General features: G+C 35.0%; 7 protein-coding genes and 1 pseudogene across 11 annotated transcripts; 6 read left to right on the forward strand and 2 right to left on the reverse strand.

The window, feature by feature from the left end:
• The first annotated feature begins 9,012 nt into the window (after positions 1–9,012).
• Positions 9,013–10,464, forward strand: LOC115967011. Its single transcript, XM_031086125.1, has 2 exons — positions 9,013–9,663; positions 9,823–10,464. Exons 1-2 carry the CDS (start codon positions 9,013–9,015, stop codon positions 10,462–10,464), a joined length of 1,293 nt encoding a protein of 430 aa, XP_030941985.1.
• A 4,305-nt stretch (positions 10,465–14,769) lies between these two features.
• Positions 14,770–18,152, forward strand: LOC115967012 (annotated as a pseudogene).
• A 788-nt stretch (positions 18,153–18,940) lies between these two features.
• On the forward strand, positions 18,941–23,027 carry LOC115969462 (probable amidase At4g34880). Its single transcript, XM_031089121.1, has 6 exons — positions 18,941–19,025; positions 20,142–20,734; positions 21,362–21,573; positions 21,824–22,063; positions 22,146–22,344; positions 22,437–23,027. Exons 2-6 carry the CDS (start codon positions 20,192–20,194, stop codon positions 22,791–22,793), a joined length of 1,551 nt encoding a protein of 516 aa, XP_030944981.1. The 5' UTR covers positions 18,941–19,025; positions 20,142–20,191; the 3' UTR covers positions 22,794–23,027.
• A 1,482-nt stretch (positions 23,028–24,509) lies between these two features.
• LOC115969461 (inorganic phosphate transporter 1-1-like) lies at positions 24,510–26,257 on the reverse strand. Its single transcript, XM_031089119.1, has one exon. The coding sequence runs from the start codon at positions 26,187–26,189 to the stop codon at positions 24,549–24,551; it is 1,641 nt and encodes a 546-aa protein (XP_030944979.1). The 5' UTR covers positions 26,190–26,257; the 3' UTR covers positions 24,510–24,548.
• A 1,303-nt stretch (positions 26,258–27,560) lies between these two features.
• Positions 27,561–31,019, forward strand: LOC115969463 (probable amidase At4g34880). Its single transcript, XM_031089122.1, has 5 exons — positions 27,561–28,128; positions 29,512–29,726; positions 29,907–30,149; positions 30,253–30,451; positions 30,594–31,019. Exons 1-5 carry the CDS (start codon positions 27,565–27,567, stop codon positions 30,984–30,986), a joined length of 1,614 nt encoding a protein of 537 aa, XP_030944982.1. The 5' UTR covers positions 27,561–27,564; the 3' UTR covers positions 30,987–31,019.
• Positions 31,020–31,765: 746 nt separating this feature from the next.
• Positions 31,766–34,462, forward strand: LOC115969464 (probable amidase At4g34880). The gene is made up of 5 exons (XM_031089123.1): positions 31,766–32,308; positions 32,937–33,148; positions 33,406–33,645; positions 33,728–33,926; positions 34,019–34,462. Exons 1-5 carry the CDS (start codon positions 31,766–31,768, stop codon positions 34,373–34,375), a joined length of 1,551 nt encoding a protein of 516 aa, XP_030944983.1. The 3' UTR covers positions 34,376–34,462.
• Positions 34,463–35,017: 555 nt separating this feature from the next.
• On the forward strand, positions 35,018–39,378 carry LOC115969465. 4 transcript variants are annotated; one of them, XM_031089124.1, is made up of 8 exons: positions 35,018–35,297; positions 35,922–36,278; positions 36,446–36,508; positions 36,896–37,033; positions 37,167–37,238; positions 37,668–37,757; positions 38,444–38,613; positions 38,957–39,378. In XM_031089124.1, exons 2-8 carry the CDS (start codon positions 36,255–36,257, stop codon positions 39,093–39,095), a joined length of 696 nt encoding a protein of 231 aa, XP_030944984.1. In that variant the 5' UTR covers positions 35,018–35,297; positions 35,922–36,254; the 3' UTR covers positions 39,096–39,378. The 4 variants fall into 4 exon arrangements, with proteins under 4 accessions (XP_030944984.1, XP_030944985.1, XP_030944986.1 ...); XM_031089125.1 differs by having other exon boundaries at positions 36,126–36,278; XM_031089126.1 differs by having other exon boundaries at positions 36,140–36,278.
• A 2,568-nt stretch (positions 39,379–41,946) lies between these two features.
• Positions 41,947–44,869, reverse strand: LOC115967732 (inorganic phosphate transporter 1-1-like). Of its 2 annotated transcripts, none has more exons than XM_031086860.1 (2): positions 44,833–44,869; positions 41,947–43,900 (listed from the first exon to the last, which is right to left on the reverse strand). In XM_031086860.1, the coding sequence occupies exon 2, from the start codon at positions 43,842–43,844 to the stop codon at positions 42,204–42,206; it is 1,641 nt and encodes a 546-aa protein (XP_030942720.1). In that variant the 5' UTR covers positions 43,845–43,900; positions 44,833–44,869; the 3' UTR covers positions 41,947–42,203. The 2 variants fall into 2 exon arrangements, with proteins under 2 accessions (XP_030942720.1, XP_030942721.1); XM_031086861.1 differs by lacking the exon at positions 44,833–44,869 and adding an exon at positions 44,096–44,172.
• Positions 44,870–70,962: the final 26,093 nt, after the last annotated feature.

The raw sequence follows: 70,962 nt of genomic DNA on the forward strand, positions 1-70,962 counted from the left end.
TTGGAACTCACTCCCCCTCCCTATTTTGATTTTACTTTAAGTTAAATTGTATATTTATTCTCAAGATTTGACTTTTGTTTCAAAATTATCTTCTTTCTTTTTTTTTTTCTTTTTTTTTTTTTTATAACTTTTGATTCTAATATTTATATTTTCAAAATTGTTTGAAAAGACTTTATCGTCCTCTCATAATTGAAAAATATTGATATTGCAAAACAAATTCAGGTCGAATTACTGGATTCTAGTTAGCTTAATTAGTAAAGTCTATTGTCGTCAAATAAAATATCCGGGGTTCTATTCATGCCTATACCAAAAACCAATTGGTGTTTTGGTCTGATAATAAATGACAATCATCAATGTTACCTAAATTTCGTAACTTTCATTTGTCACATAAGTATTTTCCTTTATTAGATGATGGAAATAATATTTTTTGAAACATTTCAAAACATTGAAAATAAAAATAGAAATTCAATTTAAACCTAATTTCATTAAAAATGTTAAGAGTTGTGACAAAAGTTATGTAAATTTATATGGTCCTAACATTTTTCATAATTGCATCACCCCAAGTATTGCGTGTGGGAATGCATATTTCTTTTGTTCCTGATTATCCTCTCCATGGAATCACAAAACTGGTGAGCACCTGCACTAAATCACATCCATGACCCAAGCATAGAGTAATGCTAACGAAATAATTATTTTTATAATTGTTGACATGACTTGTTAAATTCGGTTGACAGTAACTAATTTTTTAAGTTAAATTTTTGTGTTGATCCATTCTATAACAAGTTCTTATAATCAAATTTAAATATGCTGATATATTTTTTTGATGTAAAAAGGGCGCCAATTTCTATATTTATGGTTGCTCAAAGAAAGTCTGAAGACAATAAATAAAGGGTCACTCAATCAAGATGACCAAAGGTAAGCTATGGCTAAGCTGTTCATTAAATCCCTTCAAGAGAGAAACTTGCTAAAGTGGATTCAAGCCTCGCTCGAGCAAGGTTGCAAGAAACATAATGCCTACTCTATTTCGAACTCTATTTTCAGTCCTTTTTAACTCTAGTTTAAATTCCTATTTAAACCAACTTAAGCATGATTTTCCAGAGAGATTAGAGATCGAGACAGAAACTTCATGCTTTATCTCAATGTGCTTTCATGAGAAAATCCTTCTAATTTGTTATCCATATATATGTGTGAGGTTTGAAACCACAGAGTTCTTCATCCAATGAGTTCATTGTAGATTAATTCTTTAAGGAGATGCCTTAGAGTGGGTCATATAACCTCTTTAGACCCAAATTAAATTAAAGTCATTAGACCATGGGCCTCTTTCTTTATTTTATATCTTTATTTATCATTATTATTATTTTGGGTACAAGTAAACAGTGGTGACTTCAGAAATTTTTCTCAGGGTGTCTCTAAATTTTTTTTTTTTTTAGTTGAAAGATCCAAAGCCATCATCAAGGAGATGCAGATGAATCTTGCATAGGAGATGAATCTTGGGTACGTCGTTTTTTTTATCAAATATTTGTCCATAATTCTAGCAAAAGAATATAAACTATAAGTTCATTTGAAATATTAATAAAATTTTTAATTATCATTGTTTAGTTGTTTCATTAATTTGTTTGTCTTTTATAAACTATAATTTGTTATATTGTTGTTTCATTAATTAGAAAATTATTAATTATTATTTAGCCTAACATAATTTAATTTGTTTATCTTTTATAATATATTGGTTAATTAAATTATTAATTATTTTTTATTAGTTGCTTCCCTTAATTAATTATTGATTAATTAAATTAATGTTTATTAGTTGCACCATGTGCCTTTACTTCCCTCAATTCAAATTCCTCACCCGGCCCCTTGTGCCCATCCACCTCCCACTCCACTCAACAGACAATGAGACAAACCCCCCATCACAAGAGCTAGCTGTCAATCAGAAAATTTCACAATCACAAATCATAATAAAACAATTAATTGTATATCACCAAGTCTCACCAACACCAACACCAACACAAACCAACACCAACGGATAAAGCCAAAAAGAAAAATTCAAGAACAAGGCCAAAACATTAATAAAGTTAAAGCTCAGCTGAGCCAATCACAGTTGTTCAAAAGAATCAAATAAATTATTAAAGTTAAATTGTTAAAGTCTTAAAAGAATAAAGAGAGAGAGAGAGAGAGAGAGAGACTCATTCTGTCATTCATTTCATTTCAAATTTCACTTTCATTTTCATTTTTCAAATAAAGAGAGAGCGACTGAGAGAGTCAAAGAGAAAAAAAGAGAAAAGTTATGAAATACCTTGAGGTTGAGGTTGAGGGAGCACCGAAGCAAGTAGAACGACGAGTGACGAGCGACAGAGCAAGCGACGTGACCGAGTTAAGCGACGAGCAACGGAGCGAGTGATGTGACCGATCGACGATCTCCGATCCAATCCAGTGAGTGATCTCCAATGCCCGAATCCTGATGCAATGTGCTCTGGACTGGAGCTCGAGTTGTGTTCGCTGACCGATCTCCAATGCAGCGATGTCCGATCTGTCTGTTGGCTTGGGTTGCAATGTTGGCTACGTTGCTTTGTTGACGTTTTTTTCTTTAGGTTTGCTTTAGTGATATCTGATTTAGTGATTTAAGGTTTCCGATTTAGTGATTTGCAGTGTATATTGGGTTTGGTTTTTTATTTTATTTTATTTTATTTTTTTTATCTGAGAGTGTTTCTCATTTTGCTTGAGGGTGTTCCTCATATTTTTTTTTTAAAAGGTAAACAAATAAAAAAAATTTAATTATTATATATAATTTTTTTTTTCAAGTCAGGGTGTTCCCAGGAACACCCTAACTCCAACGTGGTGTCGCCACTGCAAGTAAATATGAAATAAATTAAAGATAAAATTATGGTGTGTTACAAATTTTATCACAGCCTAAGGTATGAGGATCTTTGTAATCATCTAATCTAAACTAGGTATCATTATAAGCAGAGAATGTGCCCGTTTGTTTCCACATTTTGAGCCCAAACAAGGCTTTTTGAAAAAAGCCAAGCCTAAAATTGCGTTTGGTTAAGCTCAAAACGCAACTTTTTGATAAAAGTTGCGTTTTGGGCATAGGCCAAAAACGCGGAGATTTTATGGACCTTTGAGGGTCCATAAATGAAAATGCGCATTGCGCATTTTGATGGGTTACCGTTGCTAAAGATAAAATTACAGAAATACGCATGAATTTATTCAGTTCTCTCAACGCCTAACCTCACGCTCCTCATCTCATCTCTCTGCTACAGAACAAACACTACAAACACAACAATCTTTCTCTCAAACATCTCTAAACTCAAGCATAATTAGATTACCAGAATACAAACTCAAAAACACAGTTTTAAAATTAATCAAATCATAACAATAAAAGCAAAAAAAAAAAAAAAAAAAAAAAAGACAAAGGACAGAAGCCAGCTGACCCATCTGGACTGGGTTGGGGACAAAGATGAGCAACAGCACGAAGATGAGAGCTCCCTAGAATGTTCTTGAATGAGGGAGAAAAAGAAAATTTTCTTATCACAAAGAGAGTTTTGGAATCAAGTTAAAAAAAGAAAAAAAAGAAAAAAAAAAAAAGAAAGAAAGAGAGGGAGCTGGAGAAAGAAAGAGCTCTTGGAACGTTCTGATGAATGAGGGAGAATGAGGGAGAAAAGGAGAGTAAAAGAGGGGTAGAGATAGTGGAAAGTGTGTGGAGGAGAAAAAAAAGAAATAAAATGTATGGTTGAAAGTGAAATGAAAAAAGGGAAAATAATATAAAAAATAAAAAATCCTAATTGAGAAATGCTATTGTAATATTTTCACAATAAATTTTAAGTAAGAGATTATTATTAGTTAATATTGGTTAGTAAAAAAATAATTTCCATTGTGGGTTCAAATTAGAATTAGTAACAACTTTTCACATAAATTTTGTTGTGAAAATATTGCGAAAAATGTTATAAACGTAACACTTCTCATAATAAATTTTACATAGTAATTTGTTATTGGCTCTCATTTTTTTTTTTTTTTTGAGACCTACTAATGACATTATTATTTTTCTTATCTACCATTAACAACTTGTCATATAGACTTTTTTGTGAAATTTTTGTAAAAATGTTGTGTCCATAACTTGCATTAAGAGAGATAATTAAAACAAAAAATTCACTTTTATATATATATATATATATATCTGTTTCTTTTTGGTAATTTATAACTTAAATCTCCACTTTTATAAGTGCTAGCCAAATGCTCAGCTTTTTCAAAAAACACTTTTTAACAGTTTTTACCAAACACTCAGCTTTTTAAAAATGCACTTTTTTATTATGTACTTTTTGAAAACTCCACTTTTTCATTATGCACTTTTACAGAAAGCTGAACCAAATTCACCCAATAATGTTTTAGAAATCTCACAAAATGCACCAGACATATGTATATATGTCGGTACCTCGTCTTAACTGTCCCTTTCAAATTTTTCCAAGTGATAAATATAGTTGAAATATTGGTTTTGGCTTTGTCTGGTTGATCTTATTCTTATGTCCAAGTTATCATGCACTCGTTTAAATAAAGTGATGCAAACAAAGTGACAATGATGGTTTTGTTGCAAGGTGAATTGTAAGAGAATAGGAAATGTGTATATATATATATATATATATATATATGATATTTTTAAAAATCATATCATATCATATAATATACTATTTAATAAAAGTTAGGCTTATAAGCCTTGGTTGCAGGATTATATACATTATAACTGACAGGAATGACGATTCTACTTCCCACTGACGAAGATAACATCAGTGACGAAGGTATCATCCATGACGAGGTCATCAAAAATAACGAAGAAAGCCATCATCACTGACGAAGGCAGGGGGTCATTCAATGCAGTCAATCAATGACCTGAGCAGTTACTAAATCGACCAAGCAGACCGTTAGGAGCCTCTTAAAAGTCTCATTACTGGACCAGGGGCGTTACTTCAGAGAGCATTAACAGCCCCAACGGCTAGCCCCAAAGGCCTCAGGTATAAAACTTTCATACAACCAACAAAAGAAGAGATATGCAAAAATACTCTGGAATTACATTTGACATCTTTACTATATTTGATTATTATCCTAACTTTGGCATCGGAGACTTTGTGGCAGGCACCACACCGATGGCCCTCATCGAGCAAACCTTCACATTCTATAGGGGATTCCATCTGCTCACTCTTACTGACGGATTTGTGTTCCATCAGTTTGGCGCCGTCTGTGGGAAACGAGTTTTCAGATTCACATTCGAAAACGTAGCTTCCATCAATTCTCCATATCTAGATGGAATCCAACCCAGATTCAGCAACCTTGACCCAGCAAGTTCAAGCCCTTGCAGCCACCATTGAGGAACTCACCAGACAGAACCAGGAAATTAAGCTGCGGCTCCAGCAGGTTCAACAAGCTCAACAGGAAGAAAACCGGTCCAAGGGTAACACGGAGGGAGAGGGGGATAGCCAGCAGAGGGAAACCCCCCGGAGACCAACTACTCCGGACGAACAGAACTCAGATCTTCTTCGGGAAATGAGGAAAGAGATGGACGAACTAAGGAGCGCTATCAAAGAAAAGACAGACCGGAGTGTAGACAAAATGATAAGGGCTACAGATTCACCCTTCACTGCAGCAGTACTTGATTGCCCCGTGCCGTCAAAGTTTCGCCTGCCTCAATTAGAGCCATTCGACGGACTCAAGGACCCTCAGGATCATCTTAATACCTTTAAGACGACTCTGGGTCTCCAGCAGCCACCTGACGAGATATTGTGTCGTTCCTTCCCTACGATACTCAAAGGAGCTGCAAGAGAGTGGTTTACTAAGTTGCCAAACTCGTCCATAGACAACTTCGATCAGCTGAGTAGTGCTTTCTTGCGCCACTTCATAGGGGGACAACGCCCAAGGAAACCAGTAGATTACTTACTCACCATAAGACAGGGAGAGAAGGAGACTCTGAGGTCATATGTCAAGCGATTCACCCGAGAAACTCTGGAAGTGGACGAAGCTGATGACAAGGTGCAGCTGACGACCTTCAAAGCAGGGTTGAGATCCAGAGACCTTGTGGCCTCTCTTGCAAAAAACCCCCCGAAGACAATGGCTGAGATGCTCCTGAAGGCACAAAAGTACATGAAAGCGGAAGATGCTCTAGCTGCCATAAAAGATACTGAGAGACTAGGGGACAAGTCCAAAGGAGAAGACGACCGTAGAGGAAAAAAGAGAGACAGACCAGAACGTCGGAACAACGACGGGAATAGAAGGAGAGACGACAAAAATCCTCGTCAGGTAAAATTTACTTTGGTTATGCCTGTTGACAAGATTTTCACGCAGATCAAGGACGAGCATTATCTCAAATGGCCCAGGCCATTACACTCGTCCCCCAACGTACGTGACAAGAACAAATATTGCCGGTTCCATAGAGACCACGGCCACAACACAGAAGATTGCAGAGACCTGAAGGAACAAATAGAGGAATTAATACGGAAAGGAAAGTTACAGAAATATGTAAAGAAAGGAGAATATAGCAAGTTCAGAGACGACAACAGGACCCAACATGAATCCTTTACTCGGGATGACGACCATCCGTCCCAGCCTCCACGCAAAGTGATCGGGGAGATAAACACGATCGCGGGAGGACCATCCTCAGGAGGATCATTTAGATCACTCAAAAAAGCATGCCACAGACAGGTGAACAACGTCCACACCATGCCTCCGTCCAAGCACCGACGAACATACCAAGACATGTCCTTTAATGAAGGAGATGCCAGGGGAGTAAAGCAGCCTCACAACGATCCCCTGGTCATAGTGCTGAATATAGAAGGGTTCAATACCAGAAGGATCCTTATTGATAACGGGAGCTCAGCGGATATCATCTACCTCCCAGCCTTCCAGCCGTTGAGATTAGATCCAAAAAGGCTCCGCCCTTTTGACTCTCCGCTCGTCAGCTTCAGTGGAGACAGGGTCTACCCCAGGGGAATAGTGACTCTGACGGTGACGGCAGGGACCTACCCATTGCAGTTGACCAAACAAGTAGACTTCCTGGTGGTAGATTGCCCCTCGTCCTACAATGTCATCATTGGGAGGCCCACCTTAAACAAGTGGAAGGCGGCGACGTCAATCTACTGTTTGAAGGTGAAATTCCCAACAGACAGCGGCGTGGGTGAAGTGAAGGGCGACCAAGTCCTGGCAAGAGAATGCTATCAAGCCGTACTGGCAAAAAAGGAGAACCACACGTGGACGATTGAAGAAAAAGAGGAGGACGGGATGGAGACCCTGGAAGCAGTAGAATTGGTAGAAGGAAATGCAGACAAGACGACCAGGATAGGGACGACGCTAAGCCTCGAGATGAGAACGAGACTCATAAAATTCCTTAAGGGGAATCTAGATGTCTTTGCATGGAGTCACGAGGACATGCCAGGCATATCTCCAGAAGTCATCCAGCATAGGCTGAATGTGGACCCCAGCAGGAAGCCCGTTCAGCAACGACGAAGAACCTTCGCTCCAGAACGAGATCAGGCAATAGCAGAGGAAGTAACCAAACTCTTGACGGCTGGATTCATCCGGGAAGTATATTATCCAGAATGGCTCGCCAACGTCGTCCTGGTAAAGAAACCAAACGGAAAGTGGAGAATGTGTGTAGACTTCACCGACCTAAACAAAGCATGCCCAAAGGACAGCTTCCCTCTACCAAGGATAGACCAGCTCGTGGACTCCACCGCCGGACACAAGCTACTGACGTTCATGGACGCCTTCTCAGGGTACAACCAGATAAAGATGGCTGAAGAAGACCAGGAGAAGACTGCCTTCATCACAAGCCAAGGACTCTACTGTTACAAGGTGATGCCTTTTGGGTTGAAAAATGCTGGAGCTACGTACCAAAGATTGGTAAACAAAATGTTCAGCCAACAGATTGGCAGGAATATGGAAGTATACGTGGACGATATGCTCGTCAAGAGCAAGGAGGAGCTCGCTCACCTGGACGACCTGGATGAGACTTTTGCAACCCTGAGAAAACACCAGATGAAGTTGAATCCAAGCAAATGTGTTTTTGGGGTAGCCTCGGGAAAGTTCTTAGGATTCATGGTGTCCCAGAGAGGAATAGAAGCAAATCCAGAGAAAGTACGAGCTATCATCGACATGGCTTCACCCAAGACCGTCAAGGATGTACAAAAACTTACAGGAAGGATAGCAGCCCTGAATAGGTTCGTCTCTAGGGCCACGGAAAAATGCCTGCCCTTCTTCAAAACCCTTAAGCAGGCTTTTGCTTGGACCGACGAATGCGAAGCAGCGTTCCAAGAGCTGAAGCAATACCTGAGCAGTCCACCTCTCCTGAGCCCGTCCAAAGGAGGGGAGAACTTATACTTATACCTAGCAGTGTCAGCCTCAGCAGTAAGCGCAGCCTTAATTAGAGAAGAAGGCAAGAAGCAACTCCCGGTGTACTACGTCAGCCAAGCCTTTCAAGGAGCTGAGTTCAGGTACCCAAGGATCGAAAAGATTGTGTTTGCACTTATAGTAGCCTCGTGCAAGCTCAGGCCGTATTTCCAGTCAAATCCTATCCTTGTGATGACGGATCAACCAATTAAGAAATCAATGAACAAACCAGAAGCAGCAGGGAGAATGGTCCAATGGGCAATCGAACTCAGCCAATTTGACATCGAGTACCATCCAAGAGCAGCTATCAAGGCACAAGCTCTGGCTGACTTCATCGCTGAATTCACTCTGCCAGACGAAGATGGAATTACAAACGAAGTTGATAAATGGACAATACAGACAGATGGTTCGTTAGCCCAAAAGAGGGGGGGAGTAGGGGTCGTCATAACCACCCCCGACGGAGAAGTGATGAAATATGGGGTTCAACTGAAGTTCCCAGCCACCAATAACGAAGCCGAGTATGAAGGAATATTGACAGACTTGAGGCTTGGGAAAGCTCTTGGGGCCAAAAACTTGCTGATCTAGAGTGATTCAAAGCTGATAATCGGACAGATCAGTGGAGAATACGAGGCAAAGGAAGAAAGGATGCAGAAATACCTTAAACTGACAAGGCAACTAACTCAAGAGTTCGACACAGTGGAGTTCGTCCAGATACCAAGAAGCCAGAATGTTGGGGCCGACGAAGTATCAAAACTAGCGTCGTCAGAAGAAGGAAAGACGAGCACAGACATGACAATAGAGATCCAGAAACACCCGAGTATTGAAGAGGTGGCGGTGTTCTCCATCCAAAGCACAGACACCTGGATGACGCCCATAATATCCTTCCTCCAGGATGGGCACCTACCTCAGAATGCTGACGAAGCCAGAAAGGTGAAGAAGAGAGCAGCCAGGTTTACGATCCTGAATGACGTCTTGTACAAGAGAGGCTTCTCTATGCCTTATCTAAAGTGCGTCGACGAGGACGAGGCCAAATACATCCTGGAAGAAGTACATGGAGGAATCTGTGGCGACCATGCCGACTCCAGATCCCTAGTCAACAAGGTGATAAGAGCGGGGTATTTTTGGCCAACCATGCAGGGGGATGCTGCTGATATCGTCAGAAGGTGCGACAGATGCCAGCGGTACGGGAATGTGCAGCGGCTTCCAGCGGAGAAAATGACGACCATAACCTCCCCATGGCCGTTCGCACAATGGGGAATCGATATCGTCGATCCTCTGCCCCAAGGTAAAGGTCAGGTAAAATTCCTTCTAGTTGCTATTGACTATTTCACAAAATGGGTTGAAGCAGAGGCCCTAGCAACCATCACTGAGGCTCGGATCCGGAGCTTCGTGTGGAAAAACATAATCTGTAGGTTCGGGATTCCCTTGACGATCATATCTGATAATGGGAGGCAGTTCGACAGCCAAGGCTTCAGAGACTTCTGCTCGGACCTCGGGATCAAGAATCAGTTCTCATCCCCGGGACATCCTCAGGCAAACGGACAGACGGAAGTAACGAACAGGACGCTGCTCAAGATAATCAAAACCAAGCTGGACGAAGCAAAAGGTGCCTGGCCAGAAGAACTACCTAGTGTCTTGTGGGCATACAGGACTACAGCCAGAACCCCAACAGGAGAGACACCCTTCAGGCTTACCTATGGCACAGAGGCAGTAATCCCAGTAGAAGTTGGAGTAACAAGCATCAGACGAGGAACTTTCAGAGATGGACTCAATGACGAGGGACTGCGGTTCAACCTGGATTGCCTGGATGAAGTAAGAGACAATGCGTCCGGTAGAATGACAAAGTATAAAAAAAAGATGGCCGAGTACTACAACAAGAGGGTCAAACTCAGGCGTCTGGACATAGGGGACCTCGTCCTTCGCAAAGTCACTATAGCGACTAAAGACCCTACTCAAGGGAAGTTGGGCCCTACATGGGAAGGGCCTTATCGCGTCATCCACTACTCTAGACAAGAAAGCTACCACCTGGAAACTATGGACGGACAAAAGCTCCCTCGTCCTTGGAACATTGAGCATTTAAAGAAATACCATGAGTAAATGTAATACACGAATGCATTCGTTATTGAAGTTAATAAAAGTATTATTCTTCTGATGTTTTTGCGCAGGTAGCACTGGTCGACCATGAGGCCTATAAATCACTAAGTAACAAGATTCCGCCTTGACGCATGTAAGTTACTGACGACCATCGTAGTATGGTTAAAAGACTAAGTAACAAGATTCCGCCTTGACGGATGTAAGTTAATGACGACCATCGTAATAAGGTTAAAAGACTAAGTAACAAGATTCCTCCTTGACGGATGTAAGTTACTGACGACCATCGTAGTATGGTTAAAAGACTAAGTAATAAGATTCCGCCTTGACGGATGTAAGTTAATGACGACCATCGTAGTATGGTTAAAAGACTAAGTAACAAGATTCCGCCTTGACGGATGTAAGTTACTGACGACCATAATAGGATGGTTAAAAGACTAAGTAACAAGATTCCGCCTTGACGGATGTAAGTTACTGACGACCATCATAGGATGGCTAAAAGACTAAGTAACAAGAGTCCGCCTGGACGGACCTAAGTCGCCAGACAGCACCCCCTTAAAGTCACAAGTGGCAGGGGTCAGTTGACGGAGAAAAGAGTGCAATACATCAAATCAAAACAGGATGCAACAAAGTACAAAATTGTAGACGGATGTAAATCAGCCAAAGCATCTAGAAGAAAAGTAAGTAAGCTTCATTCCAGCCCATAACCACTGGGCCACTATCATTGTTTTCAAAATAAAATTAACTGTTTTGAAATTAGATTTACAAAAAGAAAAGGCCCAAAACAAGACGGGCACCCACCATAAGACAAAAAATAAAACAAAAAATTTCTAAGTATCCAAATCAGGCATCGGCTGTGCCTTCACTGGCCGGTACGTCAGCAACAGGTTCAGGCGCGTCATCACCAGGGGCAGAAGATGAAGCCGCCTCATCCAAAGCCATTTCCTTTTCAACTTCTTCCAAGTCCAGACTCTCCAGGTTGACTCCAGAAGGATGCTTGATCATATACCTCTGAAGAAGCTCGAAACCGTTGAAATACCAACTGAAGAGCACAGTATTGTACTCGTCAGTGGTCTGGAAAGCCTCCACTGACCGAGCAGCGATGGTCACGAGTTTCTCCTTGGCTGCAAGAAGTTGCTCGTCCTTCTCGTGAGTCAACCCGCGCTCAACTCTAAGGTCGTCCTCCAGCACTTTGACCTTCTCCTTCAAAGTCGTTGCCTCGTCCATGGAGGTGATCAGGTTCGTCCTCAGGTCAGAGTTCTCCTTCTCCAAGGCCTCCATCCGGGTTGTCAGAGACACCACCTTGGCCCCTTGAGTGAGGTATTCAGTGGAAATATGGAGGCTCTCTCCCAACACCTGGAGGAAATTATGAAGTCGTCAGTAAAAAAAAAAAAAGGGTGATGAAATAAAGAAGGAAGAACTCCATACTTGGACGAGTTTGTGGACATGACGAGAAGCCACATCGTTTAGGGACAGGTCAGAAAGAGCCTTCAAGTCCGTTGGAGTGACGACCTCATGAGCCCTTTCTACGGCCAACGTCTCGTCATCCCAAATGGTGGACGAACGAGTATCAGTCTTCTCCTTCCCTTTGCCAACCACACGCGGCCTTTTGGAGCCGGGAGTAGGAATCTCCTCTATCGAGATGGTCGGGGAGGCAGTCCTCGTCGTTTCGGAAGGTACAGAAGGGACGATAATAAGGGGCATGGAAGCAGGACCTTTCCCGGTAACTCGCACTGCCTTCTTCCCCAGATTGGACAATGGTTCGTCCTTCTTTGATCTCATCTTCGCATACATGTCCTTGTTGAATTTTGTCGTTATCTCTGCAAGAAGAAAATGCCAGTCAAAAACTGCTTAAGTGTACATAAGAAGAATCAAACATTGATGAAGTCAAAACTTACTCTTTTTGCCTTCAATGCCGAGCTGACGAAGAACGAAAGGAGAAGGGTCAGGACCGAGATTGTAAAATGCAAGAGACCGGGGGTCAACCAGCTCGTCCCAGCTTTCAATCGTCTCAGCGTACCCGATCGCAGTCTCTATGCGTTTCTTGTATCGGCTCTTCAGTCCAGGCCGTCTCTTAACAATACCAAACAAAGAAACAAAGAAGTTAGCAAGACCAGAGCCTCAAAATTGGCAAAATTTAAACGACGGGAAGAAATACTGACACACCTAAGGTCGGGGTTCCCCACCGACGGAGGAACCTCGAGATATCACCCCAATCACTGCTAGATTGAGTCTCGAAGTCGTCCCCAGACACAAAGAAAAAGCGCGATTTCCAATACCTGAATGACGAGGGCAATCACTTGACGATCCTAGTCTTTCTTTCCCAAGGGATTAATTCATAATACCCCCACTCCTTAGACTCTTTCAAACAATACAGGTAGGTGAGCTCACCTATCCTGATCATATCCCCGTTAGAGGCCAACCATATTTGCATACAGTTGATGACGATCCTCCACGAGTTAGGCATGAGCTGCCCGGGAGCTATACCAAAGTGATCTAAAAGTTCCATCAAGAACGGGTGGACGGGGAGCCTAAGCCCACAAGTGAAGGTTGACTCGTAAAAGCATATTTCGCCTGGAAAAAAGTGACAGGCCCTATCTTCTTCCCTGGGTAGACGAACACGAACCCTAGACGGAAATTGAAACCTATCCTTGAACCTATTTACGGTCTCGTCATCCAGACCACAAATCTCATTAAGGGCATAAAAAGCCCTAACCTCTCGAGGGCCAGAGAGGGCTGTATCTCCTTCAGCCGGGTCACCACTGGATGATAGCCCAGTCTCAAGGTCACTAGACCTAACCTCAGACATCAATCCTCTCCCTCCTAAACCCTCGAACCAATTGAGCGATTGACGGAGCAAGGGCAACAATTCGCCCAAAACCACGCTCAGACTGTTGCCTTCGTACACAAAATTTTCTAAAAACGGGTAAGTACCCAAAGACCCCCCTAGACGCGCAAAAAGGAAGGAAATCGACGGGCAAGCTATCCTAACCTCCAAGCTATCAACCATGGAAAATGCAGAAATCGGAGGGCAGAAAAATAAGGTGCGAAACTAAAAACCCCAAAAGAAAAACAAGGACCAACAACAGAATAGAAGCAAAAGGGAATAGCAAATCAGAAATTATGCTACAGTAAAAGAAGAAAAAGAAGAAAGAAAAAAGAAAGAGAAACGTACCTCCAATGGTGGAACAGCAGAAGCACAGCGTAAGGAAATCTGGAAAAGAAAGGAAGTCTCAAGAAAATGCCTTGAAAGAATTGGTCTGTCTTTGCTCTCTGAGAAGTAGAAGAAAAATTAAAGAGGAGAAGTTTTAAATGTGGGCCAAAAACGATTGAAAAACCAGCGGGAAACCCAAGGATCATGCCATTAATTCCACAGATCATCACACGCCACGTGGCCACGATTGCGTGTAGCGCCGCCACTAAGCATTAAAAGCGGAACAGAACCCCAAGAGTCACAAGAAAAGACTTTTCATCTTCTGTGATCGTCATGACGTGTCACCGACGACCCTAGAACCTGGGGGGCAACTGACAGGAATGACGATTCTACGTCCCACTGACGAAGATAACATCAGTGACGAAGGTATCATCCATGACGAGGTCATCAAAAATAACGAAGAAAGCCATCATCACTGACGAAGGCAGGGGGTCATTCAATGCAGTCAATCAATGACCTGAGCAGTTACTAAATCGACCAAGCAGACCGTTAGGAGCCTCTTAAAAGTCTCATTACTGGACCAGGGGCGTTACTTCAGAGAGCATTAACAGCCCCAACGGCTAGCCCCAAATGCCTCAGGTATAAAACTTTCACACAACCAACAGAAGAAGAGATATGCAAAAATACTCTGGAATTACATTTGACTTCTTTACTATATTTGATTATTATCCTAACTTTGGCATCGGAGACTTTGTGGCAGGCACCACACCAGTGGCCCTCATCGAGCAAACCTTCACATTCTACAGGGGATTCCATCTGCTCACTCTTACTGACGGATTTGTGTTCCATCAATAATAAAAGTTAACAAGTCGTGATTGCAGAGATATATAGTCTATGAACTAATTTTCTAGCTAATTCATTCCATTTACAGAGATATATAGGGGATGAGTGCACGTTTCAATTTGCGGAAATTTCTATTGAAGGAAGTGCCAGTTAAGACTTAAAAAGATCAATAATCAAATTGTCAATATTGTTCATTAATTAATCTATTAAAACTATATTATTCCTAGATTACGGAAATTAAATATTAAATTAATTTTAATCACATTAATAACTATGTTGATCATGCCCATCTTCACTTTTCAAGAAACAACAACATGAGAATGGAAATCAGGAATCCAGCTTCATTGCTCTTTGCACCGTTAATCTCACTGCTGATCATCACCAGCAACTTAATCAGCACAGCTAACGGCCACGATTTCACAGAGAACAGACTCACATCAAGGCAGTTAGTTGACTTTTACTTGGACCGAATCGAGGAGCTGAATCTGCTGCTTCGCAGCGTAGTGGAGGTGAATCCAGACGCGCGGGATCAAGCGGACGTGGCTGATCGCGAGAGGGGAGTGAATGGTGACCGTTCGATGGTGGCGGCGTTGGGGGAGTTGCACGGAATTCATGTGCTACTGAGGGACACGATAGCGAGTAAGGACAAGTTGAACATGATGGCTGGGTCGTACGCGCTACTGGGTTCGGTGGTGGCTCGTGACGCGGGTGTGGTGGAGAAGCTGAGAAAAGGCGGGGCTGTCATATTGGGGAAGGCTAGTCTTACTGAGTGGTACTCTTAATGGTTGGTGTGCCAGAGCTGGTCAAGGCGTGGTGAGTTGTCACCTCTCTTTCTCTCATTATTATTATTTTTTTTATTTGCAACTTTCGCTAGCATCAATAAAAGTTAAGAGTTAAAAAAAATCAAAATCAAAATTGTGAACTTAATTGTTGTGTATCAGTTTGAGAATTTCCTATTTTAGCTAGCTTATTTGTATAAAATGAGATAAAAAATAAAAAATGAAAAACAAGAAGCTAAAAATTAACTTATTTTTAATTAAATTATTTGAAATAAAGTTATAATAAAAAGTAACATGGGACTCATAAATAGTGGATAATTTAAACAAAAAGCTAGTTTATAATTGGTTGCAAAAAGCTAGCTTATAATTTCAGTAATATTTCTCTTATAAATATGGTGATAGAAAGATGATAAATATAATAGATGCATGCATGAGATAATTATTGCTAAAAAAAGGGTGTGTATTTAATTATTTTTATAAGTCCTTACGGAAGCCAATGTCTTTGGATGGTTTTACTTTAATGTGGGTTAATGAGTTAAGTTAGGGTATATATTTTGTAACTTAGGTTGGGTTAGGTTCGAGATAGCAAAATTTTCAATCAAAGTAGTTTGACCCAATTCATTTTATCAATAGTGTTAAAAAATATATGTATTTAAAAAAAATTATTGTTTTCACTTCATTTTGATTTTTGAAATTTAGTTCAAATATGTTTTGTTTTGTTTTTGTTTATTTATTTATTTTTTTAATGATTAGTTTAAATATGTAGTAGTAGGCAAAAAAAAAAAAAAAAAAAAAAACCAGTTACTAGTAATTGATATATTTTAGTATTTTGAAATTTAGTCTTGATGAGGTTAGAATATTAGGTCATACTATGTACTAATTATTAATCATTTATGAATAATGAACTTAATAGCTCAAAAAAATAATAAGCTCAAATAATTGAATGAAAATCAATTTTTATAATAGTTCTTAAAAATTTCCATAACCTGATCACAAAATTCGACTTGATCCCTACAATTTGGATTAAGGATTGGTGCAATACCTAAATGGATGCAATTGGTATCAAGAGCTAAGATTAAAAGTTAGAAATTAATTTTTTTTCTTTTTTTTACTTAGTAATTGGATTAGAAAAGTATTGCATCGGAGCTCAATCCCTACAAGTTAGACTGGGATAGTTTTTAGATCTACAATAGGTTAGGTTGTGGATTTTTCAACATGAGGAACTTGAATTGGAAAATACTCCAAAACCTAATCCAATCCAATTCCTACATGTATGTTGCATTAGGTCAGACTGTAAATCAAGAGTACATTAGTACATGAATGTTGCATTCAAGTTGTTCATCCTAGTTTCATTTTATACAAGTGACTTGGATAGCCATGGATAGAAGATAATTTGAGATCATTAATTGAATCAAACTGATTTAGATATGGAACACGTGCAGAACCCGTATGTTCCATCAGGGAATCCATGTGGTTCGAGCAGTGGATCAGCCATTTCAGTAGCTGCAAACATGGTGGCAGTGTCACTTGCAAGTGAGACTCATGGCTCCATCCTCTGTCCAGCTGATCATAACTCTGTTGTAGGGTTCAAACCCACTGTTGGGCTAACTAGTCGAGCCGGCGTCATTCCAATATTACCCCGCCATGACACAGTTGGGTAAGATCATATGTGCTTGTCTAGTCAGCCTGCACACACTTCAATATTATAATATATGAAATTTGTGCTAAAATGGACTAGTTAATATGGTTTACTTATCATGTTGGAGTACATGTATGTATGAATTGTAACATCTGGATTGGGCTGTAATGATAATTGTTCATAATGGTAAAATTATAGGACAATAAGCAGAACAGTGTCTGATGCGGTTTATGTGCTTGATGTAATTGCGGGTTTTGATCCACAAGATTATGAAGCAACAAAAGAAGCAGCCAAATTTGTACCTGTTGGCGGTTATAAACAATTTCTTAATCCAAATGGGCTGGAAGGAAAGAGATTGGGGGTTGTTAGGAATCCATTTGTGAGCTCCCTAAATAAATCCTCTGTTATTGAAGAGTTTGAACGCCATCTGAAGACAATAAGGTATAAATTTAATTATTAAAAGCGAGCAATTCTTTGTGTTTTTCCTAAGTTAAGAAGCCTTTGAATATGTACTCATCTTGTGGATAAATTCTTTGACATTCTAGACAAAGAGGTGCAACTGTAGTGGACAATCTTGAGATAGCAAATGTTGATGTAATACTAAGTTCTAAACGAAGTGGTGAATTGACTGCAATGCTGGCTGAGTTCAAGGTGTCCTTCAATGATTACCTGAAAGAACTCATCTCTTCTCCGGTGAGGTCACTTGCTGACATTATTGCCTTCAACCAAAATAACCCTGATTTGGTAAGCAGTTTATTTTCATATTGTAATTAATGCAACAAAGTAAATTATGAGATTAATTGACTTAGAAGTAGTATATCGGTACCAACTCTTTAAAAATTGCATTAGTTTTCATGTTCATTCTTTGTTCTTTTGCTTAATGTAGGAGAAGACTAAAGAGTATGGTCAGGCCACTTTCATTGCATCAGAGAAAACAAGTGGGATTGGAGAAAAAGAAAGGCAGGCATTTGAATTAATGGAAAACCTGTCACGAAATGGATTTGAGAAATTAATGATGGAAAATGAATTGGATGCATTGGTGACACCTGGTACAGGTGCCATTCCTCTGCTGGCAATAGGAGGTCATCCGGGAATTACAGTCCCTGCTGGTTATGACAGTGCCGGAATGCCATTTGGGATCTGTTTCGGTGGCATCAAAGGTACAGAACCAACGTTGATTGAGATAGCTTATGCTTTTGAACAAGCCACCATGATACGGAGGCCTCCTTTTTCCAAATCATTTGAAATGAATAACGAAGTTCTCTTTGGAAGTGTATAGTAATTTTCGTGTTAGTTTGTAAAAAAGGTAATTTTTATTTATTTACCCAAGAAGAAAAAAGTAATTCTATTTGGTTCAACTGTATAAGTAGCTCTCTGTTAAGAGCATCTCCAGCAGCTTCTCTAAATTTTTGTACTGTTTGGAGGATGAACAATGACATTTAACTTTTACCTACCCATTTTTTCAAATACACTTTCCAACAGATTCTCTATTCCATTCTCTATTTCATTTAAATATTATTTCTTCATTCTTTCTTTAATTTTTTTTTATCATTATTTATTCTTTCTATATTCATTCCCAATAATTATATTTTTCAATGGAAAGTGTTATATTCATAATATTTTTCGCAATACTTTCATAAGAATCACATCAAAATCTTATGTAAAAAATTGTTACTAGTTCTAATTTAAACCCACTGCTGAAATTATATTTTTACTTACCTATATTAGCAAATAACAATATATTATTTAAAATTTATTGTGAAATTATTGTGAAAATATTATGGTAGAATTTCTAAATTATCATTTCTTTTTTTTATATTATTTTTCATTTCTTTCTTTCTATTCTATCATCCATACGTTTCTCTCTTCTTCTTCTTTTTTTCTCTTGATTTTTCTCCACCAAACACGTATACCCATATATCCCATCCCCTCCCTTTTTGTTTTCTCTACTTTCCACTTTCCAGAACCTCCCTCTGGCTTTCTTTCTTCCTCCAGTTCTCTTTCTGAACTTTTTTTTTTTTTTCATTGTAATAAGAATCAGAGAAATAGGTAGAGAGAGAAAGAACAGATGGGTTAGATGGCTCCGCTCTGCCGCCGCCGCTCGTCGTCCTCTGCCGCTGCCGCTCGTCTTCCTCCCAACGCAGCCCTGATGGTAGATAGTTTGTTTCTTTTTTTTTTTTTCTTTTTTTAAAGCTTTTATTGTTATGGTTTGATTAATTTTAAGATTATGTTTTTGAGTTGTATTTTGATTATGCTCGAGTTTTTAGAGATGTTTGAGAGAAAGAATTGTTATGAATTTTTTTATTTTTTTCCATATTTGCTTGTTCTGATTCAATTTTATTTTAAGAATTGGATTTTGTTTTGTGTTTTGTGTTTGGATTCTGTGAGAAACGGAGAGAATGAGAGGAAAAAAAAAATCCGGAGGAGAGAGAAAGAATTGATATAATAGTAACTGAGCTAATATTTTAAGCAGAAAAATTGGTTTGGAGTTGCTACAGTATTCTCTAAATTAAGAGAATCACTGTAGCAACTTCAAAAATAAATTTGGAGAATTTGGATGTTTGGAGAATCGGCTGGAGCATGAACAGTGCTGTTTGGTGGTCCAAATTTGGCTTTACATTAGCTGTTGGAGATGCTCTAAGAAAGAAGAATTTAGCTCTGTTCTTTTTGATTTCCATGTGATTCTGGTGAAAGTTTGGATAAAATGGCAAGTGTTTACATAGATGATAATGACTAACAAGGGCCTGGAAGAACTGCAACTGCAATCAAAATAGAGTGACCAAACATCTTATAGAGAACTGCTTTAGGGTGTATGCTTGAAGCCTTTTATATTACAGCCATGGCTTCTTTTTTTCTCTTCTAAACAAATATTTGACCCTGATAAAAAGATAAAAGTAAAAAATCATTGCTATACAGAATTACTTATGGTTTCTATCAGACAACTTCCAAGTAAATATCACTGTAGCATTTTCTTTCTTACTACACTTGGAAGGAAATAATTTATGCATCTCTAAAAAGATGATGTATGCATCTTCCATTGAGTTTACTTTTGTAGTGCTGTTGGGGAACAATGTGCATATCGTACAGATATAGTCAACAATCGTGTCAGTGAAACTACTATCCCATCTCCAATTTGGTGGTTACTTTATCCTATAGTGATGTATATGATTAAAATAAATAAATAAATAAATACAATGGTTGATAGTGTGATCTGATAGTGGGGGTGCTGTTGGTGATTATGATTATGAAGAATGTGACCATCTTGCAGAGGCATACAAAACCAATTCAACCCTTTCCACAGCAAGATGCATTGCTTTAATGGCTTCCAGTTCAGTACTAAGCTTCTCTATCTTCTCATCCCTGATTCTGATTCTTCTGCTTACAATACCATCTGGTTCATGCCACCAAATAAACTTCTCTATCAAAGAAGTCACCATTCATGATCTCCAACTCGCTTTCAAGCAAAACAAACTCACTTCAAGGCAACTGGTTGAGTTCTATCTTAAAGAGATTCGCAGACTCAACCCAATCCTTAAAGGGGTCATAGAGGTGAACCCAGATGCGCTATGTCAAGCTGATAAGGCTGACTATGAGCGCAAGGCTAAGGTTCCAGGGTCACAATCTAGGTTGCATGGTATCCCAATTTTGCTCAAGGATAATATTGCAACCAAAGATAAGCTTAACACCACAGCTGGCTCATTTGCATTGCTTGGCTCAGTTGTACCTCGGGATGCAGGCGTGGTGTCCAAGTTGAGGAAAGCCGGGGCCATCATCTTGGGGAAGGCAAGCTTGGGCGAGTGGTCCCATTTTAGGACTGCTAGGGGTCCGCTTGCTTGGAGTGCCAGAGGTGGCCAAGGCAAGGTGAGTCCATGATCAGGTCCATAACTTCTTAAGAAATACTATAATTTTGATGAAAGTGGACAGGAATCAAGTTTCAAAGACAATGTATCTATTGCATTTATAATATAAATCATGCCTCTTTTACTTTTTTCTTTCTTGCTGAACATATTAAATCATGCTCTGCTAGCGCAGAAAGTATTTCAATTTGGGTAAGCAGTTCTATACGACTTGGAAATTTAATTGTCAAGTAATTCTCTTTTGATACTTTTTCCTGCTTTCCTTGCAACAAGTGGGGAGGGTGGATGTAAACCCAGATTCTCCCCATGGGAAGAATTGGGAGTATTATTGAACTACAAAACTCTTGGCGTTTTGATTTAATTACAACATGTTAGTAATGGAGAAAATTAGATAACAGTACCTAAGTCCATAAGAATGGCCCTAAAATCTTTTCGAATACAAGCACCGGGATGTGTTATTTGTTGATGTTTTGGAAGGGTGTCAACTTTAAAGTATATGGCTATTCAATTTCTACAGCTAAATTTTAAATCAAATAAAATTCTACTTGATCATTTCAATAAATGGATTATATAACGACTGGCATGAATTATACTTACAAAACAAGGACTATGTTTTTGTGATGGTGTGCAGAATCCTTATACATTAGGAGAACCTTGCGGTTCAAGTAGTGGATCATCAATATCAGTAGCGGCAAATATGGTGGCAGTATCACTGGGGACTGAAACTGATGGGTCAATTATATGCCCTGCCAGTTTTAACTCAGTAGTTGGCATCAAACCAACGGTCGGTCTCACTAGTCGGGCAGGGGTTATCCCTATATCTCCAAGACAGGACACTGTTGGGTAGGTGATCTATATGTATTTGTTGTTTTAAGCAGAACACAATGTGTTTCCAAGTTCTGCAATTGCTGTAAGTGACCTGCAAGTAACATATACACCTTTTATAACTTGGCGTTGCCAACATTTTCTCAGCCTTTTTGCCTTTGGTTTGTTTCAATATTAATGTTGTCAAATTGTTCAAGACAGCTCTAAATTTCTATTTTTTTATGACATATAGTTATAACCTCTCTAAGTATTGTTTTGGATGGAATAGGCCCATTTGTAGAACAGTATCAGATGCTGTTCATGTTCTTGATGCCATTGCTGGCATTGACAACAATGACAATGCAACTTTTAAAGCATCAAGTTACATTCCAAGTGGTGGATACGGGCAATTTCTAAAGGTTGATGGGCTTAGAGGGAAGAGATTAGGGATAGTGAGAAATCCTTTCTTCGATTTTGGGAACAATACTTACTTGAATCAAACTTTTGAGCTACATTTTGACACATTAAGGTAACATTACACATTTTCCATATTCCAAGGATCAATTTGGGGTACTTTAGTAAACATGATACAAAGGCTTCCTGCAAATCAGGCAAAGAGGTGCAATTCTGGTAGACCATCTGGAAATAGCCAACATTGAGATGATCTTTGATTATAAAGCGAGTGGTGAAGAAACTGCATTGTTGGCAGAGTTCAAAATATCGTTAAATGCATACTTGAGAGAGCTAGTATCTTCTCCAGTCCGAACCATGGCTGATGTGATAGCCTTCAACAACAAAAACCCGAAATTGGTAAGCCTACAAGCATAGTTTCTCTCTTTCATTTATATTCATGTAAAAAGCTCACCCTTGATTATGACCACTTTGGTGTGGTGGCTATGCAGGAAATGATCAATGAAATTGACCAAGATCACTTTCTAAGCGCAGAAGCCACAAAAGGAATTGGAAAAGTTGAGAAGGCAGCATTGTCAAATTTAGCAAGACTGTCAAAAGATGGATTTGAGAAATTGATGACAAATAATAAGCTAGATGCCTTGGTCACTCCTAGTTACTATGCTTCTAGTGTCCTTGCAATTGGTGGTTTCCCAGGAGTAAGTGTTCCAGCAGGATATGACACAACAGGGGAGCCATTTGGCATTTGCTTTGGGGGGCTAAAAGGTTCAGAGCCAAAGCTGATTGAGATTGCATATGGCTTTGAGCAAGCAAAAAAGATCAGGAGGCCTCCTCTATTCATGCCTTGAAGCTTGTGATCGAGTATTAGGGATTTTAAATAGTGATATGCCCCAAGACAATGTTAGTAATAATGGAGAATTAGGGATTTTAGTAAATTTACGAAGTGGGTATTCAGTTGAAGTAAATAATGGATCCGGCCGAAAGAAAGTAGGCACTAAGAAGTTGAATTCGATAAAGAAATGAGATTTTATATTTTGCTTCTAATAGAAGTAATGATAAGGATAAATTTACACTTTTTTTTAGTTCCATACTATAATTTCAACCATGATATATACTTTTTTTTTATTATATTGATGCTCACATTTAAAACATAAATTGGATAGTGAAGCTGCACCGCAATGGCTTTGACAACTACTCCTATACAACAGAACCGCCCTCTCCCTATTTGCCCCTTCTTTAATTAATTTTACTTTTGGGTGGGGGAGAATCAGTATCAAAATAATTCAACTTGAACGAAGTTTAGCTCCAAAAATATTTCCAACTCATTTAGTGATGATTAATTGATTATTACTATTTATGTATGTTATTAATTTAACCCATTAAGTGATGATTTTATGACCATTTATGTATGTTTTTTAAACAAGTAACATGATGATTAAAAAATTCATGTGGCTAAAATTAGAGATAGATGACCTCTTCAATTGCCACATGCTTATTTCAATCTTCCACTATTGATCTTTTTTGCTTGATGATGAAGACAAAATGTACACACATTTAGTATTCTCAAAATGGAATTGTGACGTAATTAGTTTAATTTCAGCATAAGTGACCTTAATGTAATATGCTTTTAGACAAAAAGACAACAATCACACATTGTTTGAAGAATAATTCGTAGCTTCTTGAAGCTTTAATTATTGGCTAGACATTATAACTTCTTGCAAACCAATAGCAATTTTCTACTACAAAGTCATTCTTATAGTAAAGAATGAATCTTTGTTTTCTAAGGTAATACAATTTTTTTTTTTTGAAAATTCCAATTTCATATTTTTTTGAAACTCTAAGGTAATACAATTTGATATATAATATATAATTAGAAAAAAAAGATATATAGTTTTTTTTTTTTTGAGAAACCAATAAGACATATAGTTAGATGTCAACGAAACATATTTGGAATTTTTTTTTTAAATCCTTTAGTCGTATATTATAATAGCATTTCTAATTTATTACTGTGCTACAATACACATATTCAACACATTTTAATGTCTTTTAGGTTATTCTAAAAAAATGAAAACATGCTTTTTAGGCTACCCAATAAAAAAAAATTAAATAATAAAAAAAAAAAAACTAGGTGAAAAAACTTAAAGAAGAAGAAAAAAAAATATAAAGTAGAAAAGAAATTTATGGAATACTTAAAAAGAAATGTTATGTTCATAATATTTTTACAACAAATTCTATGTGGCAGGTTATTACGAGTTGTTATTGGTAGGTTAGATAAGTAATTTCAATTGTAAGTTCAAATTAAAACCAATGATAACTAACAACTTATGATTTGTCAGTTTTATATGTGTCATCGTTTTATAAATTGTCAAAAGAATACTAGATTGATTGATTGATTTGAGAGCTCCCCATAGCTAGCTCACAAAGCAAATATCCAATGAAAAATTAAAAACCACCATTGATTATACATAACCGTATGAACTACTTGTGATAAATAAGCTATTAACCTACTGCAAACTAATTTGAATACAAAGCAAATATCCAATAAAAAAAATTACATAGCTCCATGAACTTTTTGTGATAAATAAGCTATTAAGCTGACCAAATCAAACTGGAAAGGTCCTACTAGTACTAGAGGAGACATGTAGCTCCACTGTCTGTCCATTTTCCTCCTCATCAATCTCTCCTGTCAATTCCTCCAACGATTTTCCCTTGGATTCTGGCACCAAGAAGGTAAACAACATTCCAAAGAAGTTGATGCACCCAAGCGCAATAAGTGAGTTCCTCATTCCAATACCTGTTGGGTAACCTGCATCAGTTTTGGCCGGGTTGGTGCTTTGTGCAGCATACAAAAATCCAAAGGCCCCAACAATTGCACCAGCCTTTCCAGCTGCTGCTGATATTCCATGACATGTGGACCTAAGCCTTGCAGGAAATATTTCTGCTGGTATAATAAATGTGGTTGCATTGGGTCCAAAATTTGCAAAGAAGAAGGTGAGGGAGTACATGACAACAAACCCTATTCGGTTTTCACTTCGAGTCCAGTGATGGTAAGGGATAGCAAGAGCAAACATAAAGACAGTCATGAAAAAGAACCCCACAATTTGGATTGTGCGCCGTCCCAAATAATCAATGAAAGCCACTGTAAACCAATACCCAGGAATAAGACCACACAAAACTATTAGTGTTTGAGCTCTTGCAACTGTGAAAGCCTCTTTGAGAGCACTCATTGTTGGTGCCGCTGGAATCCAACCAATTGCGCTAAAGATATCTTTCTGGAAAAGATTTTGGCTATAGAAGGCAATGTCCAACAAGAACCAACAAACAGTGGTTCCAACCAAGTGACGCCCGTGGCGTTTCATGAATTGTTTGGAGAACAAGCCAAAGGAATTCTTGCTTGTCTCTTGAGCAGGACTCCCTATATCTGTCCTGCCTTGTTCAGATTCGGCTTGCAGATCCACTTGTAATACCTTAGACATGTCTTGTGCGGCCAGCTTTGCATCCTTGGCAACCAAGGCAGTATAACGAGCAGTCTCAGGCATTTTCATACGCCAATAGTAAGTGAGAGCAGCAGGGATAGCTCCAAACATTAAAATTATCCGCCAGACGTAATCAGCTTGCGGTGGCAATGAGGCTGCAGGATTAATATTATATGCAGGACCCTTGTATGCATGATCAAAGGCACTTGAAACTATCAAAGCAACAATCCCACCAGTCAAATTTCCAAATCCTTGCATAGCAAAAACTGCAGCAATGAATGCCCCACGAGTCTTTTTGTTTGCATATTCAGACATGATTGTAGCTGAAAGGGGATAATCGCCGCCAATACCAAAGCCAAGCCAGAATCGGAAGAAACACAAAGTGGCCATGACACCCTTTGCTGAGTGACCAAAGGACAGCCCTGAGGCTAAGGCACACACAACCATGAGAATAAGGGTTATTCCATACACCCTTTTGCGGCCTAACTTGTCACCAAGCCAACCGAAGAAGAGCTGTCCAGCTAAGGTGCCACAAAATGCAACACCATTCACAGCATTTGCTACGTTGGGAGGCAATGTTCCAGGCTTTAATGAACCTGGAACTGTGTAGTATATGCGGCCAAGTAACTTGGTTACCAGGGAAATGCAAAAAAGATCATATGCATCAGTAAAGAAACCCATTCCAGCAACCAGAATTGCCGTAAAATGGTACCATTGGGTCTTCGCAGCGTCCAGTGCCTTGAGAACTCCTAGTTGTTCTCTAGCCATTGCTAGAAATCTTCACAAGTTTTGGTGTCCTCTGTTAACAGTCGCTGAAAATTTTCCTGCATAAAGAAAAGAAAGATATCAACAACTATCTATCGACCAAAGAAAAGAAAGATACAAACTATTTAGAAAATAAATTCTCTTCGAAAATTGGTATGCCAATCGATCATTGCCCATGTATTTTCAAGTTTATTCATTAATAATATAATTAGGATAGGAATAATATTACAAGTGATAGGCAAGGAAGTAGAAGTCGGCAAAACAAACTAACAATTTGAATTAATAGTCATAAAAAATATTATCACCAAAATTACCATACTTTAATATCAACAACAACACACAAAAAAATAAAAATAAAAACACCCAAAAACACAATTAAAAAAAAAATAATAATAACACACCAAAACACAATAAATCATTTGGAAAATACTTTCATTCTCTTTGAAGAAAAAAAACTACTAGACAAACTTCAAATAAATTTATTTTGGTATTCCACTAACATACTCTAAACCAATACTAAAACTTTTCAAAACTGGTCAATTTGGTCCGTAAAACCAACTTGATCCCTAATTAGGTAGTTATTTTTTCCTCATTATAGGGACTAAGTTGGCTTTGGGACCCAATTGATTAATTTTAAAAAGTTTTGAACTTGATTGGCAATATCCAAACCTCATGATAGGTTAATGGAATTTACCCAATTTATTATTACAAAATCAATAGCATCTTTTCAAATCTATATTCCACTTGAGATCCACTTTAAATATAATAATATTTTTTTCTCTTGAAATATATGTAAACTCACCTATCTACGCTATTCTTTATATTTCACCGGCCAAATAAACCTGCAGCCTGCCCTTTATTTATATAAGGGCACTATATCTACTAATTTTAATTGAATTAGATATCTATTTTATGTGGTAACTTCTGTCTCCTAATTCTAATTGAATTAGGTTTCCATTTGATTTGTAGCTTCTTCTTCTAATTCTAGTTGAACTTCTCTTCTAATTGAAATTGAATTAGGTTTCCATGTAACTAACATGGTTACAAATATAATTTTGCATTTTTTTTAATCATATCATTATACTTAAGAATATTAAAAAAAAAAAAAAAATTACAATGGGGATGAGTGCACGTTTCAATTTGCGGAAATTTGTATTGAAGGAAGTGCCAGTTAAGACATTTTTTTTTTTTATCTTTTGGGAAACGAGTGCCAGTTAAGACTTAAAAGGATCAATAATCAAATTGTAAATATTGTTCATTAATTAATCTATTAAAACTATATTATTCCCAGATTACGGAAATTAAATATTAAATTAATTTTAATCACATTAATAACTATGTTGATCATGCCCATCTTCACTTTTCAAGAAACAACAACATGAGAATGGAAATCAAGAATCCAGCTTCGTTGCTCTTTGCACCGTTGATCTCACTGCTGATCATCACCAGCAACTTAATCAGCACAACCGACGGCCACGATTTCAAGATCGAAGAGGCGAGCATCGAGGAGATCCAACGAGCATTCACAGAGAACAGACTCACATCAAGGCAATTAGTTGACTTTTACTTGGACCGAATCGAGGAGCTAAATCCGCTGCTTCGCAGCGTAGTGGAGGTGAATCCAGACGCGCGTGATCAGGCAGACGTGGCTGATCGCGAGAGGGGAGTGAATGGTGACCGTTCGATGGTAGCGGCGTTGGGGGAGTTGCACGGAATTCCTGTGCTACTGAAGGACACGATAGCAAGTAAGGACAAGTTGAACACGACGGCTGGGTCGTACGCGCTGCTGGGTTCAGTGGTCGCTCGTGACGCGGGTGTGGTGGAGAAGCTGAGAAAAGGTGGGGCTGTCATATTGGGGAAGGCTAGTCTTACTGAGTGGTACTCTTTTCGTTCTTTGGGTCATGTTCCTAATGGTTGGTGTGCTAGAGCTGGTCAAGGCGTCGTGAGTTGTCACCTCTCTCTCTCTTTCTCTCTCATTACTATTACTATTATTATTATTTTTTTTTTATTTGCAACTTTCACTAGCATCAATAAAAGTTAAGAGTAAAAACAAAAAAAACAAAAAAAAAAAATCAAAATCAAAATCAAAATTGCGAACTTAATTGTTGTGTATCAGTTTGAGAATTTCCTATTTTAGCTAGCTTATCTGTATAAAATGAGATAAAAAAAAAAAAAAACTAAAAATTAACTTATTTTTAATTAGATTATTTGAAATAAAGTTAAGACAAAAGCAACATGAGACTTATAAATAGTAGATAATTTAAGCAAAACGCGAGTTTAAAATTGATTGCAAAAAACTAGCTTATAATTTAAGTAATATTTCTCTTATAAATATGGTGATAGAAAGATGATAAATATAATAGATGCATGCATGAGATAATTATTGCTAAATATAAAGGTGTGTGTTTAATTATTTTTATAAGTCCCAACGCAGCCCAATGTCTCTAAATGGTTTTACTTTTATATGGGTTAATGAGTTAAGTTAGGGTATTTTTTTGAAACTTAGGTTGGGTTAGGTTCTAGATTGCAAAAGTTTCAATCAAAATAGTTTGACCCAATTCACTTTATCAATAGTGTTAAAAAATATATGTATTTAAAAAAATTTATTGTTTTCATTTCATTTTGATTTTTGAAATTTAGTTTAAATATGTTTTTATTTTTTTATTTTTTTTAATGATTAGTTTAAATATGTTACTAGTAGGCAAAAAAAATCAGTTACTAGTAATTGATATATTTTAGTATTTTGAAATTTAGTCTTGATGAGGTTAAAATATGAGGTCATATTATTTACTAATTTTTAATCATTTATGAATAATGAACTTAATAGCTCAAATAATTGAATGAAAATCAATTTTTATAATAGTTCTTAAAAATTTCCATAACCTGATTTTGATCCCTGCAATTTGGATTAAGGATTGGTGCAATACCTAGTTGGGTGCAATTGGTATCAAGAGCTAAGATTAAAAGTTAGAAATTAATTTTTTTTCTTTTTTTACTTAGTCATTGGATTAGAAAAGTATTGCATTGGAGCTCAATCCCTACAAGTTACACTGGGATAGTTTTTAGATCTACAATAGGTTAGGTTGCAGATTTTTCAACATGAGGAACTTGAGTTGGAAAATACTCCAAACCTAATCCAATCCAATTCCTACATGAATGTTGCATTAGGTCAGACTGTAAATCAAGAGTACATTAATACATGAATGTTGCATTCAATTTGTTCATCCTAGTTTCATTTTATACAAGTGACTTGGATAGCCATGGATACATGATTGTTTGAGATCATTAATTGAATCAAACTGATTTAGATATGGAACACGTGCAGAACCCGTATGTTCCATCAGGGAATCCATGTGGTTCGAGCAGTGGATCAGCCATTTCAGTAGCTGCAAACATGGTGGCAGTGTCACTTGCAAGTGAGACTCATGGCTCCATCCTCTGTCCAGCTGATCATAACTCTGTTGTAGGGTTCAAACCCACTGTTGGGCTAACTAGTCGAGCCGGCGTCATTCCAATATTACCCCGCCATGACACAGTTGGGTAAGATCATATGTGCTTGTCTAGTCAGCCTGCACACACTTCAATATTATAAAATATGATATTTGTGCTAAAATGGACTAGTTAATATGGTTTACTTATCATGTTGGAGTACATGTATGTATGAATTGTAACATCTGGATTGGGCTGTAATGATAATTGTTCATAATGGTAAAATTATAGGACAATAAGCAGAACAGTGTCTGATGCGGTTTATGTGCTTGATGTAATTGCGGGTTTTGATCCACAAGATTATGAAGCAACAAAAGAAGCAGCCAAATTTGTACCTGTTGGCGGTTATAAACAATTTCTTAATCCAAATGGGCTGGAAGGAAAGAGATTGGGGGTTGTTAGGAATCCATTTGTGAGCTCCCTAAATAAATCCTCTGTTATTGAAGAGTTTGAACGCCATCTGAGGACAATAAGGTATAAATTTATTATTAAAAGCAAGTAATTCTTTGTGTTTTTCCTAAGTTAAGAAGCCTTTAAAAATCTACTCATCTTGTGGATAAATTCTTTGACATTCTAGACAAAGAGGTGCAACTGTAGCGGACAATCTTGAGATAGCAAATGTTGATGTAATACAAAGTTCTAAACGAAGTGGTGAATTGACTGCAATGCTGGCTGAGTTCAAGTTGTCCTTCAATGATTACCTGAAAGACCTCATCTCTTCTCCAGTGAGGTCACTTGCTGACATTATTGCCTTCAACCAAAATAACCCTGATTTGGTAAGCAGTTTATTTTCATATTGTAATTGATACAACAAAGTAAATTATGAGATTGATTGACTTAGAAGTAGTATATCGGTACCAACTCTTTAAAAATTGCATTAGTTTTCATGTTCATTCTTTGTTCTTTTGCTTAATGTAGGAGAAGACTAAAGAGTATGGTCAGGCCACTTTTATTGCATCAGAGAAAACAAGTGGGATTGGAGAAAAAGAAAGGCAGGCATTTGAATTAATGGAAAACCTGTCACGAAATGGATTTGAGAAATTAATGATGGAAAATGAATTGGATGCATTGGTGACACCTGGTACAGGTGCCATTCCTCTGCTGGCAATAGGAGGTCATCCGGGAATTACAGTCCCTGCTGGTTATGACAGTGGCGGAATGCCATTTGGGATCTGTTTCGGAGGCATCAAAGGTACAGAACCAAAGTTGATTGAGATAGCTTATGCTTTTGAACAAGCCACCATGATACGGAGACCTCCTTTTTCCAAATCATTTGAAATGAATAACGAAGTTGTCTTTGGAAGTGCATAGTAATTTTCGTGTTAGTTTGTAAAAAAGGTCATTTTTATTTATTTACCCAAGAAGAAAAATGTAATTTCTATTTGGCTCAACTGTGTAAGTAACTCTATTAAGAAAGAAGAATTTAGCTCTGTTCTTTTTGATTTCCATGTGATTCTGGTGAAAGTTTGGATAAAATGGCAAGTGTTTGCATAGATGATAATGACTAACAAGGGCCTGGAAGAACTGCAACTGCAATCAAAATAGAGTGACCAAACATCTTATAGAGAATTGCTTTAGGGTGTATGCTTGAAGCCTTTTATATTACAGCCATGGCTTCTTTTTTTTCTTTTTTAAACAAATATTTGATCCTGATAAAAAGATAAAGTAAAATATCATTGCTATACAGAATTACTTATGGTTTCTATCAGACAACTTCCAAGTAAATATCACTGTAGCATTTTCTTTCTTAGTACACTTGGAAGGAAATAATTCATGCATCTCTAAAAAGATGATGTATGCATCTTCCATTGAGTTTACTTTTGTAGTGGTGTTGGGGAACAATGTGCATATCGTACAGATATAGTCAACAATCGTGTCAGTGAAACTACTATCCCATCTCCAATTTGGTGGTTACTTTATCCTATAGTGATGTATATGATTAAAAAAAAAGAAGAAGATAAATACAATGGTTGATAGTGTGATCTGATAGTGGGGGTGCTGTTGGTGATTATGGTTATGAAGAATGTGACCATCTTGCATAGGCATACAAAACCAATTCAACCCTTTCCACAGCAAGATGCATTGCTTTAATGGCTGCCAGTTCAGCACTAAGCTTCTCTATCTTCTCATCCCTGATTCTGATTCTTCTGCTTACAATACCGTCTGGTTCATGCCACCAAATAAACTTCTCTATCAAAGAAGTCACCATTCATGATCTCCAACTCGCTTTCAAGCAAAACAAACTCACTTCAAGGCAACTGGTTGAGTTCTATCTTAAAGAGATTCGCAGACTCAACCCAATCCTTAAATGGGTCATAGAGGTGAACCCAGATGCGCTATGTCAAGCTGATAAGGCTGACTATGAGCGCAAGGCTAAGGTTCCAGGGTCACAATCTAGGTTGCATGGTATCCCAATTTTGCTCAAGGATAATATTGCAACCAAAGATAAGCTTAACACCACAGCTGGCTCATTTGCATTGCTTGGCTCAGTTGTACCTCGGGATGCAGGCGTGGTGTCCAAGTTGAGGAAAGCCGGGGCCATCATCTTGGGGAAGGCAAGCTTGGGCGAGTGGTCCCATTTTAGGACTGCTAGGGGTCCGCTTGCTTGGAGTGCCAGAGGTGGCCAAGGCAAGGTGAGTCCAGGATCAGGTCCGTAACTTCTTAAGAAGTACTATAATTTTGATAAAAGTGGATAGGAGTCAAGTTTCAAAGACAATGTATCTATTGCATTTATAATATAAATCATGCCTCTTTTACTTTTTTCTTTCTTGCTGAACATATTAAATCATGCTCTGCTAGCGCAGAAAGCATTTCAATTTGGGTAAGCAGTTCTATACGACTTGGAAATTTAATTGTCAAGTAATTCTCTTTCGATACTTTTTCCCGCTTTCCTTCAACAAGCAGGGAGGGTGGATGTAAACCTGGATTCTCCCCATGGGAAGAATTGGGAGTATTATCGAGCGACAAAACTCTTGGCGTTTTGGTAGTTAATTACAACATGTTAGTAATGGAGAAAATTAGATAACAGTACCTAAGTCCATAAGAATGGCCCTAAAATCTTTTAGATTACAAGCACAGGGATGTGTTATTTGTTGATGTTTTGGAAGGGTGTAAACTTTGAAGTATATGGCTTTTCAATTTCTACAGCTAAATTTTAAATCAAATAAAATTCTACTTGATCATTTCAATAAATGGTTTATATAACGACTGGCATGAATTATTTCTACAAAACAAGGACTATGTTTTTGTGATGGTGTGCAGAATCCTTATACATTAGGAGAACCTTGCGGTTCAAGTAGTGGATCATCAATATCAGTAGCGGCAAATATGGTGGCAGTATCACTGGGGACCGAAACTGATGGGTCAATTATATGCCCTGCCAGTTTTAACTCAGTAGTTGGCATCAAACCAACGGTTGGTCTCACTAGTCGGGCAGGGGTTATCCCAATATCTCCAAGGCAGGACACTGTTGGGTAGGTGATCTACATGTATTTGTTGTTTTAAGCAGAACACAATGTGTTTCCAAGTTCTGCAATTGCTGTAAGTGAACTGCAAGTAACATACACACCTTTTGTAACTTAGCGTTGCCAACATTTTCTCAGCCTTTTTGCCTTTGGTTTGTTTCAATATTAATGTTGTCAAATTGTTCAAGACAGCTCTAAATTTCTATTTTATTATATTGTATGATATATGGTTATAACCTCTCTAAGTATTGTTTTTGATGGAATAGGCCCATTTGTAGAACAGTATCAGATGCCGTTCATGTTCTTGATGCCATTGCTGGCATTGACAACAATGACAATGCAACTTTTAAAGCATCAAGGTACATTCCAAGTGGTGGATATGGGCAATTTCTAAAGGTTGATAGGCTTAGAGGGAAGAGATTGGGGTTAGTGAGAAATCCTTTCTTCGATTTTGGGAATAATACTTACTTGAATCAAACTTTTGAGCTACATTTTGACACATTAAGGTAACATTACACATTTTCCATGTTCCAAGGATCAATTTAGGGTACTTTAGTAAACATGATACAAAGACTTCCTGCAAATCAAGCAAAGAGGTGCAATTCTGGTAGACCATCTGGAAATAGCCAACATTGGGATGATCCTTGATTATAAAGCGAGTGGTGAAGAAACTGCATTGTTGGCAGAGTTCAAAATATCGTTAAATGCATACTTGAGAGAGCTAGTATCTTCTCCAGTCCGAACCATGGCTGATGTGATAGCCTTCAACAACAAAAACCCGGAATTGGTAAGCCTACAAGCATAGTTTCTCTCTTTCATTTATATTCATGTAAAAAGCTCACCCTTGATTATGACCACTTTGGTGGGGTGGCTATGTAGGAAATGATCAATGAAATTGACCAAGATCACTTTCTAAGCGCGGAAGCCACAAAAGGAATTGGAAAAGTTGAGAAGGCGGCAATGTCAAATTTAGCAAGATTGTCAAAAGATGGATTTGAGAAATTGATGAAAAATAATAAGCTAGATGCCTTGGTGACTCCCAGTTACTATGCTTCTAGTGTCCTTGCAATTGGTGGTTTCCCAGGAGTAAGTGTTCCAGCAGGATATGACACTACGAGGGAGCCATTTGGCATTTGCTTTGGGGGGCTAAAAGGTTCAGAGCCAAAGCTGATTGAGATTGCATATGGCTTTGAGCAAGCAAAAAAGATCAGGAGGCCTCCTCTATTCATGCCTTGAAGCTTGTGATCGAGTATTAGGGATTTTAAATAGTGATATGCCCCAAGACAATGTTAGTAATAATGGAGAATTAGGGATTTTAGTAAATTTACGAAGTGGGTATTCAGTTGAAGTAAATAATGGATCCGGCCAAAAGAAAGTTGGTACTAAGAAGTTGAATTCGATAAAGAAATGAGACTTTATATTTTGCTTCTAATAGAAGTAATGGTAAGGATAAATTTACACTTTTTTTTAGTTCCATACCTATAATTTCAACCATGATGTATACTTTTTTTTTTTATTTAAATTATATTGATGTTCGCATTTAAAACATAAATTGGATAGTGAAGCCGCATCACAATGGCTTTGACATAACTACTCCAATACAATAGAGCCGCCCTCTCCCCCTCCCACTGCAACAAACTTGGTTTGTTTCAACCCACTTTTATCGAGGGGTGACTAAAAATGTGCCGAAACCATCACTAAAAATTGGGGTGGGTGTAGAAGTTTGATTAGCTTTATTCCGAGGGTCATTAAAACCCTCGAAATATACCTATAAAACCCGTGGAATATTCTATTTAAATTAGGCGGTCTAGTGTCTACGCTCCAGCGCTAAAATTTAAACATTTATCAACGCATCCTATCACAACCTTCGAAAAAAGATATCTCAAAATATCCAACCCTTGAAATAAAAGTCCAAAATTAAAATACAAAAGGAAAGCTCATTTTTGTTCTCGCCCCACAATCAGAAAATTCTCTCAAAATCGGAGCTATCTCAGAAAATTCTCTCAAAATCGATTTGAGCTCATCTCAGAAAACTCAAAGATCGGAGCTCATCTCATCTCCGACGGGTTGATTTGCGGTGGTCAGATATCTCATCTTCGACGACGAGCGAGCGGTTGATAGACTGAGCACTCTTCGCCACCCGATTTTCCGATTACAGGTCTGTCTTTCTTTGTTTGTTTCCCGAGAAATTATGGAAATTACATAGCAGAACTATCCAAACAATTTTTGGTATTCTCTCTCGTGTTCTCTCTCTCCATCGGTAGATATTTCTCTTCCTCGCCATTGGTATAATTTGGGGGCTATAGGATTTGGATTACATGTCCTTTGGTATAATTTGGGGGCTAGGGTTTGGATTACATGTCCTTTAGAATCTGAAGTATGGGTTGGATCTAAGAGGCTTGAACATTTTATATTGAAGAAATGCTTAAAAAAGAGTTTCTAAGTGTTAATGGTGTGGTATAACAATAGTATCAATTTAAGTATGGGTTGGATCTATGAGGTTTCTGGTGGTGCTATGTTTGTTATTTTTTGTTTTCCAGTATTTTATCTAAGAGTTTGAAGATGATTTTGAAAATTCTATGTGTATGTTAATTATTGAAAATCAGCTATCATATAGGTTTCCATAACCATTTTTATTGGTTTTTTGTGTTATGGAGTATAAATTAGAGTTTTTTGAGTTCCCTAATTTTGAAAGGATCGGACTATGTGATATCAAGAAGTTGCTACAAATTTATAATTTATACATTTGAAACTTGTGTTAAAGAGTACTCTTTCTCTGTAGGAAATTTGGAGTATACACAAAGGCTTTTGTAGCTGGACTTCCAAAAATCATTAACAATGTCATATCTAGCTCATCTCCTAGTGTAATCTATGATTAAATCACAAAACAATCTTCATTTGTTTGTCACACATGATTCAGATCATAGACAAAGCCTTTTAGATTTTAATCATTTTGCCAAAAGATTAACTTATACAATATGGATAGATTATTTATGGTAGGTAATGAAGATCAATCTCAAAGAGAAAATCCCATCAGGAAGGTCAAGGATTTAGCTGAGGAACAAAATGAGCATAACCTCTACGCATTTACTCCCAAAGGAAAGTGAGGAAGATAATGCCTCTCAAAATATCATATTTGGTATATTTTTCTCTTAACTTCTGATTCGTTTTGTCTGATTGTTGAATCCATATTTATTGCTGCTTCTCATTTAAATAAAGTGTTTGGTAGCTCTGTTTTATTGTAGGAAATAAAAATGATATTTTTTGGGTTATTCTTATGTGATACGATTGCGGCTGGTATTGAAGCTCGTGATGGTTTTCTTAGCTGATCCAAATGATATCTTCTTGACAGATGGAGCAAGCCCAGCTGTAAATTTTGACTTCACTTTCTTTTTGTTTCTATAACTGCCAGTATTTTCCATTTCCAATTGATACATTTATAAATATGATGATGCAATTACTGATAAGATCAGAAAATGATGAAATACTATGTCCCATTCCTCAGTACCATTTATACTCTGCTTCAATTGATCTCCATGGTGGCAAACTAGTATGCTTCTAATTTGTAGCACTTTATTCAGAAGCTCAAGATTGGTTGTATTCAACTACTAAGTGAAAAGACTTTTTTTTTTTTTTTTTTTTTTTTTCAGCATAGATTTAACACTGAGCTGACTTGGTAACTTGGAAGTTGGAAAATGGAAATTTGATTTATTCTTTTTTGAATTCTCATTCAATCTTGAAGTATGGTCATTTCAGGCTCCTTACTATCTCAATGAAGCAACAGGATGGGGATTGGAAGTCTCTTCACTTAAGAAGCAATTTGGGGCTGCCAAGTCCCAAGGCATCATAGTTGGGGCTTTAAATGTTATAAATCCCAGAAACCCTACAGGCCAGGTGTGCTATTAGTAGGTTTGAAGAAGTAGAGATTTGTCTAGCAAAGTACCTAAAGTTCACATAAAAGAGAATGCATTGCTATGTGTCTATTTTTGTCCCTGTGCATTATATGATTTTTCTGTTGTACCTGCAGGTTCCTGGTGAGGAGAACCAGCGTGACATTGCGGAATTCTGCAGGAAAGGTCTTGTGCTACTGGCAAATGAGGTTGGTAAATTCTTATTAGCAAAAGATGTTGAAACATCATGCAACTCTAGTAATAAATAGAGATTTGAGTACTTGTAGGGAACTAAATTTGGTTTTGTTTGCTATTTATTGATTCCCTTTGCTTGCTTGGAGCCCTACCAAATAGATCTGATTTGATTTGCTATGTTAAAGTTACGACTTATGTCCAATGAACTTTATACAGGTATATCAGGAAAATGTTAATTGTGAATAGATCATGTGTAATGTATTTGATTTTTGTGGAATTTGAAATTTGGATTAAGTGTCAAGTGTTAATACCATGTTCTATTACTTGGAGATTTAAACTGTATAATAAGGTGTTCACTTGTTTGTAAACTTGGTTCAAAGCCATTATGATCTACTTAACAGCTGTGAAATTATTATTTTCTAATTGAATCATTTGTCTTTAAGATCAACAAGATTATTCTGGTGCTCATACATATGAAAGGATTGATGTGGAGGGATCTTTCCATACTGAATTGTTCAAGCTTTCCAAACAGTGTAAGATAAGTTTTGGAGGTATTCCACTTGAATGAAACTCAAAATAATCCTAATAAATTATGATGCATGCTGTTAAAGGTGTTGGGTAAAATAGTTTATTGGTTTCAAAATTCTATAGTTAAAAATTACTATAGAATTTTTATAATGAATGCCTTAAGAACCCAGCAGCCCACTTAAAATGGTTTAGTAAAAGGAGGGGTAACATGTCTTTGTCCTGGGGTTCACTTCATTCATTATAACTAAAAAAGTGTAAGTTTCTGATGGACTGGCACTCCGATAGGTCAACTGCTATCAGTGCTGCTAGAAAGATCCAAACTATAATGACTATCTAAAACTAAGTACTTTCATATTTGATATGGTATGCACCATATATTTTTGGTAAATTTTAAAAAGATGTGGATAGGATCTAAGCTTATCATTAAAAATTGGTCTCGTCTAGTTGGTTAACAACTGGGAAAAGATGAATTATTTTTCTATGTATTACATTTATCAAATTGCTTTATATGTGACAATGTTTAACCTCTGTGATCATATGAGTACCTGTGTTCTACCCACATTTTTCTTCTCATTTTGTGCACAAAGATGATTATAGCAGTTCTGTCATTGAGGTATACTGGTTTGTTATTTCAGATGTGGATTGGTTTCCCTAACAACTTGCTTCTTTTTAATGTTTGCTCTACTAACAGACAAAACAACTTGATGGGAATCTTCCATCTAAACTTGAGGAGTTCCTGAACAACAATCAAGGGGTTGAAATGGTAGTAAAGTTGGGTAGAGAGAATACTAATTGTCAAGTGATTCTGTTACAAAAGATCAGGGGCCCTATCCTTCAGCTAAAACCCAAGAAACAACAGTGGTAGGTCTTTTCACTACAAATAAGCCCAAGGTATAAAACTTGATTGGACTGCCTCTTTGTATGTGTAAGTTTATATGGACATTAATTTCATCAATCAATAGTAGTCTGCATATGAAAGAAACCATTACATATATGTTTCTTGTTAAAATGGTGTGAATAGGTTCATCAGGTGAATGTAATCTTTGTTTGGATAATGGATGGTTTTGGGGCTTTACTTTCTTGACTGTATCACTAGAGCATTATGTTTCTTGTTTGCATCCTTGAATCAAGAATGTTAGTTGGTTTTTATTTTAAGAAGCAAGGTACCACAAGTATGTTCTTTTATGGTTCTTGTCCCTCTCAGGTTTCCAAATGCACTTGGGGCTTTTATGTATCCAATTTATGGCCATGGGGAACTACCACAGGCTTTTTGCCGTCGTGCTGCTGTCAAAGGTTGCATTCATGTAAGTTCTAGTCAAGGGATTCACAGTTTAGTTTTCTAAGAGCATCATCATTTGATAATTCCTTACCAAGTTTACATCCTGCTGAATACTTGTTAATGTCTTGTGCGTTTTGTTTATGAGGAAATAGGTATGTGCATGTTCATACTTGTCTAATCTTATTTCAAATATCCTCCCCTTCTTTCATTAATTTTACTTTTGGGTGGGGGAGAATCAGTATCAAAATAATTCAACTTAAATGAAGTTTAGCTCCAAACTTTTTTCCAATTCATTTAGTGATGATTAATTGATTATGACTATTTATGTATGTTATTTAACCCATTAAGTGATGATTTTATGACTATTTATATATATTTTTTAAACAAGTAACATGATGATTAAAAAAGTCATGTGGCTAAAATTATAGATAGACGACCTCTTCAATTGCCAGATGCTTATTTCAATCTTCCACTCTTGATCTTTTTTGCTTGATGATGAAGACAAAATGTACACATTTAGTATTCTCAAATGGAATTGTGATGTAATTAGTTTAATTGCAGCATAAGTGACCTTAATGTAATATGCTTTTAGACAAAATGACAACAATCACACATTGTTTGAAGAATAATTCGTAGCTTCTTGAAGCTTTAATTGCTTTAATTATTGGCTAGACATTATAACTTCTTGCAAACCAATAGCAATTTTCTACTACAAACTAATTTGCATCCAAAACAAATATCCAAAGTAAATAAACAAATAAATTTAAACCATTATTGCATAATTACATAGCTTTATGAAGAACTAGCTAAATTCTCACATGATGTAACTTATCATTAGTTTTCTCCAATATTTCAATAAGTTTTACTAAAAATCTTGTAACTTCCAATAGAGACATTCATGATTTAGATTCCCCAAATATCGATGCATAAAAAAAAATTTCATTGTAATAATTGTAATCTTTAGTTATTATGTAAACAAAATAGAAAGACACTAAGAGTAGTGTAGTCATTTTTTCCCTAATTATATATCTGAAATAAAAATTGATTATAAGGATTTTATCATGTGTCATTTTCATATGCTTTGAGAAAAGTAGATGTGTCATCATTGTATATATGCAGTCTCATATTTCCCATTTAAGATTAATTACATATTTCTAGCTTCATTTTATTATTTCTTTTTTACTTGAACTACTAAAAAAGTTAGATTTTATATTTTCATGTCATTGTATTATTATTATTTTTTTATTTGGACTATGAAAAGCATTTACGAGAAGAAATTAACTGGTTTCACCATTGTCGTCCCATGGAATATAATATGTAATAACTCAAAAGAAAATGAATTAAAGATAAGATTTTTAGGTTTTTAAATTTTTTTTTTTTCGGCGGACATGTAGATAATTAGATATATAAAACTTTCACTTATATTCTCATACACACACAAAATTTTATTTATAGTAATTATTTGATATTTACATAATTAAATCAAGATTTTAAAAGAATTATGTTGAAATAGAAAAAATAGAATATATAGATATATATATTTTCAAAATATAAATTGAGTGGAAAGTTGAAATCAAGTGTGCAATAGTAATATTTATTATAATGGATAAAAAAATACAAATTGAATGGATGTGTTGAAGAAATTTTAGATTAAATTGTATGCATAATTCAAAACGATAAAAGTAAAATTTTTTAATAATAAATAAAATAAGATCTGCATTTATCTCGATAATCTGTTTTTGAATTTAATGTCCATTTGCTTAGTCAAAACTTTTTGGATTTTTATGTAGATATGGATGAAATTAATTAATAAAGAAGAAAGCTTGAAAATTTAGAGAGATAAAAGAGAGATAAGAAATAGGTGTTTAGGAAAAAAAAAAAAAATTAATTTTTTTTTACGTATTTGAAAGTAAAAATTTTATTGGTTAAGGTTCATTTTGTGAATGGCCAAAAGAAAAATCTTAACTTAATAAACTACCATTATTTTAAAGAATAACCAAAGATATATATATATATATATATATATATAACATAATTTATCATATTATTCAAACAAAATTTTGACAATAAATCATTGAAATTGGCCATCAAATATATGACATACATGTAAACATAGCTTTTGCAAAAACAATGAATTCAATTTGACATAATAAAAATAAGTTTAGAAAAATGAAAGGAAGACACATCATTGAATATATTTTTGTACAGGTTATGGTTTGCTCATATATATAGGTGAGCAAGAATGTAATTATTATTTGAATGGTTATTGTGATTTATGGATAACAATTAATAAATTAAAACCTAATTTTTTTTTTTTTTTTTTTTTTGGGGAAAATAAAGGTCATTCTTATAGTAAAGAATGACTCTTTGTTTTTTAAGGTAATACAATTTGATATATATAATAATATAATTAGAAAATAAGATATATAGTTTTTTTTTTTTTTTTTTTTTTTTGAGAAACCAATAAGATATATAGTTAGTTTCTCAAAAAAAAAAAAAATAAGATATATAGTTAGATCTCAAATGAAACACATTTGGAATTTTTTAAAAATCTTTTAGTCGTGTATTATAATAGCATTTGTAATTTATTAAGGTACTACAATACACATATTCAACACATTTTAATGTCTTTTAGGTTATTCTAAAAAATGAAAACATGCTTTTTAGGTTACCCAATGAAAGAAAAACTAGATGAAAAAACTTAAAGAAAAAGAAAAAGAAATTAAATAAAAATAAAGTAGAAAAGAAATTTATGGAATACTTAAAAGAGAAATATTAAGTTCACAACATTTTCACAATATTTTCATAATAAATCCTATGTGGTAGGTTGTTATGAGTTGTTATTGGTGGGGAAGAAGTGATAGGTTTAAATTAAAATCAATAACAACTAACTACCTATAATTTGCCAACTTTATATGTGTCATTATTTTATAAATTATCAAAAGAACACTAGATTGATTTATTAATTTGAGAGCTACTAATAGCTCACAAAGCAAATATCAAATGGAAAATTAAAAACCACCATTGCTTATACATAACTGTATGAACTATTTGTCATAAATAAGCTATTAACCTACTGCAAACTAATTTGAATACAAAGCAAATATCCAATAAAAAATTTTACATAGCTCCATGAACTTTTTGTGATAAATAAGCTATTAAGCTGACCAAATCAAACTGGGAAGGTCCTACTAGTACTAGTGGAGACATGTAGCTCCACTGTCTGTACATTTTCCTCCTCATCAATCTCTCCTGTCAATTCCTCCAACGATTTTCCCTTGGATTCTGGCACCAAGAAGGTAAACAACATTCCAAAGAAGTTGATGCACCCAAGCGCAATAAGTGAATTCCTCATTCCAATACCTGTTGGGTAACCTGCATCAGTTTTGGCCGGGTTGGTGCTTTGTGCAGCATACAAAAATCCAAATGCCCCAACAATTGCACCAGCCTTTCCAGCTGCTGCTGATATTCCATGACATGTGGACCTAAGCCTTGCAGGAAATATTTCTGCTGGTATAATAAATGTGGTTGCATTGGGTCCAAAATTTGCAAAGAAGAAGGTAAGGGAGTACATGACAACAAACCCTATTCGGTTTTCACTTTGAGTCCAGTGATGGTAAGGGATAGCAAGAGCAAACATAAAGACAGTCATGAAAAAGAACCCCACAATTTGGATTGTGCGCCGTCCCAAATAATCAATGAAAGCCACTGTAAACCAATACCCAGGAATAAGACCACACAAAACTATTAGTGTTTGAGCTCTTGCAACTGTAAAAGCCTCTTTGAGGGCACTCATTGTTGGTGCCGCTGGAATCCAACCAATTGCGCTAAAGATATCCTTCTGGAAAAGATTTTGGCTATAGAAGGCAATGTCCAACAAGAACCAACAAACAGTGGTTCCAACCAAGTGACGCCCGTGGCGTTTCATGAATTGCTTGGAGAACAAGCCAAAGGAATTCTTGCTTGTCTCTTGAGCGGGACTCCCTATATCTGCCCTGACTTGTTCAGATTCGGCATGCAGATCCACTTGTAATACCTTAGACATGTCTTGTGCGGCCAGTTTTGCATCCTTGGCAACCAAGGCAGTATAACGAGCAGTCTCAGGCATTTTCATACGCCAGTAGTAAGTGAGAGCAGCAGGGATAGCTCCAAACATTAAAATTATCCGCCAGACATAATCAGCTTGCGGTGGCAATGAGGCTGCAGGATTAATATCATATGCAGGACCCTTGTATGCATGATCAAAGGCACTTGAAACTATCAAAGCAACAATCCCACCAGTCAAATTTCCAAATCCTTGCATAGCAAAAACTGCAGCAATGAATGCCCCACGAGTCTTTTTATTTGCGTATTCAGACATGATTGTAGCTGAAAGGGGATAATCGCCGCCAATACCAAAGCCAAGCCAGAATCGGAAGAAACACAATGTGGCCATGACACCCTTTGCCGAGTGACCAAAGGACAGCCCTGAGGCTAAGGCGCACACAACCATGAGAATAAGGGTTATTCCATACACCCTTTTGCGGCCTAACTTGTCACCAAGCCAACCAAAGAAGAGCTGTCCAGCTAAGGTGCCACAAAATGCAACACCATTCACAGCATTTGCTACGTTGGGAGGCAATGTTCCAGGCTTTAATGAACCTGGAACTGTGTAGTATATGCGGCCAAGTAACTTGGTTACCAGGGATATGCAAAAAAGATCATATGCATCAGTAAAGAAACCCATTCCAGCAACCAGAATTGCCGTAAAATGGTACCATTGGGTCTTCGCAGCGTCCAGTGCCTTGAGAACTCCTAGTTGTTCTCTAGCCATTGCTAGAAATCTTCACAAGTTTTGGTGTCCTCTGTTAACAGTCGCTGAAAATTTTCCTGCATAAAGAAAAGAAAGATATCAACAGCTATCTATCGACCAAAGAAAAGAAAGATACAAACTATATAGAAAATAAATGCTCTACGAAAATTGGTACACCAATCGATCGTTGCCCATGTATTTTCAAGTTTATTCATTAATAATGTAAAAATTAGGGTAGGCATAATATTACAAGTGATAGGCAAGGAATTTACCCAATTACAAAATCAATAGCATCTTTTCAAATCTATATTCAACTTGAGATCCACATCAAATATAAAAATATTTTTTTCTCTAGAAATATATGTAAACTCACCTATCTACGCTATTCTCTATATTTCACCGGCCAAATAAACCTGCAGCCTGCCCTTTATTTATATAAGGGCACTATAACTACTAATTTTAATTGAATTAGATATCTATTCTATGTGGTAACTTTTGTCTCCTAATTCTAATTGAATTAGGTTTCTGTTTGATTTGTAGCTTCTTCTCCTAATTCTAATTGAACTTATCTCCTAATTAAAATTGAATTAGGTTTCCATGTAATTAACACAGTTATAAATATAATTTTGCATTTTTTAATCATATCATTCTACTTAAGAATATTAAAAAAAAAAAAAAGACTTTATGAAATAAAGTCACCAGCTTTAATTTTAATTCATTAATAGAAAAAGTTTTGAAAGGTTTGGATTGAAAGTTGCTTACATAACTTTGAATCTAAATCCTTGAAAACAAAATTAATTTGAAAATAGTAAAAAAGTAAAGATGGTTGTGAGAGAATTTAATAGAATATGAAGGCATCTTTAAAGATTTTGCATAAGTACCAAGAAATATACTCACACATACTATTAAAGGAAAAACATACACATACAGAAACTACTATTAAAGAGAAGAAATACAAAAACTAAAGAAAGAAAGCGATGAAAACTAAAGAGAGAAAGAATTTACGTACCTTGAGGATGAGAAAGAAGTGTTTGTAGAAACAAAAGAATAGTTTACGGTAACACAAATAGGTTTATACATATATATAGAAGAGTAAGTTGGCACCTCCTTTATATGAAGGAGTTTGCACTGCATACAAACATGATTTGGAGACATCCACGGCCAATAAAATCTCATTCCTAATGGGAGTCTTAATACATGGACACCGGCTAAGTGGGGTTAATCTAACTATATACGTATCTATATGATCTTCTAATATATATCTATATAAGACTATTACCCTTATCTTTTTAATTTGGTTTTATTTTTTATAATTAATTGTCATTATCGTATTCTCAAAGAAATTGGAGTGGTCATTAATGAATTACGAGGAGTTGTTGAAACTGTGGAAAGCTTTGTTGAATGATCATTAGTTATGTTGTTTAAACTTGCCAGTTCATCATGGTTGAAAAATACTTAGAATCAGTAAAAAAAAAAAAAAAAAAAAACTGATGATTTGCATTAGAATATATGAATATATAAGATCATGAGAATGGAAAGATTTCACTGGATCATGCTGACGGGGAAACTTTTGCTTCTCCAGAAATTTTTTTATGAAATTTTGATTTGTGATAATTGGTTTTGGTTCAACAGGGGCCATATTTGAAGGCTAATTTGGGTTTGAATTTGAGATATTTCATCTGAATTTTGATTCTTTCAAATAAGTAATTTTTAGAATGTGTGCTTAGACATGACTATTCTTGATTTAGGTTTCGAATTAAGGCAACCTCTACTTCGTTCTTTCCAACATGTATCCCATGCACCAAATCCTTTTAAGTATTTGCACCGAAATAATATGTATTTGACTATATATATATATGATACATTTATGATTGCGAGTCAATTATTTGATCAATGTATTACAATTTGAAGCATCTTGATTTACTATGATATTCTATTATAGATTCGCAGAACCTTGTAACTTAGGGTTCAAATCTTCCTTCTTCCAAATAGAATGTCATAGTAAATCAAGATGATTAAAAAATTATCATTGTAGATATCATTATCATAATGAACAAAACCTAAATATATCAATCACACACAAAAATACAATATAATGTATTTAAAAAAACATTCTCTTGCTCTTTGAAGGAAAAAACTTCAAGGCAAATTCCAAATTAATCTATTATTATAAAATTGATAACAATATTGAGATTTCCACCAAATATAATAATATCTTTTTCTTTAAAAATTTAGATAAACTCAGCTGAAAATCAAGTTCACTAATAGTAAATTACTATCTCCTGAACTAGGTGCAGTTATAGTTATGGTGTTATACATACATGACAACGTTCCTGACCCATGAAAAACTTATTCTTTTAACAAAAAAAAAGAAAAAAAAGAAAAAAAGAAGTTAGCATAAGGAATTGTAGACTAGCTATAAGGAGACCGTGATTGCATGGTGCCCTAGTTTTGGAGTGATGCTACCTATTCACGCACGTTGAGTTAGTAAGTTTTCATTGATTCTTATTTAGACCTATCACTAATATATATATATATATACCACTAACAATTTGCCTCATCAATTGGTGTCAAATTTTTTGTCAAAACTTTTGTATCTTTAGATTTTCTCATAGTTTTGAAAGATTTGGATTGAAAGTTGCTTTTGTATCTTTGGAGGTAATCCTTTGAATAAATAAATTTGAAAAAGAATAAAAAAGTAAAGGTAAAAACTTGTTGCATACACATTAATGCACACACTTTTACACAAACACAAAAAAGCAATTGAAAAAATGACTTAACATGTGTGTAAAACTAATAAACACTACTCAAAAGTAAAAATTGTTGAGAGAATTGCACTCTGCTATAACCAAGTGGTATTGCACGGGATATCAATCCCCTCTAAGGATGTGTGTGGATCGATGATGTTTAAGGATGTAAAACTGTTTCTCAAAAAAAAAAAAAAAAAAAAAAAAATGTAAAACTTAATTAACTAGGGGCACGCATGGGTTGAGTTGGAGGGTTGTTTTTAATAAGAAATATTTTACAACCCAATCAAACCCACATTGTTTGAGTTGGGTAAGGGTTAGGTAGGGTCCTTGAGTCGTGCACTTTTATACATGTTTCATATCTTATAAACAAATTAGGAATTCTGTAAACTATTTCAGTATTTATTTTCAATAAACTATTATAATTCACATAATATACTTAAATTATATTCCAAATTTCTAAAATTATCAAAACTAATTTTCAAACAATCAAAATAAGTCTTACTGAAAAATGAAAATAAAGATAATAAAATAAACTAATATATATAGTTGGATTCAAGTTACACTTAGTGTAACTCTAAGTAATGTTACACCACACAATAATTTGTTATTGAATTAATATTTTGAAAATCTAATTATTGAATTACATATTCTGTATGTTTTTAACATGTATGCCAATTTTCATATCAATCGGATACTATTTACCATTTGATCCATAAACTCATCTTTTATGCATTATTTTAAACTACAAAAAATTGAATTTTAACAATTGATTGATGACATGGATATTAATTTTTGATCATTTTGAAATTTTACAAGCATAAAGAATATACAAAGATAATATAATCTAACGGTAGATTTGTCAATATTCTCATCTAATTAAAAAATATTGAGTAGTATAACATTATTTAGAGTTACACCAGTATTATTTGAACCCAGCCCACATATATATATATATATATAGTGAGTTGGGTTAAGTAAGCTGGGTTAGAAAAACTATCAACCTAACTCCCATGAAAACCAACTCATTAAGTCGGTTTGGGTTGGGCTAGTTTCGTTAGGTTGGTGGATTAGGTGCACACTCTTACAATTAACTATAATAATAATAATAATAATAATAATATATTATAGAGAAGTATAAATAATAAATATTATTTCAAATTGCCAAAAGCTTCAATAAAACTATTAAGTTCTTCCCATGATGAGAAACTGAGTTCATCACTTCAAATCCCCTTAGTTATTGTAAGGGAAAAAAAGATTTACTACAAATTAGTGTCATAACATTTGTTCCTCTTAAAGCATATCTAATCATAACACGGTGAGGGATTACTGCATCTATTACAATTTGATTATTGCAAAGTGCGGTTTAGGATACCTTTGTATGTTTGTAACATTTGTTTCTTGAATTGTGGCTTCATTCTAAATGGCAGGCATGTAATCTATATCTATACATAATATTAAAAACTAAAGCGTAGCATTTAATATTGCTACACCCATGTTGAGTGACGTCAGCAACCATGTCATTTCCATCATATATTTTTTGTATTTGTCCAACAATTTAAAAATAATTTCTATCAATTTAAAAATACTAAAAAAATATAAAATAAATCCCACCCCTATCTCCATCATAAAACCCACTTCTTATCTATATCTCTCTCTCAATTCATCATATTCCTCTTCTCAAAAAAAAAAAAAAAGAAAAAAGAAAAATCATCTTCCCACCAAACAAATTGCTAATGTTTCTCCTATTAATGACTTCACCATTAAATCTCAATTGCCTTAAATTCAACAATCAATCCTCTCTCTCTCTCTCTCTCTCTCCTTATTTTATGGTTTGTGCTAGATTTATTTTTACAATGTTGTAATACAGTGTTTTGTGTGGGTTTTTTTTTTTTTTTTTTTTTTTTTTTTTTTCACTTTTCAATTTTTAGCCTTTTTCTTTATATTCATGTTTACAATTTTTCTATACATAATTGCATTTTAACCATTAAAATTGTTCGTGTCTAAAAAATTGGAATGCATTTTATTGATTTAGTACATGTGAAACAATTAAGCTCTTTTTTTTCTTTTTTGGTTTGGCAATGTTTTGTTTTGTATTGTCTGTTACTATATTTGGATTTCATAGATAGAAAATAAAGAGTATAGTTTTAATCTATATCTATATGATACTAAAAGCTAAAGCGTAGCATTTAATGTTGCTACGCTCATGTTGAGCCACGTCAGTAGCCATGTCATTTCCATCCTTTTTTTTTTTTTTTTTTTTTTTGTATTTGTCCAACAATTTAAAAAGTAATTTCTATAATTTTAAAATACTAAAAAATATAAAATAAATCCCACCCCTATCTCCACCATAAAGCCCACTTCTTATCTATATCTCTCTCTTCTCATCATCTTCCTCTTCTCAAAAAAAAAAAAAAAAAAAAAAAAAAAAAAAAAAACACACACACAACACACACACACATCATCATCATCTTCCCACCAAACAAATTACTAATGTTTCTCCTATTAATGACTTCACCATTAAATCTCAATTGCCTTAAATTCAAAATCAATCCTCTCTCTCTCTCTCTCTCTCTTTGACTTATCATCTTCTTATCTCCACCATAAAGCCCACTTTTATCTATATCTCTATCTCAACTCATCATCTTCCTCTTCTCACAAAAAAAAAAAAAAAAAAAAAAAAATTCATCTTCCCACCAAACAAATTGCTAATGTTTCTCCTATTAATGACTTCATCATTAAATCTCAATTGCCTTAAATTCAACAATCAATCTCTCTCTCTCTCTCTCTCTCTCTCTCTCTCTCTCTCTCTCTCTCTCTCTCTCTCTCTGACTTATCATCTCCTTATTTTATGGTTTGTGCAAGATTTTTTTTACGATGTTGTAATACAGTGTTTTTTTTTTCTACTTTTCAATTTTTAGTCTTTTTCTTTATATTCATGTTTACAATTTTTCTATACATAATTGCATTTTAACCATTAAAGTTGTTTGTGTCTAAAACATTGGAATGCATTTTATTGATTTAGTACATGTGAAACAATTAAGCTCTTTTTTTCTTTTTTGGTTTGGTAATGTTTTTTCTTGTATTGTCTATTACTATGTCTGGATTCCATAGATAGAAAATAAAGAGTATAGTTTTAATGGTTCTGTGTTTTTTTTTTTTTTTTTTTTAAATCTATGGCAAACTAACCTTTCTTAACGGACTAGCTAATAAAAAGTTTTTTTTTTCCTTTTTTTTTTCTTTTTCTTTAGAAGAATCAAATAAAGAAGTTAATAATTGATTAAGGTAAGGGAGTCATTAATTAACACATGGCAGCCATTTTAAAATGGCTTCTCTCCCCATCAAAACATTCATTTGCCTCATTTTATATTTAAAACCCATTGGTTTAAATTTTTTTTTTTTTTTATATAAATTTTAAATTGCTCTCTTTCCACCCTATAAGTCACCAAATTACAAATAGAATTGGAAACTCCCTTTGAGTTCAGTTTTTTCTTTTCTTCCCCCTCAACTTCTTTGCTTTTCAGCTACAAATTTTATGGTTTGTGCTATATATATATATATATATATATATATAAATTTTTACGACGTCGTAATACATTGTTTCTTTTTTCTTTTTTCCAATTGTGAATTGTTAATCTATTTCTTTCTATTCATGTTTAAAATTTTCCTATACATAATTGCATTTTAACCATTAAAATAGTCTAAAAAATTGGAATGCGTTTTATTAATTTAGTACATGATCATTTCCCTCCCATTTATTTATTTTATTTTTCTGAATGGCTTTGTTATTTGTTCTATTTATGTTTTCTATATAAATTCTTGCTAATTTTCTTTAGTCTCATCTAAATCTATGCTAACTTCTAACTTCTTAGGATACTTTGGAAGAAGAAACAAAATCTTCTACATATTATGATCGATAGGTATGGAGCATATGGTGTTCCTCTTCTTCCTTTTTTTATTTTTTTTATTTGAGATTAAAACTTAGCTTTGTATGGTTTTCTCATTAATTTTACGATGTAAATAACTTTACGGCATGTCATACATACTAATGTATTTTTTTTTATTTTTTTTTTAAGATCTAATCTCTAATTCTTACCATTTATCATCTCAAAAAAAAAATTCTTACCAATTATAATTTTTAAGGAAACAACTCTGGGGCGCTTACAATGTTTAACTATTACTTTATATTTTCCATGATAATACTAATATCCATTACTCTTACTTGAAGCATATGCCTCGATGTGATCTCATTCTCACATAAAAAATTTTGGGGAAAAAAAAATGAATATGGAAAGTCTCTAATTTTCCATAAACCAATATGGTAGTCCAAAAGTTCTCTATTCAAACTTGCTATTATGTTACCACACACACACAAACACCCATATATGCAACTTAGTAGTTACAAATACAATTTTTAATTACTAAAATATACAAGGTCTCTTCCTCTTCTCTAACCTTCCCCCTCCCACAACACTTATGTATCATTTATATCTTTTCCCTTTCCCCTACATATTATATATATATATATATATATATATATATATATATATATATATAAATTCTCTTTTTATCTCTTTTAAAACCAATAGGTTAGTATTTGTGATGGAAAATTTTCAATTGTCAATACATGTTTGTTTTTTTATATCTACTACATATGAAGATTGATAAGTATTTTCAAGATAATAACAATAGTTTTTTATGTCAGTAAAGCAATTTGAATAACATAGCTTAAATGATAAATGGTTGTTAGGTTGTCTATATGCTGGTATTACTAATCAAATTCTCTTACATTATTTCACTTTTTGTATTACTAAAATTTGTTTTTACTTTCACATGGATCACACTTTTTAGCAAGTTTTCCTTACCATATATATATATAGTCATCTACTTGGATGATTTCCTTAGCAATTCTACAATCATCAATGCATTACTCTTGCTGTATAATTATAGATTATTGCATTGTTTGTTGACACATGATAATTTATAATTCAAGATCTTTTCCTACTATTTTCTTGGCTAATTTGTTAAATTTTAGAAATTGTATTTGGCTTCATCTTGCTAGGTTATTTTTTCATGATCATTGGTTTATATGCTGTGAGTTGGGCAAAAGTTAAAGACCTGGGAGAGATCAAACAAATATAGTTGTACAACTACCACATGAATCTTTTAGAGAACATGAGTATAAAATGTATAAATTTCTCAGTAGCTTAACATAATGAAGTGATTTCATGGAATAAAGAAACAAATATGAACGTGTATAAACAATTATATCATGAGTACGTTTGCTTTTATCTACCCCTTTTATGTTTTTTATTGATTGACTAAAATCAACTACACATTTAGCTTCTTCTCAAAAGAAAAAAAAAAAAAAAAAATACTACACATTTAGCTTCCTTAGTTTCTTAAAAATTTTAAATTGTGTGTAAAGGAAAAATATAAATCAATATATGTTTTGGGGAGAAATTTTTTTGTAATAGTTGATTCTCATATATGAGTTTAGAGATTATCGAAATATAAATTGTTATAACTTTGTTTAGTAGTTCTTATGCAAAAAAATGAAAACAAAGTTTGGATAAATTGCTCATTAACATCTCCAAAAATGCAAAATAATGTTAGCTTTCATATGAATCATCAAGATTCATTTTCATGTTCTAATAAAAATTACACCTTCTTTTTTTTCTTTTCTTTTTTTAAATTGTGTTGCATTTTGGTGCATATCTCACTACATTATAATGTATTACAAAATATTTTGTCATATCTAATAATCAAAAATAAAACACAACATGTTTCCTTGGCAAAATATATATATATATATATATATATATACAAAAAATCAAGATATAGACTTCTTTAGTTACAGAATATATATTATATATTATTATAGTGTAATCACATTATTGTGAGATGGGTTTGGGACTATTATTTATAAGTCTTAACCACTATTTTCATTTTTTACTTAACATAAAAGAATATGATGTCAAATTTTTCCACGTATTGCATGGGTCTGTGACTAGTAGCAGTAATACCTAATAACATTATCGGTAGCTAGGGATGGCATATTTTGCCAAGTAACATAATTTTTTAAAATATTTAGGAAAAAAGCACCGGTTCAAACTTATTTAGTTATGTAAGATCTTTTTTGGAACTCAAGTTTGTCAAACTCGAGTTCCAAGTGAAACTCGAGTTTGACAAACTTGAGTTCCAAAAAAGTTTTACATAACTAAATAATTTTTGTTAGGTGCTATTTAGCACATTTTTTCTAAAATTATGCCATTTAGAAAATTTCCCAGTTAAAGACAAAGTAATTATCCAGTACTTGGAGAGTAATACTTGTTCCTCTCAAATTTTAGGTGGCTATATTAGTTAAATTCATTGTATGATTCATTATAAATATAAGAGGATGAAACATTACTTCAAGAGTATTGATCACTAAATTTCTAGCGATCAATTGGCGAATATCTTGGAGCTTAGGATATCAATGGGTAGATGGCTGCAACTTAGCAATTCCATATAGATATTTAATATTCTTTTATCTAAGGGTTTGAATTTTTGATGAGCATGTCCCTTTCCAAATTGAAATAGGTGGGTTCAATTATAAACGTTTTCACTAATTGTTAAAGAAAATGAATGGATTGAAATAAGTAATAGATTTGAAATTTTCAAACAAATAGAAAAAGAGGAATCATTCTTACTCGATCCCACAATTTTTTTCTTTCATTGTTAAACTTTCATATCCTTTATCAAGATGAAATTAATTAATTAATTGCCTTAATTAATCATCCCCCCACTCCCCCCAAAGAAAAAGAACAAAATTGCCCCCTCAACCTACTAAAAACTTAATTTTTATAAAATAACCCTTCATGAAATCATAGTTGGAAATTGTTCAAGGATACAACTCATGTATTTAAGACATCCATAGTTTTATTCTTATATTAGACCACTTCGAATCCATAGATAAGTCATCCAAAGTTCAAAAACTCTATCTGGGGTTGACTCATTGAATTAGCTAGCCTAGCCCATTACTTTCATCGCTACCACTTCATCAATGCTTCTCATTCTCATAGCCATACTATCATCTGGATTCTTTTCCAATACAGGCTACAGCTTCTCAATCAAAGAAGCAACCATTAGTGACATCAAACTTGCTTTCAACCAAAACCAACTCAGTTCAAGGGAACTGATTGACTTGTACCAAAAAGAGATTATAAGACATTAAGACTCAACCTATTTCTTAAATCGGTCATAGAGGTGAACCCAGATGCACTAAACTAAGCTGATATGGCAGACAATGACCGCAAGGCTGGGACACCTGGGTCACAGGTCTATGTTGCATGGTATTCCTATTTTGCTCAAGGATAGTATTGCAACCAAGGGTATGTTGAACACCACTGCTGGCTCGTTTAATTTGCACTGCTTGGCTCAATCGTGCCTAGAGATACAGGTGTGGTGACCAAATTGAGAGAAGCTGGGGCTATCACATTGGGAAAGGCTAGCATGAACGAGTGGTCTAATTTTAGGTCAACTAATTTTCACAATGGTTGGTGCGGCAGAAATGGCCAAGGGAAGGTACAAATAAATAAATAAATAATTGTGAGAGACCGGAAACTTTGAGTTCCTCTCAAAAAGAGATTTGGGTGCTTAGGGGCACCTTTCTTTTGGTAATTGCGTGAAGTTGCCATTTATATTTTATAAAATAAATAAATAAATAAATAAAATACAGTTATTATGTCCAAAAATGCCTCAAATTTTTTAATTGATTATACAAATACAACTTGGTAGAATAACTTTACAAGGCTTTGGTCCTAAATATAATCTATGTAAAAATTACAAAACTTTGATCCTAGTTACAATCTACCAAAACGAAAGATAAAACACTAGTCTACTATCCCAAAACCTAAGTTCAAGAGCTAGATTACGGAATGGAAAGGTGTTAGACACCCATTTCGCCCAGACGGAGTTTGGTCTTCTAGACTCTAAATGACTATCATATACCATTTCCAAAAGACGCATGACATTACAATGACATATTAAAAATCCCTAACTTAAATATTAATTCATTCTTTGAAAATCCAAAATCTGCAATTTTATTTAAGAAGAAAACCATCTTTTATTATAAAAATGTTTCGGATCTGTATTTAATAAAAATACTAATAAGTTTTTATTCATAAAAAATTTCAGATCTATATTTAAAGAAAATACAAATCAGTTTTTTTATTCAGAAAAAATTTCAGATCTGTATTTAATGAAAATATAGATCTTTTTTCTTTAGAAAAAATTTCAAATATGTATTTAATAAAAATACAGATTTGTTTTTGTTTAGAAAAAATTTCAGATTTGTATTTAATGAAAATACATATTTGTTTTTGTTTAGAAAAAAAGTTGTAATGATTAATTGCAGATTTTGAAATTAAAGAAGAATTAAAACATGAACATGTTAATCAACTAAAGGAAATTCCAACTAAACATATGGACATGACATATATAAATTTGGAACAAAATCATATTGACAATGACATCGGACACATATTCATTAAAAAAAAAAAAACATGCAATGAACAACACAAATATACTAATTAAGAGAAAAAGAAAAATAAACATAAGAACGAAATTAAATACCTACTTGCATGAGTGTACCCTTCAATTGAAGAATACTTTAGAAATCAAAGAAATTTTCACTTCATACTTTAGAAATCAAAGAAATTTTCACTTCTTTGAGATGTAAAATATTTTACTTACAAAAAAGAAATTCTTAAAGCTAAAACTTTCAGAACGTCTTTAACGTAAGGGGAGTAAAGAAGTCAAAAAAAGAAGGGCCAAAAAAAGGGGTCCTGATTTTTGATTTTTTTCCTCTATCTATAAAAGTTGGATGCTTGAAAAATAAGCTGAATAAGATTAGATATGAATTGGAATGCGTCATTATCCTCAAAAATTCGAAAAAGATAGGTTTTATCTTAGTCAGAAAGTTCCCAAGCTAGGCCTCAAGTTTGTATAATTGGCACTCCAAGAGTGCGAATTCGCCGTCTTGGATCGATGCCGAGTCCCTCTTCCAATTTTAAATAGATGATATATTAGGCTTTTCACAAATTAGGTTTTGCAATTTTTGATAGATTCAAGAGGTGTTGAAAGCCATCAATCGATTAAATATATGTCAAAAATCCTAAAACTTGAAATTCAAGTGCAGAACTTAACAACAGTCCTTCTTTAGAAATAAACCATTAAAATCACTTACAAGATACATTTTGTTCGTAGTTTGCCAACCAAAGCATAAAACCTAACAACATCCTTTAAAGTGGAATACTAAAAGTGGGTCGAATGACTTTTATTCACTAGTGACCTTATTCAAGTAAATGAATTAAAAAAAAAAAAAACCATTATTTTTGGGGCTTTTGATGATATGACATAATTTAGACATTTTATTATAAATGCAAGATCGAGATTAAAAGAACTCTATGTGCTAGAGTTTCTTAGAAACTCTAAATGATCTTAATCTATATCTTTTTATTGGATTAATATATTATAAATTCCACTTACTCATTTTCACTCTTCTTAACACCCATGCAAAATTTCACACTAATCGGATATGTTATTCACTTTTAATTCATATACTCATGTTTTATTTATAATTTTAAAATAAAAAAATTTAAACTTTTTTTTTTTTGCTAAAAAAAAATTTAAACATTTTATAGATTAGATAGTTAGTGAACTTGACCAATTTGAAATTTTATAAGCATTAATGGCATACAGAGAAAATATAATACAATAGTGAATTTGTCAAAATAAAAATTCAATAAAAAAAAAAAATTATTGGGTGTTGTTTTATTACTAAAATTTTAAAAACTTACAACTTTGAAGTCAATCCTGCCAAAATTTGTGGAAATTTTCTTTTTTAGGCACTATAATATGAAACAATGATACAGATTCCCACATCCATACATGGGTTTAAACTTTAAAGAGAGTGAAGATGAAACTGTTGACCAGAAGTGTGGGCATGCTGTTGGACACGTATTGGCAATCGAGTATCGATGCCTAGCACAAGTAGTTGTGTTTCGCCCGCATGCTATAAAGATTACCTTTTTTGTGATTTCAAACAGCCTTTATTTGGATAATGGTCCAATGGATACCAATACAGCCTTTCTTTTTTCTGCAATAATGAAGGAAACGATTATTGGATCTCACTATATATAAGAATTGAGAGTGTTTTGCACTGGTGGTGGATCAAGCGGCGACAAGTTGAAGGTTTCAATAAAATATCTTGAGCCTTGCTATAATTTGTTTTCTCTACCTATACTTTACATAAGCCCTCTAAAATTTGATTGCACTCATAACACGTACATTAATTGACTAGTTATGGTGATGAAAATGAAAGTGCAAAATTGTATATTTTGTACAGCAAAATATATGCATGAAAAAAGGTTGGTAGCAAAATTGTTATCCAAAATAATTGAAATTATGATTTTAAGTCATGATTTCAAACTTGAAAATGTGACTTAAAGTCACGATCTCAGTTATTTTGGACAATATGTGCATGCACACTGGGTGTAATAAACACTGCCTCAAAAACATCCGTAAGCATTTCCCATTAAATAAATGATTGTATGCAATTATACTTATGTATGGAAAAGGGTAGCAGCAACATTGTTACGCTTACACCAATCAATAATCAATTGAATATGGTTATAAATAAATATCTTGTCCGACCAACGAATAAAGTCAACAATTAATTACACTAGCAAAATTTAGTCTCAATGAAGCAATCCAAATTTCAAAGTGCTCGTGTTTTGCGTTGTGGGCGATGATGGCAGTGAAGGATTCCAAATGTGACATGCATAATAAAAGTGACATAACTTTTTTTTTTTTGAGAGTCAAAAGTGACAACTTTTACCTTGGAGTGGTTTCACACACTTGTGTTGGACAATGTAGTTAAGTGGCTCTTCACGAATTGGCAAGACACCTTTTTGGGTGAGATATTCCATAACATATTTTGTCGAAGAGATTAAAATTGAAAAAAAAAAAAAAAAAATATATATATATATATATATATAGTTATATACACATGCAATTGGATAAGAATGATTGGGATTATGATCAAAAGTGTATGATCCATTCCCTTTCTTCCCTGAAATTACTAAGAAAGAAAAACAGATGGCCAATTTGAAATGTCCTTATACCCAGTTAAATGGAGCCATCATTTCTCCTAAAGCAGCATAATCTGTATGTTTTACTAATTATAATACACAATGACCTTTGACTTCTTGCCCTTTTTTTTCTTTTAATTATTTTCAAAATAAAAAAGTTGATTACAACTATGGAGTACGGAAAGAAATTCGAGAGATATACAATGTTTAAAATCTATATATAACCGTCAACAATACTTAAAAAGCAATTGGCTAGACCATATAGCTGCCCTAAGAATTACAGACCAATTAAATTTAAAGGACACCATTGTTTTTTCATCTTGTTATAGTGGCAAATGTGAATGATGTAAAACCACTTTCACTATTTCTTAGACTTCATGATATGAATAGTGTTAGAAATATCATAAAATTTACTACATAAGTTACATAAAATGACATTTCAAGCATTAAATATAAAATAAAAAAGTAATTAAAATCACCGTCTCAACAAAATTCACAATAAAGCCCAATTTGCCTATCTCATGGGTCCACTACAATATACAACCTAAATATTTTTTAATAAATAATATCTTTTGACAGGTAAATTGTGTTTTTTCATTTTTATAATTATGCTAGCATTTTGTTGTGGCTCTAACTTTATTTAAGATTTATTCATTATATTGTTGATATAACATCAATTGCATTTATTATCAATCAGTTTTCTAATAAAATTGATAATAATTTAAAAATTTTCAATTGAAAAAGGAAATGTGCAATCTAATCTTAATTTATTTTACTTTTTGTTCTCAACCCTAATATTGTCAAAGCTTTCAGGTTTCGTTAGTTATTTGCTTTCTAAAGCTCCTTTTACAAATGGCTATTAAATTGCCCATTAGTATAAAAAAATGATCGTCTCTATTTGATATGGATTCATTCCTTCTCATCAAACGAATAAGCCACAGTGCATGATATCTAGCTAGCTTTCAAGCAAAACCAACTGATCACCTCTAGGAACTTGTTGAGTTTTATCTTAAAACAAATAAGCAGACTCAATCTAATTCTTAAGCCCTCGTTTGGGAGGAGAGAATAGAATGGAATGGAAATAAATGAAAAAAATAATTTTAAAATATTCTTTCCCTCCCTTGTTTGGAAGTTTTAATGAAAAGAATGAAAAATTCATTCCCTTGTTTAGGAATTTAAGTAAGAGAGAATGGAATGAGTAAGAATGAACATTCATTCTTCTCTATTCTCTTAAAATCTCAAATTTTCATTCCCCCTAAAATTAGGAGGACTGGGAGGGAATAAAATTAGATTTAATGAACTTTTTACAAAAAAATCCCAAAATAGCCATTTATATTTGACCATTTATTTTAAAATTGGGGTCTAATCGTAATATTGTTCTAAAATGATTTTATTCAATTTCCTCTATGTTACTACCAAACAATATTACTTACATTCCATTTATTTTCATTTATTTTTATTCCTTTATTTTAAAACATTCAATCAAGGTTACTTAATTCAATTCCATTTCATTCCATTCTTTTTCATTCCTTTCCATTGCTTAAATACATTCTATTCATTTTCATTCTCTTATGATCACTTCATTCCTTTCCATTCTCTTATGATCATTCTATTTCATTTTATTCTCTTATGAACTCCCAAATGAAGCCTAAGGGTATCCTAGAAGTGAACCCAAATGCACTGTACCAAGCTAATAAGGCTAACCATGAGCGCAAGTTTTAAAGCACCGGGGTCACTCTCTACATTGCATGGCATTCCCAATTTGCTCAAAGATAACGTTACAACCAAGGATAAGATGAACACCACGACTGGCTCATATGCATTGCTCTGATCAGTTGTGCCACACGACTTTGATGTGGTAACCAAGTTGAGAAAAGCTGGGACTATCATATAGGGGAAAGCCAGCTTGAGCGAGTGGTCTCATTATTGGGAAGGTGATGTATCCAATGGCTAGAATGCCAGAGGTGGTCAAGGGAAGGTGAGATAAAAAGGATATTAAAAATTTGGTTCTCTTCTTGATCTATAACTACAATTCTATATTATTAGTAAGGAAGGGTTTGTATCCAGTGGAAGTTATCACTGGACACATCAAGATTCAAATACGTGTCCAAGAGTAGACATGTGTCCACAATCCAACGTGTCTAGTGATAACTTCCACTGGACACAAGCCGCACCCTTATTAATATATACATGCTTATGTGATTTAATGTAGATGCACTCTTTGTTTTACTACTTACGCTCTGTTTGTTTTAACAATGACGTTTTCTAGAAAACGAATCATTTTCCAAGAAGTATTTTCTATAAAACTATCTTATTTTATAATGTTTGGTAGCAACTTTAAATGAGTTGAAAAACAACCTCCTAACTTCCCTTGCTGTGAGATATAGTTGTTTTCCAAAAAAATTTAATGGAAAATAATCTCTAAAAATAAGCCATACTTTTTATGTTGACCAAAGATAGTTTTCCTTTGACTCATCTGTTTTTATGCTACCAAACACTAGAAAACATGGAAAATTATCTTTACATAAGGTTTTCCATCGAAACAAACAGAGCGTTTGTGTATATCTTCTTTTCTTTTTTTAATAAACTAAAAATTGGTAGGTAGACTTGATTATTGGCGTTTTTCACCTAAGCGTGACCATAGTGATACCTTATTTGTTGGACCTGAGCCTGCGGAAATAAAGAATCCAGATGAGTCATAGCTGTGCACCCAACCCCATCGAAAATGCTAGTTAGAATGAGCCGAGAGTATAGAGTTATTTTCCAAACACTTCCCATTATGGGATTCAAACCTAGGATGTCCACCTCCCAAACCCTTAGGAGTGAGCCTATAATCACAAGATCAACCACCCCGATGGTTTAGTACTGTGTATATGATTAGTCATGAGTCATGACTCTATATTATCATGCCTTTGATGAGTCAAGGATAATTAATTTGCCCTATTCTTCAACTATTGAGTCTATCATATATTAGGTTCTTGTAATACACAATTTAGAATAAAAATGTAATTACTAAGAACTTTCCATTTTGACTTAAACCATCAAGTCAAACCACTTAAGCCCCCCTCCCCAGCGGGCGCACAGGGGTCTCTTTTGCTCTCTTTCTTCCTTTCTAAATCTTTTACTTTTTTTTTCCTTTATTTTAACATATTTGTTTAAATATATTTTTTAAAAATAAATTATGGTTAGACCTTTACACCAAACCACATTTTTCATAACTTTTTTTTTAATTGTTAACATATTTTGTTGTCTTTCTTTAAAAAGAAAAAAAATATTATAATTAAAGTAATATCACTTTTACTTGAATTTTGCCATTGATACTATTTTTATTATGTATTGTGGGGCCCAAGTGATTTATGGGCCAGGTCCATCTACCCGTGGGGAATCCAGAAGTCCAAGCCGAGGAGGACTATGGCCCAAGCTCAACAATATGAATTACAAAATAGCCTGGGAATACAGCCGAGGACAATTCAGTCCTCGGCAGACCCAAAATCCTATCAGAAAGAGGGGCAAAAAAGGTATAGGACTAAGCTTGAAAGAAAATCTAAAAATATCCAAGGAAAGTAGCCTGCACTGCCATTCAACGCTCTGCACCTGACAAAGCCGTCTTCTTCAACTATTACAACCACCCCCCAACCACTTTAAGTATGGGCTGACGGGACAAATATCTACCCTAGAAAGTCAAACCTACACATGGGCGCTGGAGAATGGCTGCATGCTAGTATAAAAGGAAAAATTGGCCATTAAGCCTGGGGCTGGGAAAAATGGCCAAAAAGCAGAGCCTCCCAGCCCACCTCTAGGAGAAAGACTCCAGGGGTGAAGACAACTCAATCATGCATGAACACCACGAAAAACCCAGTGCCTGGTGACCAGGGCCTAGCCTTTCAAACCCACGCTCTACAAATGATATTGTATGGGCCTTTTCACGTGTGAATCCAATCCTGTTGCGGTTCGCCACGAATCGTGTCCTTACAATTGGCGCCGTCTGTGGGGAAGGCTTGTGTGTTGGCATAGACGGTAGGTTGAGAGGATTCCTTTGCCATTTTTAGCAACTGGTTATGGAATTTTAGCGTAAAGTTCCGCTAAGGTCTATGATTCTTGACTAGGGGCTACGTTTACTAGCGTCAATCGCTTAGATAAGTCTAGGGGCTCGGCCGAGGAGCTAACTCCCTTAAAGCCAAGGTCCCATGCAATGAGAAAACTAGGTTTTGGACAGAACCAAGGCATTGCATGGTCCTCGGACCCAAGCCTATGGGGAAACCAACTACTTGGATGTGGAAAACTAGGTTTTGGACAGAACCAAGGCATTGCATGGTCCTCGGACTCAAGCCTATGGGGAAACCAACTACTTGAATGTGGAAAACTAAGTTTTGGACAGAACCAAGGCATTGCATGGTCCTCGGACTCAAGCCTATGGGGAAACCAACTACTTGGATGTGGAAAACTAGGTTTTGGACAGAACCAAGGTATTGCATGGTCCTCGGACTCAAGCCTATAGGGAAACCAACTACTTGGATGTGGAAAACTAGGTTTTGGACTGAACCAAGGCATTGCATGGTCCTCGGACTCAAGCCTATGGGGAAACCAACTACTTGGATAAGGAAAACTAGGTTTTGGACAGAACCAAGGTATTGCATGGTCCTCGGACCCAAGCCAGTGGGGAAACCAACTACTTGGATGTGGAAAACTAGGTTTTGGACAGAACCAAGGCATTGCATGGTCCTCGGACTCAAGCCTATGGGGAAACCAACTACTTGGATGAGAAAAAGTTTGAGTAACGTAAGATTGGCTACTTGATAAAAATGCTAAGCTACTTAATCCTCGGCTTAAATACCGTAAAAGGTTAAGGCCAACGAAAGCGTAAGGAAGGTGGTGGAATGCCCCAGCATTTGGTAGCCTTAGGGGGCTGTTCATTTGGCGGGTGATATGTCTTCAGATGGTTATTTCTTACGCGGCATCAAGCCTTCGGTTCTCACCTCGGCCAGTTTGGGGTAAGTATCATTTTTCGCAGGTCGGCCTTGTTATGCCATGCAATTCTATTAGAGTTATGGTGATATCTTTTTCTTAGCGAATACTGCGGCCATGGTTGTTATTGATTCAAAGGCTATATTATTGTGCCGAACAACACTTGCAAATTCGTGAAGACGCCTTTTTCTTTGATAAGGGAGTAGGGCCCCATATATTGTGCTCTAAGGTCGGCGATATTGTGCCCGGCCGACTCATTGAGCTCACCATAATGCCTTCTCTTTTCCTGTCTCATAAGAGTTTCAGCTTTGAATATTATTTGTTTAAAGAATTGTTAAGCTGGATTATTTTTGTAAGTACAGAGCAGGGTATTATTTAACTAAATTATGTATCTACGCATTGTGTCATCATTTCAGAAATAAAGAGAAAGAACATGCGAAGTAAAGTAATAGCCACTTTTATTAATATGAAGATGTATTACAACATACAAAGAGGGGCTTAAATAAGCCCATACAAAAGATAAACTGTTGAAACAATAAAATAAAACAAAACCTTGACAATACAGATCAGTAAACAACTAGATGTTTTGTTAAATTCGACTCCGAAGTCCTTCCAAACTTTGCTTCAGTAGTGCCCATATTGAGAAAGGAATCTTCTGTAGAAGAAGATGGAAGAGATGGAGGAAGAAGATGGAGGATATGAATGAAGAAGATGGAGGAGATGAATGAAGAAGATGGAGAACATGAGTAAGGAAGGAGGAGAAGAAGAGAGAAGAGTTGAAAAGAAAGAAAAAGGAGTAAAAGGGGGAGAAAGGACAGCACCAGGATGGATCTGGTGCTGGGAAGACTAAGAGAGGAAGGCGGAGGGGGGCACCAGTGAACAAAGAAAGGAAGAAGCAGAGACACTTAGCCCCTGCCTCAGTCCTGACTCCTAACACACTGGTGCCATGTTAGGTATGCTCGTGAGGAGTCGGGTGGTACTGATAATGGGTGTTCTCGACTCAGTCACGCCGAAAGTTTGACGTGACGAGCCCCTGCTTCGGATTTTGGCTGAAAGGAAGGCGAGACAAATCTTAAGTCTCCGCCATCCTTGCCCTGACCGAGCCATTTCGAGCTTTATTAGAACATGATGTTTTGAGGAGGGATATGGTTCCTTCATCACTCGTTAGGGTAAACGTATTCTGATTTGGTATATAACAATTGGGTTAAGTAAATGCTAAGGGAGGCTAAGGGTTTCAGATCTCAGAAAGATAAAAGGGTCTCTGTACGAAAGCGATAGCCTCCTACTTGCCTTCTTATAGGAAGGGCAAAACGGAAGGTATTAAATTCGTTCAGGTTTCCCAAAAGAATCTGAGGAACAAAGATGTGTCCGTTCCACTTCCCCACCTCATCAGACGAACCGTCGAATGTAAATGAGCCTCGTAAAGGGAAGTCATTAAAAGCGCGTCTTGGACAGCCAAACGGCAGGAGCGTGTCGCGAGTAAATTAAGGGGAACACCTTGTAAACCGATACATTCTCTGGGCAGGTGGAGAAACCGCCAGCATCAATGAAGGGCTAAATTAAAGGAGCCATAATAAAGGCTCGGCATTACCAAAACCCCCCTTTCCAACCGGGAGGTTGGACAGCCGGGTTTTGAGGAGCTATTGTGGGGCCCAAGTGATTTATGGGCCAGGCCCATCTGCCCGTGGGGAATCCAGAAGTCCAAGCCGAGGAGGACTATGGCCCAAACTCAACAATATGAATTACAAAATAGCCTGGGAATACAGCCGAGGACAGTTCAGTCCTCCGCAGACCCAAAATCCTATCAGAAAGAGGGGCAAAAAAGGTATAGGACTAAGTTTGAAAGAAAATCTAAAAATATCCGGGGAAAGTAGCCTGCATTGCCATTCAACGCTCTGCACCTGACAAAGCCGTCTTCTTCAACTATTACAACCACCCCCCAACCACTTTAAGTATGGGCTGATGGGACAAATATCTGCCCTAGAAAGTCAAACCTACACGTGGGCGCTGGAGAATGGCTGCATGCTAGTATAAAAGGAAAAACTGGCCATTAAGCCTGGGGCTGGGAAAAATGGCCAAAAAGTAAAGCCTCCCAGCCCACCTCTAGGAGAAAGACTCCAGGGGTGAAGACAACTCAATCATGCATGAACACCACGAAAAACCCACCGCCTGGTGACCAGGGCCTAGCCTTTCAAACCCACGCTCTACAAATGATATTGTATGGGCCTTTTCACGTGTGAATCCAATCCTGTTGCGGTTCGTCACGAATCGTGTCCTTACATGTATCATTCACAATGATTTACCTCAATAATATGAAAAGAGTAATAAAAAATTTTGTATCCTAGACTAGTGATTTCCACTATAGAAGTATAGATACATTCAGCAAGTTGCTTCGTCTAGTTTTTGCCACGGTGCACAGCAATACAAATCCTCTTTTTCAGAGTTTGTTTGTTTCAGATTCTGCTCACCTAACATATACATTTCCCCAACTTTCTAGTTAATAGGACAGCGGTTGATATACTCTTTTGTAATTGGATTAATATCACTTTCACATTTATTTTACCATTTTATTATATATCATAATCACAATTTCTTGTGTCAATAATTTAAAAAAACAAAAACAAAAACAAAAGTTATAAAAAAAAATGTTATATCTCAGACTTATTTATATGAAATTGATGATGATAAATTAAGCAAGAGGGAATGACCTTCAACAATAATAGTCAATAAACACATTCAGCCAAAGAAAGAAGAAAAGAAAATCCACTATAGACACTCAGCAAGATGCTTCATCTATTTCTTGTCACAGACAGTGACAGCACACAAAATTATATACATCCCACTTTTTTTTTGGCATTTGTTTGCTTCGGGTCCCGCTTACCTAACACACGCATCCACATCCTTTCTAGTTTCTAGTGCCCTCTTGGCCTCTTCTAAATTCTACCACTTGCAAGTGTACACATAAATAAACCAAAATTCAAAAAAGCTAGAAAAACAAGCATGTCTCTTTCCTTGTTCATGTTTCAGAATTTACCCACCGTGACTTGATTCTTAAAATAAGATAAGCAAGCCAACTGTTGCCAATGCTTTTCCTTTTCTTTGTAGCCAATTTTGTAATATCAGAATAAATTTCATAATAGTTAGAGTGACAAATTATAATCAGTATGTAAAAGTAGTATTGTAAATTACAATTTGTCATCTCAACGGTTTATTATATATGTAACATTGTTGATTTTGTAAATCGAACTCAAATCTTATTGACTTTATTGTTTCGCCAAGTCTATCTATGATTGTTAAAACTTGCTGGTTTTTTTTATTATTTTTTTTAATTTTTTTTTCAGGTGAAAAAAAAAATCTAATCTCATTTTAAAAAAAAATCCTAAGATCATTTTAAAAGTATCTATTTTACATCATTAAAAAGTCATTTTATCTCATCAAAAATCCATTTTACATTACAGTTTTACAAGACTTCTACATCTTATTCTTCATTTTGGATATATCATATTAAAAAAAAAAAAAAAAAATTTCTTTCTCAACAAAGACAATCAACCAATTACAAAACTTGAGAGATGAGAGAATTAAAAAAAAAAAAATTTAACAAATTTAATACTAGATTAAAATGTAATACATGTATGTATGTATGAACATTTTGGATAATTGGAGCCAATATCATAACCAAATACTGTAAGTGTTAACCTCGCAAGCTCACCTTTTTTTTTTTTTTTTTTTTGGGAGAAAGTCGCAAACCATTTGAAAACTCTTTTTTGTGATTTAAATGCTAAAAATTGTGGACCTCACTTTGAAGTGAGTTGTTTGGTAGGGGAACTCTTACAAGGGTATTTAAATAACATTACTCAATGTAGGTAGGTTACAAGGCCTATTTAGTAAAGTAGCTCAAATAATGGTTTTCAGTGTTTAAACACTGAAAATTGTAGGCCAAAAGAAAAAAGGTGTTTGGTAAAGGATTTCATTTAGGAGTGTTTGAGTTACGTTTCTCATTTTAGAGTGTTTAAACACTAAATTTAGAGAACTTCTCCTACCAGTTTTTAGTTTTCAATTTTCAAATAATATTACTCAATGACATTTTTGTAAATATTTAGAAAAGTGTGGGACCCACTAAATAAGACTTAATATAACTACAACTCTCTCTCTCTCTCTCTCTCTCTCTCTCTCATGCACACCTCATCTTTTTCTTTTCTTATTCTTTCTCTCTTTTATTTCTCCCTTCTCTCTCATGTGTACTTCTCTAATAAATATTAAAAAAATAATTGTACTTGTTAGAAAGTTACCACTTAAAAACAAAAAAATACATACACACATTTTAAAATATTTTGTTTGAAACATGGTACCAAACATATTTTTTACATTTATTTAAATATGTATTTTCATAACATTTTTTAAATCATAGTTTTCATATCATTTTGAACAACACTACTTGAAAGCTACTACCAAACAGACCCTTATTTAGAGTTACAAGGGTATTTAGATAACACTATTCAATGTAGGTTGGTTAAAACATGTATTTAGAGAACCTATAAAGAGATGTATTCAACATTTAAGTTACAGTTATGAAGTTTATCAAAAAAAGAAAGAAAAAAGTTACAGTTCTAAATGACATAATTGTAAATATTGTGAAAACTATAGAACCCACACAAAGTTAATTGATTTGACAAAACACAATCTCTCTCTCTCTCCTTCACGCCTCAGCCAAGATTTCTCTCTCTCACAGAACGGCTCTTTTCCTTCTTGGACTCATCTTCATCTATTAGGCATGTATTAATTTACTTAATTTTTTTTTTTTTAAATGTCTCTTTTTTTGGGTAGTTTTGTTCGAATCTGTACGTCTCACTTCTATAGGGATGATTCTATATATATTGGCTCTCTCCATAAAATTGTGGGAGAGAAGTTTTTCATAAACTTTGTTTCTCTTTAATAATTCATTTTGAATTTTCATACTACCTCATAATGCCCCTGAACTGGTGACGTATAGATTTGTGCTAGAAAATAAAAAGAAAAGGTAGAGCCAATAGGATAAGTTTGAACCAGATGAACCAATAGAAAAGAAGAGGTAGAGCCAATATGATAAGTTTGAACCCTAGTAGATGACTTTGCTCAGAATACAGAGTTTGAAGTTTGAACTCACCAAAATTGCAGCAACAGAAGATAAGGCTGAAATAGATAAGTATTTGGGAACCAATAGGAATTTGCAGTGGGCTGCTGGCGGATAAGATGGCAGCAACAGATAGGGTTGAAGAAGTGAATGAGTGAAATTCAACTTGGCAATGAAGCAGGGGAATTTGCAGTGGGGTGTTGGCCGCGATGAAGAGAGAAAGCAGTGAAGGAGATGGGAGGAAGATGGGATGAGAGGAAGTAGGAAGCAGAGAGAAAAGAGAATTACAGTAGCAGTTGGAATTCACGTGGGATTTTTCTCTCTCCGCAATAAAATAAAAAATTTGGCTTCCTTTGTGTACTTTTTTTTAGTTAGAATCTTTTTTTAATAATAAGAAATTATTATATCATCTATTAAATAAATAAAAAGTGGAAATTAAAATGGACTATTCATTTGTAATTGTGTCTTTAAAATAAAAAGAAATTCTAATTAAAAAAGTACTAGAGTAAGTCAAATCCTAAAATAAATTATTTTTTGTTCATGTCAAAGAAATACACACTTTTTCTAAAAAATACATTCTCATATCAAATATGCAATTATTAGTTTTTAGTTTTTTAAAAATATTACAAAAATATGCTACCAAACACAATATTTACATTATGAGTACTCAAAAAAATGCTTTTAATATACTTTTTAAATCACAGTTTTCGCATTTATATATACTAGTATTTAACCCGCACAATGCGCAGGATAATTTTTAATTTTTAATAAACTCAATCCAGTTCCTCTAATTTTGCTTTAGAATAACCCAAACGTAACCTTTTCTATCCCAAGTTCTTTGCAAGATTTTATCGAACACCTAGTACTCATTTTAATAACCTTGTAGAACCCAATCACTAATACAGCTCCCCAACCAAAAAAAAAATCTAATTAAAACAAAATTAGCCAACATTTATAAAGTTCATCCACTTCTTCTGGATCTCTCTTTTGTTTAATTTTTCTTCCTTATTTTTTTTTTTTAATGGAAGTTCACTCAACATTCCCAAATTTGTTTTCAATATGCAACATTAAGAAGTAGGAAAGCAACAACAAAGTAGCATTGATCACATGAATAAGGACCTAAATAGGCTTGCTCTTGTGACTACATTATTAAGTCATGTTACAAATGAAAAGAAGTAACTGCATAAACTGAGAAATCAACATAGAACATATAAGGAAACCAAATGAATTAATTGTCTAAATAGCTATACGTTATAGCAAAAAGAGTGTTGAAATTACAACCAACCAAAAAACAAAAAAACTAAATAATGAATTTACTATATATATATATATATATATATATATATACAAAATATAGAGATGAAAGATAACAATGGAACAACACATCAGGATTCCAAAGGTAAGCACTGATTAATCACATCAAGTGCAACAACAGAAATAAAAAGCTACATGATAATTTCTGGAGCATTCTATATCAGAGTCAAAATCCTTTTTTCCCATGTACACACCACCTGTATGAGAAAAAGAAAATTAGAACCTTGAACAAGAGATATTACAAAAACAATCATCATATTCAAAATATTGTCACTATTTTAACTGAAAAGTTGAGATTCTTCCAAACAGAGGTATATTTATGTTGTTGAATTACATGCTCCTCCTAAAAATAACTCCATTATTGCCCAAACTTTCATTAAGCTTTGACCTATATCACATTAAAAGTAAGTTCCTCTCTCCCACCCTCAGTTTCACAATGATTATAAAATTAACACAATAATTATGTAATAAGAAGTAAATTATTGATTCCATACAAACAAAAAGAAACTATAAAATAAACTGATACTGAAAGTTCAAAAACGTGTACAAAAACGCCTTTGAACGTTTAGACCCCCAAAATACAACTTAATCAATTCAAGCAATATGTCAAACAACTATTGTGCGGAAACTTAACATATGCTATCATACGAAATTGATTAAATACTATCTAAGCCATAACAGATTAAAATCCACAGCAGATAAATAAAAAGGCAAAGATAGAGAGGAAGGAAGATGCAAACACAAAGACAACACGTGATGTGTTATCGAAGAGGAAACCGAAGCCCTCGGCGAAAAACCTCTCCGCCGCCCTCCAAGCGGTAATCAATCCACTAGAAAATATAGTTGGGATACAAGGACAGCAATAGACCCTCCAAGCCTAATCTACCCAGTGCACCTAAGCCCTCCAAGCTTCTTGCTCCAACGAGGTTGCGCCGAACCTTTTTCTTTTCTAGCTTTCCGGATTCCGCTACTAAACCGTAGCATCAACCAATAAAGATTGGCTCCTTCCTAACTGCTTCCCAGAAATCCAAACAGCAGTCTCACAATGATGATGATGGTGAGAACCTGGTTTGGTATAATGCCTCTCAAGGATTTGACAATGGAGAGGAAGAGAGTTGAGGAATTTGAAGAGTCTCTAAGGTATAGATTGTGTGTGAATCAATCTAGTTTTTCTTTAGGGTTTCTCTCTCAAAATTCTCTCTGGAAGCTCTCTTTCAATCGTGGGTAATAGGGGTATTTATACTGGAGTGGAGAGGAATGTGAAACGTCAGGTTTTCTACAAAACAGGGGTGGCTCGCGGCTTGACCTCGCGGCTTGACTAAGTCGCGAGATCCAGGCCCGAGATAACCGTATGGCCAGTTGTCCTGTAGTGCTCCAGCTAGCATGACTGTTCATCTTCCAACATGCTTGGCACGTGTGCTGCTTCTGGCGGCTTGCAGCCGCGAGTCACTCGCGAGTCCCAGCCGCGACACTCTGTTTTCTTGCACACTCTTGAGCAAACTTCACTCTATCTCACTCACTACCCTTACATCAAACCCACCTAAATACAGGGTTACTAAATATTGAATTACAAGCAAATTTGGCACGGAATAAAGCCAATTAGATGGTTGAATAAATTCAACCTTACAGATACAAACCTGAGGGAGAAAGAAGCCAATGATTTGAATCATTTAGGTACTATTGGGAGAATTATACACATCATAAAACTTAAATTATAAACAATAAAATTAAATTTTAGAATTAAAAAACAACAGAATTTTATCAAACAATTTGTAAGCATATAATAAAATGTATATATTGATTATATCTTAGGCATAGCAAAGCTGATCAGTGCTGTCAATTTCAAAAACTTAGCAGTCTCAATTTTC

This window comes from Quercus lobata, chromosome 11 (assembly GCF_001633185.2).
Source record: "Quercus lobata isolate SW786 chromosome 11, ValleyOak3.0 Primary Assembly, whole genome shotgun sequence".
Classification (NCBI taxonomy): Eukaryota; Viridiplantae; Streptophyta; class Magnoliopsida; order Fagales; family Fagaceae; genus Quercus; species Quercus lobata.

What these genes read in the sequence shown, in the direction of transcription:
- LOC115967011 (XM_031086125.1), top strand. Translation starts at nt 9,013, where the DNA reads ATGCAGAAATACCTTAAACTGACAAGGCAACTAACTCAAGAGTTCGAC. An exon ending in TGCCCCAAGGTAAAGGTCAG is followed by an intron (nt 9,664 to 9,822) that starts GTAAAATTCCTT and finishes AATGGGAGGCAG; the next exon opens with TTCGACAGCCAAGGCTTCAG.
- LOC115969462 (XM_031089121.1), top strand. Translation starts at nt 20,192, where the DNA reads ATGGCTTCCAGTTCAGTACTAAGCTTCTCTATCTTCTCATCCCTGATT. An exon ending in CCAGAGGTGGCCAAGGCAAG is followed by an intron (nt 20,735 to 21,361) that starts GTGAGTCCATGA and finishes GATGGTGTGCAG; the next exon opens with AATCCTTATACATTAGGAGA. An exon ending in CTACATTTTGACACATTAAG is followed by an intron (nt 22,064 to 22,145) that starts GTAACATTACAC and finishes CCTGCAAATCAG; the next exon opens with GCAAAGAGGTGCAATTCTGG.
- LOC115969461 (XM_031089119.1), bottom strand. Translation starts at nt 26,189, where the DNA reads ATGGCTAGAGAACAACTAGGAGTTCTCAAGGCACTGGACGCTGCGAAG.
- LOC115969463 (XM_031089122.1), top strand. Translation starts at nt 27,565, where the DNA reads ATGAGAATGGAAATCAAGAATCCAGCTTCGTTGCTCTTTGCACCGTTG. An exon ending in CGCCATCTGAGGACAATAAG is followed by an intron (nt 30,150 to 30,252) that starts GTATAAATTTAT and finishes TTGACATTCTAG; the next exon opens with ACAAAGAGGTGCAACTGTAG. An exon ending in ACCAAAATAACCCTGATTTG is followed by an intron (nt 30,452 to 30,593) that starts GTAAGCAGTTTA and finishes TGCTTAATGTAG; the next exon opens with GAGAAGACTAAAGAGTATGG.
- LOC115969464 (XM_031089123.1), top strand. Translation starts at nt 31,766, where the DNA reads ATGGCTGCCAGTTCAGCACTAAGCTTCTCTATCTTCTCATCCCTGATT. An exon ending in CCAAGGCAGGACACTGTTGG is followed by an intron (nt 33,149 to 33,405) that starts GTAGGTGATCTA and finishes TTGATGGAATAG; the next exon opens with GCCCATTTGTAGAACAGTAT. An exon ending in CTACATTTTGACACATTAAG is followed by an intron (nt 33,646 to 33,727) that starts GTAACATTACAC and finishes CCTGCAAATCAA; the next exon opens with GCAAAGAGGTGCAATTCTGG.
- LOC115969465 (XM_031089124.1), top strand. Translation starts at nt 36,255, where the DNA reads ATGCCTCTCAAAATATCATATTTG. An exon ending in CCAGAAACCCTACAGGCCAG is followed by an intron (nt 37,034 to 37,166) that starts GTGTGCTATTAG and finishes TTGTACCTGCAG; the next exon opens with GTTCCTGGTGAGGAGAACCA. An exon ending in TTGTGCTACTGGCAAATGAG is followed by an intron (nt 37,239 to 37,667) that starts GTTGGTAAATTC and finishes TTTGTCTTTAAG; the next exon opens with ATCAACAAGATTATTCTGGT.
- LOC115967732 (XM_031086860.1), bottom strand. Translation starts at nt 43,844, where the DNA reads ATGGCTAGAGAACAACTAGGAGTTCTCAAGGCACTGGACGCTGCGAAG.